Source organism: Castor canadensis, chromosome 4 (assembly GCF_047511655.1).
Source record: "Castor canadensis chromosome 4, mCasCan1.hap1v2, whole genome shotgun sequence".
NCBI classification, from domain to species: Eukaryota; Metazoa; Chordata; class Mammalia; order Rodentia; family Castoridae; genus Castor; species Castor canadensis.
Window position 1 is genome coordinate 185613898 of NC_133389.1, and position 62550 is coordinate 185676447.

General features: G+C 52.7%; 4 protein-coding genes across 7 annotated transcripts in view; 3 read left to right on the forward strand and 1 right to left on the reverse strand.

The window, feature by feature from the left end:
- Gal3st2 (galactose-3-O-sulfotransferase 2) overlaps positions 1–969 on the forward strand; it is a 12610-nt gene extending 11641 nt beyond the window's left edge. The window contains exon 4 of the mRNA XM_020157702.2: positions 1–969. This exon is cut by the window's left edge and continues 710 nt beyond it. Coding sequence (XP_020013291.2) covers positions 1–109 — 109 coding nt within the window. The 3' untranslated portion in view covers positions 110–969.
- A 13954-nt stretch (positions 970–14923) lies between these two features.
- Positions 14924–19542, forward strand: Neu4 (neuraminidase 4). 3 transcript variants are annotated; one of them, XM_074072296.1, is made up of 4 exons: positions 14924–15098; positions 15450–15580; positions 16572–17157; positions 18180–19542. In XM_074072296.1, exons 3-4 carry the CDS (start codon positions 16575–16577, stop codon positions 19163–19165), a joined length of 1569 nt encoding a protein of 522 aa, XP_073928397.1. In that variant the 5' UTR covers positions 14924–15098; positions 15450–15580; positions 16572–16574; the 3' UTR covers positions 19166–19542. The 3 variants fall into 3 exon arrangements, with proteins under 3 accessions (XP_073928397.1, XP_073928396.1, XP_020013290.1); XM_020157701.2 differs by lacking the exon at positions 15450–15580 and having other exon boundaries at positions 14927–15098; positions 16572–16775; positions 16902–17157; XM_074072295.1 differs by lacking the exon at positions 15450–15580 and having other exon boundaries at positions 14925–15098.
- Rtp5 (receptor transporter protein 5 (putative)) lies at positions 18300–53868 on the forward strand. 2 transcript variants are annotated; one of them, XM_074072294.1, is made up of 3 exons: positions 18300–18383; positions 49706–49981; positions 52070–53868. In XM_074072294.1, the coding sequence occupies exons 2-3, from the start codon at positions 49716–49718 to the stop codon at positions 53592–53594; spliced, it is 1791 nt and encodes a 596-aa protein (XP_073928395.1). In that variant the 5' UTR covers positions 18300–18383; positions 49706–49715; the 3' UTR covers positions 53595–53868. The 2 variants fall into 2 exon arrangements, with proteins under 2 accessions (XP_073928395.1, XP_073928394.1); XM_074072293.1 differs by lacking the exon at positions 18300–18383 and having other exon boundaries at positions 49494–49981.
- Positions 29630–42442, reverse strand: Pdcd1 (programmed cell death 1). Its single transcript, XM_020157700.2, has 5 exons — positions 42311–42442; positions 34313–34672; positions 33869–34030; positions 33034–33068; positions 29630–32530 (listed from the first exon to the last, which is right to left on the reverse strand). The coding sequence occupies exons 1-5, from the start codon at positions 42384–42386 to the stop codon at positions 32297–32299; spliced, it is 867 nt and encodes a 288-aa protein (XP_020013289.1). The 5' UTR covers positions 42387–42442; the 3' UTR covers positions 29630–32296.
- Positions 53869–62550: the final 8682 nt, after the last annotated feature.

The following is a 62550-nucleotide window of genomic DNA, read 5'->3' on the forward strand; positions in this document are numbered from 1 at the left end:
GCGCTCCTGTCAGAGAATGGTGATGCCAGAACTCCAGTACATGGCCCGTTTGTACTCCCTGCAGTTCCCGGAAAAGCCTCCCAAAAACATCCCCTTCCTGAAACCGTAGGGCTCTGACGCCAGGGACGGGGCCCGTTTCACAATGCCACTCTGTCTCCTGGGAGACCCAGGCCCAGCCAAACCACCCTCCAAAGAGCAGGTTGAAGAGATCCACCCAAGACCCAGGCCTCCGGGAGGGAGCCCTACAACTAGGACAAGCGGGCACGCCTGGCCTGAGGCTGAGTCTGTCCCTTGATCAGGAAAGTCCCATACCGGAGAGCAAGCGCCCTGTAATTATTTATCAGCAGGCTGCTTGTCACAACCCCTCTGGACATGTGCCCAATCAGAGGAACAGGAGTCTAGGGGAGCCCAGGGGCTCGGGCAGTGGGCTGAAGTGGGCTGTGGGTCACTGAAGGAACTCGGAGCAGCTCCCTTGAATTTTCCAGCTGTGGGGACAGTGGTCAGAGATGTGGCTGTGTACCGCTCTCTGGCAGCAACTTAAAGAGGGACTGAGTGGGCAGCTTCTCATCTTTGGCTACGTGAGTCTATTTCCAACCGAAGAGCGGTTCAGATTGAGAGATGTCAGCATTGTTTACCAGACAGACGGTTTCACCTGAGCACGGGTTGCACCAGCTCTATAGCCCCCACACTGGGACCGTCCCTAAATGTGCAGAGGAGAAAAGAGCCTGACTTGTGAAGGAGCTCAGAAGGGCCTGATATGCTCTGGGTTGCTTTGGAGACTGGGTTGGAAATGGTCTCAGAGGGGGTTATCTTCTGGTGCCCCTCTTTGTCATTTATGGGGAGTTACTGAGTCCCCCCTGTCTGACAGGATGTGGTCCCTGGCTGCCTGGGGGTCCAGCAGGTAAGAGTTCAGTGCACATGCCCAGAACCACATGCCCTGGAAAAAGTGGGGTACCTGGGGTACCGGGAAATACAGTCACTCTCACATGCTCAGCCTAGTTTCACCTGAGCCTTCTTTGTGGAGCCTGGGGATGGGGTTCCTTCTGTGTCAGGACCCTCAGCCAGGAAGACCCTGGCACTGGGGCCGTTCGCCTGCTGTGGACGCTTGTGTGTCTAGGGTTGTCCACACTTTTCAGGAGGATCTCATGTCAAAGAAGGTAGGGGAGACCCCCAAATAATCATAACAGGAAGCTCCTTTGGATACCAGTTTAACGGGAGAACTTGGAAGTTCAGGTTATTATGTGAAATCTCCAAGTTGAAAAAAGCTGACAATGAGCTAAACATTGCTGCCAGCTGTAGTTCCATCAGTTTTGATCATTACTATCAGGTCCTTGCGTGCGAGAACCCTTTCTTCATGACTTCCTGGCTTCATTTATCTATTTTGTTGGGTTTGACACAAATAGTTCCAGTCTGAGTCTGACAACAACTTGTGCATCCCTCTTTTGGTCAAGATCATTTCTCTGAAAACACTGTAGTTCCATTGTGATGTCTCCCATTGCTGGGATTCCTGCTGTTGGTCTGGTCTGATCTCCCACTGGGGGGAAACGATTGGTGGCTAGGAATCAGTGTCAAAGCTTTTCTAGCCACAGTTGTGCAACAAAGAAGTTTGGAAGGATTGGTTCTCAGGCTGCTCATCTAGGACCCATGGGTAGAATTCTGATAAGAGTTCAGCAGTTGCCAAGGAAATTCAGTTATTTTCCTTGCTTCCAGCCTTTTAGGATGGTAATTCTGACAGACAGATCACACCAAGAGCATTAGAACTTCACATTGTCTTCTAAACATAAACAACAGCATTTGTAAATTACAGACTTAGCACCTTATTATTTGACAGTTTTTCCAGAACAGTACAGTATTCTCAGCAAGTCTTATTAGTTTCCCCTCTCTTCAAGGTGTATCTTTTGAGGAACTCCAGGGACTTACCTGGAAAATCTCAGAGTCAAAAAGATTTAGTTTAGAACTTTGATCCAGATGAAGTCTGCCGAAGATCCCCAGACCTTTAAAACATTTGTTCAAAATAGGACAACAGGTGATTGTGAATCAATCATTTAACAAGAGTGATTTAACTAGATCTATTAAGTAATTATAAGTATATAAAGTGATTAAAAATTTGAGAGCAAACAGATGTAAAAAAACCCACTTAACTCTTAACACTCAGTTTTCCTAAGTAACCAAAAACACCAGAAGGAAGACAAAACAAAACAAAAAACCAGAAGGAAGAAAAGAGCAGATGTGATGGTTCCCCATGGAAGGTGCATTTGGACCACCAGGAATGGAGTCTGACGAAAGGTACTGGAATTGAGCAGACCCTGGAAAAGCGTGTGTCCAAGGCTGTGTGTATCACGTCGTAGGAGGCTGTACACAGGAAAACCAGAGCAGGGAAGCACACGACTGTTGGAACTTTAGTAAAAGCACTGTAAAAGCGTAAGTGTCTGGTTACACAGAACAATTCAAAATCGTGGAGAAAAGCCAGGAATAAAGAGTCATGTTATATTAGGCCACAACAGCAGAGTCAAGATGGGGGAGAAAAAGCTTGCAGGAGTTGACTGGAGTAGAGGGGAACTGTAGGGCAGGACAAGCTGCCATGGATAAGATGGTTGGAGAATTACAAAGTAGATTGCAGGTTAAGATCAAAACCCTGCAATTTTCACCAAGAGCAGAGGACTATTTCAAGAAAACCTTGTTTCTTTAAACAGAGAATTAGATTCTGATTTTGTATCAGTGTATTATAGCTCAGCTTTTATAAAAATACTATAAACAATTTTTTCCAATTATCACCAACAAGATCACACTCAATTTCTTTCTTTCTTTTTCTTTTTTTGGCAGTATTGGGCTTTGAACTCAGGGCCTCATGCTTACTAGGCAGGTACTCTTAAGCCACTCCACCAGCCCTTCTTTGTGTTGAGTATTTTTGAGATAGGGATACTTTTTGCCTGGGCTGGCCTCGAACTGTGATCCTCCTGATCTCTGCCACGGGAGTAACTAGGATTACAGGTCAAATTTTCTAAGACATGCTTCACATACCTTCTGCAACCTGCTCAGACCCCTTGTGATCTGCTTAAACCTGTAGTTTTGGCCTCATACTTCTTTTTTTCATTTCTAGAAAAGTTGAGTCATTGCACTTGAGGACAAAAAATTTATTTACCACCCCATATTCCTTTTCATACAAAAAGTTCTTTTTAAATTTTGCTTACCCCAAAATATATCCTTATAACTTCCTTTGCAACTCTCTCTCCTAATTCTTGTTTTTATTTCTTGCCTTAAATTTACATTTTGAGACAATTCTTTAAAAAAAAACCCTCTGAATTTAGACAGATTACTATATGGTAACAGTTTTAACTTATCTGAACACCCATTTGTTAGCAAGCCAGTTGGAATAGAATTCCTTATGGGACTTTTACCATGTTGATACAACATTTAGACAAAATTACTCTTTTCTCGGGCAGGTAGGAGGCTCAAGTGAGATCGCCTGCCTAGCAAGCGAGAGGCCCTGAGTTTTATTCATTCTTACACTTTTTTTTCTCATAAAAATCTTAACTTTGTTCTTGGGTTCTTTGCATATAGAATATTAATTAGAATTTTATGCATATTGATTAGAATCAATTAATAATCTTAATTTCTTCCCCCCACCCCAATGTTGGGGATCAAATTTAGGGCCTCATACATGCTAGACAGGTGGTTTACCATTGAGCCATCATCCCAGCCCTGTAACCTTAATTTCCAGTGAAGACCTAGGAAGAAAGTAATCTTGAATTGTCTGCAATACATCAACAACTTATGAAAACATTTTGTATTTCTAGAAATGTTATTTTTTTGAAAATATTTTTCTTAATGTATAGTAGGATATATTTATTGGTAGACATATATTATATATAGCCTTTTCTATGGAATTTAAGAAGCCAAGAGTACTTTTTTAAAGAGACCAAGAAAGTCTATCAGTAAAGCAAAACAAAGAAAGGATAGTGCACAGCCTGTACCTGGGTGCAGGTGCGTCTGATGACAGGTGCAATGAGCGCTCTAACGTCAGGGGTACTTATGGGGGAAAAGTGGGTTGGGGGTTTGGCTTAAATTTGCCTTAGGAAGAGTGCTCACTCCCCTTTGTGCTGGACACCTGGTTCATTATCATTAGGCCCAGAGATTTCAAGGTTGGTCTATTTACTAAATTTTGGGAGTTATGACATAGATGGCTGAGTATCCCATTAAACAAGGTTGGGGTGTGCCAGATGGTCCACTCAAGACAGGTGTCCATCCTTGAGAGAGATATATCCCTTAACAGAAACTTCTGTGATCAAAGGAGCCATTTTACCCAACAAGAAGCCAAGAACACTAGAGTTACAGTTAGCAACTGGTGTCTCGGCAGTTTAGAGAAGTGACTCAGACACTTTAGGAGTATGTGCGACTTTGCATAGCTTTTAAATTTCAAGTTATGTTTAAAATGTATGAAAAATTTATGTGTAAACACTTATCCCACTTCCATTCATACAGTGTATTTGTTTTTAGCAATTGCACTCAGATTACATATGAAACTGAAATAACAGACAAACATAGTCATCATGCCAAGTAATTCCTCTGTTAAATGAAAAGTCATAAAAGCTTAATGGCTGTGTTTGACCCACAGGAAACAATGAGCACTGCCTGGTGCTCTTATCTGCATGTCTGTCCTGAGGTCAAACTTACTCTTTTATGATCGTAAACACTTAACTGCGAAAAGCACAGTGCTTATCTCAGCAAACCCAGGAGAAAGTATGGCAACAGTGCTGAGGATGTCTGCATGTCTACTCACTAGCTTCTTTTTTTTGTGGTACTGGGGCTTGAACTCAGGGCCTATACCTTGAGCCACTCCTCTAGTCCTTTTTGTGAAGGGTGTTTTTGAGGTAGGGTCTCATGGGACTATTTGCCCAGGCTGGCTTTGAACTTTGATCCTCCTGATCTCTACCTCCTGAGTATCTAGGATTACAGGCGTGAACCACCAGTGCCTGGCTCACCAGCTTCTTTATCAAAGATTCTCTTTCAGCATGTGAACTAAGAGCACATTAGTTAATTGCTGTAATGTAACAGTTTAAATTTATGTGAACACTCACTTGTTGGCAAGCCAGTTGGAACAGAATTTCCCAAGGGACTTTTGTCACATTGACATGACATACAACATGTGTACATGAAACATATATGTGCACAAACAAGAGTTTACAGTTTTCATCTTGGAATTTTAGTCATGAGACAGAAAGTTAAAGTAATATAAGCTCACTGGGGTTTTTTGGGGGGGAAGAGGGGTACTGAGGTTGAACTCAGGCCTTGCACTTGTTAGGCAGGTGTGCTCTACTGTTTGAGTCACTCAGCCAGCCCAGCTTACTGGTTTTTAAAAAAGACAATTCAAAGTATATTTCTGACAAAATGGGACTAGTTAGGTCACTTCTTCATATGGCTAAACTCTAGTAAGAGTTTTACTCGTCCTGCCAGGGGGCTGGTGGCTCATGCCTGCATTCCTAGCTACTTGGGAGGTTGAGATCAGGAGGATCTCAGTTCGAGGTAAGCTCAGGCAAGTAGTTCTTGAAACGCCATCTCCAAAATAACCAGAACAAATGGACTGGAGGTGTGGCTCAAGTAGGTGCCTGGTTTGCAAGCACAAAGTCCTGAGTTAAGAAAAAATCCTGGTTCCCACTACAAAGAGTTTTACTCATCCTTATGAAGGCTATGGGCCAATTTTTCTCTTCCCCCCCATGCTTTTAGGTCTCAAATGAATTTAGAAGTAAATTCTTAGATGTTTACATTTTATCTAGGACTGTCTGACATAACAAAACTCCAAAGGACCTTAAATTTAATAATGAAATTGTCTTTCATTTGTCGATCTGATTTATTTGAGTAATTTACATGGGGAGGAATATTTTCAATTTTTTCTGGTTCTAGGGTTTGAACTCAGGACCCTGTGCTTGCCAGGCAGGTGCTCTAGCACTTCAACCACGCTCCCAGCCTCAGAAATGTTTTTAAAAGTTTGTCTGCAGTTTCCTCTCTCTTCATTCTCTCTCTCGTCCTTCTCCCTCCCTCCTCTCTTTCTCCTCCTTTTCCCCCTGGTCCTTGTGCCAAAGCATTTTTTGATGCCACAGATTTTATTATTGCTCTGAGCCCAAGGTTGGCCTTGAATTTGCTCTGTAATCCAAACTGGCCTTGAACCTATGATCCCCCTGCCTCAGTTTTCTAAGTGCTGGGATTACAGGACTGCACTGCCACTCCCTTCTCAAGCCAAATATTCTGAGCAAAGCGTCAGGGTGGTTTAAGGAGAGGCAGCAGTGCTTCATCAAGCTGAGCCACCATTCGCTCAGCAATTCAGATATCCACTTCCAGAGGGGCGTCCAGGGATCTAGGTGGCCACGGAGCTACTGCAACGGGAAACGACTCATTGAAATTTGTTCCTTTTTTCTATCTTGGCTGAAATGTCACCAGAAAACCTTTATAGGTTTCAGCCTGTTTTTATTTCAATTTGTCTTCAATTTTTTTGTTCTTTGTATTTTTAAACCTAAGGTTAAAGAGTCAAAGAAATAAGCAAAAGAGTCAACAGATTCAAAATAGGCAGAGAAAACAGACACACACACACACAGACAGACATGTACACACACAGACAAGAGAGGGACACACGCACACAGAGACAGAGACACACAGGAACATACACACACAGACATGGGGGGCGGAGAGGACATTGGGAGAGAGCTCTGGGATTGCATCCCCACTGATTAAAAAACAAAACAAGACTTGTTTGAGAAAGGACTGGCTGGTGTCCTGGGAGGAGCCCTTCTTGGTGTTCCCTAGAAGTTTGGTATCTGACTTTGTTTTTCATCTGTCTCCTAAAACTGAAGAAAATCCTCTCAGCCCTGTCAGGGAATTTTAAGGGTTTAGGCAAGCTGTTTTGCTTTGCCCTAATCTGTTTAAGGTAATCTTGCCTACTGTGACTAGGTAATTGTCACAGATTAGAGATGAGAATTGTTCACAGATGGAGACAGCACCCTGATGGCTTTTAATTGGCTGCCGTGTGCCTAACATTTAGAACATTTAGAACATTTAGAAAAAGGAGTTTTAGGCCCCATACCCAAACTCCAGGGTTGCGTATGTCAGGCCTGGCTGCTCACCCCAATACACCAAATAAAGAGAGCAGTAGTGGTGAAGGTCAGAGAAAGATTTAATTACTGTAGAAGGGGCACGCGGAGAAAGAGGCACCAATGCGTTTCAGCACATCTTTCCCGTAGATTTATATAGAGGAAGAGTTAGGGCAGGGAGAGACAGGCATGCACAGTTTTCAAACAGTTCTGGTCACAGGTGTGAACGTTCTGGTGTCAGGGGGCCATAGCTGTTTCAATTGCTCATTGTCTCAGCATTGGTCAGGCAGGGCTGCCTGATGGGAGGGTTGTCTGTCCTTCAAGCCTGCATTCCTTTCCTTGGGGACAGTTTCCATCCCTCATCATAAAGATGTCATCTATCAGTCCTGCTCTTCCTGGATCCCAAGGTGGCTGCAAGACAGAGAGGCTCAACGCAAAGGACACAGGTACAAAATGGAGACAGAGATGCATGCTTTTCTTTTGCTTTTAGGTCATTTCCAGGCCCAAGTAGGGGGTCCGTGCCTTTCAGCAAAAAACAGCTTTTAAGTACCCGTTACACGTTTATTTTTGCTCCTGGAAGATTTTCAGAAACAAGTAGGGGCAAGTAGAAGAGCTTAATTATTTATAGCTGTTGTTTTTTTCCCTTGACTTGGGGTCTCCCTGTGTTGCCTATGCTGAACTCCTGGGCTCACACAGTCCTCTTGAAACTGGAGTTTTGAATCCTTGGCCCAAACTTCAGGGCTTCCACACATCAGGTCCCCAGCCACTTGCCCTACACTCCAAACGAGGAGGCATGGTAAGAGCAGAGAAAGCAGGTTTGTTACTTGGGTTGGGACACGTCCGGGAAGGGGCAGAGTAAACACTTCAGTTTATCTTCAGGATACAGAGATGAACTTTAGGTTTAAATAAATAATTAGGGCAGAGGACAAAACATATGAATAAACAGTCCCAGGCACAGGTGTGGCCTGGTTGGTCATTATCTCACTTCTGGTTCTGTTGGGTCTCAGAGAAGTGGTTATTGCTGTCCTCACTAGCGGGGAGCAGTCTGGTTCCCATGAGATGATCACTCTGGCTCCAGAGTGTCACCTTATCAAGATGATTGTCCTCACTTGAAGGGTCGATCTGTCCTGCAAGGCCCTGCTATTCAGTCCCTTGTCAGAAGGATATTATCGATCATTCCTGCCCTCCCTTGATTCCAAGGTGGCTGCAGGCGAGAATAGCTCAGAGCAAAGGACAACAGGTGCAAAATGGAGACAGATGGTATGCTTTTCTCTGTTTGTAGCTAATTCATGGGCCTGATTGAAGAGTCCATGCTCTTCAGCAAAAGCAGTTTAAGCACCTTTTCCATTTCTCCCTTATGTTTGAAGATTCTTCAATCTTGAGGAAATCAGGCCGGCCTGTCTGCCTTTGCAGGTATCTTGGCCATCAGAAGTGTGTAAGTCAAAAATATTTGTTGTTTAAGCCTAAACTAGAGTTACCATTATAAAGTAGACTACAGAGAGAATAAAAGTCGGAAGATATCCATCTAAATAAATTGTGTAGGGGATCCTCTTTTGAAATGACTCCATGAGCACAGACTTCTAAAAAGATAGGTTTGTAGTCAGCAGAAATAGTCATTTTTGGCTCTACTTAAATAGAAGACCTTGGCCAAAAATATGAGTTTGCCTTCTGTCAGAGGTGTGTTATGAACCCTTCCTTCAAAACTGCTTGGCTTTGGTTACTTTTACACAAGTGACTCCATTTGGATTCTGACAACTTCTCCACTTTTTTGAGTATTTTTTTTTCTCCAAACTGTGTTTAACAGTTTTCTCCGACGATTTTGCCACTCTTAACTCTTGCTGGCATTTGCTTTCTCTTGGAAGGTCTGATCTGGTCCCATGTCCGAGGGGAAGTGACAGAGAAGTCGGGTGGGAGTCAGGGCTAGTAAAATCCTTTTGGCCAAATTTAATCAACAGAGGTTTAGAACGAGTGGCTCTTAGGCTGGGCTTACCTGGAGCCCATGCTTAAGTCTAATTCTGTCCTATAGGTGATGACCTAGCATCTTAAAAATGCTGCAGAATGCCACAGACAACAGTCACAAAATTGTACAAGGAAAATTCAAGGCCAACAAAAGCAAATATTTAAAAGGCTGACTCATTTGACAAATAAATTCTTAGAATCATTTTCCATGGGTTTGATTACAAATGTTCCAGAGAAGAACCCAGACTTCAAATGACAAAAAGCAGTAGAACAACGACAAAAAAATCCCACTTAGGATAGCCACAGTTAAAATTTTGAAAAACAGTGCAGCAAATGACAGAGCATCTAGCTATTTCCATTTCAGATAGCATTTTAGGGTAATAATTTTGATTGACAGCATTAGACCAGCAACATTAAGTTTTCCTTGTCACAATTAGGAACACTTGGACACAAGCCTGTAAAAGGCTAGCTTGTCACTAACAGCTTTAATCTGGAAGGCCACCAGTTTGGTACAGTGTTACCCGAACTTTGCATTCTAGAAGGCTTATATATTTGGGGAACATAAATGCATTTAATATACAAAGGAGGAAGCAACAGTTAGCATCAAAGCTACACAGATGTCACATACATATTGAAATAGCTTTTTCTCTTGGAGCAAAATGTAGAATCTTTGGCTAGGTAAGATACCAGATGTACAGCACTGACAAGTTAAAATTCTGAAGCTCTTGTAAATAAGGGAGACAGTGCTAGTGATCCCAAATTGCCTCATTTCCTAAGGTACAGGGTGCTCCTATGTATAATAACCCATTTGGTTAAGACAAATAATTATAGGTCAGGTTTTAAATAACAGGATTGCTCAAATGGCATTTTTTTCCCCTGAATGTTACTGTTTACAAGCAGAAATGCCAAAAGTGTCAGTGGCCATTTTTATATATTGAAGATTTACATTTTAGATAAAAGAGTAGCTGGTCATTTTATATGTATCAGACTTACATACTTTTTTATTGTAAATGCTTGTACAACATTTAGTTAAAGTTTAGACACACCTCTAGTCACAGACACATAGGGCACTGTGTTAGGGTCCCTTAAAATGACAGTTTCATCAGTTCTAAGATGGTCATTTAAAAGAATTTGACACAGACCCTCAAATGAACTTTGACTCAGTTAAGATTCAGTTTCCTAAGTAGTCAGAAGCTTGACAAGATCTACAGAGAACACAAGCAATTATTTTGGTAAGATAAAAATCTTTCCTTTAAGTCAGTTTCTTGTAAATGGTATTAAGAGCCGAACAATGTTCTTAAGACAGCCTTGTTATTATAGTCATAGAGAATTAAGTTTTAGTTTTACATCAATACATTAAGTTTTGACCTTAGAAAAAAATTTAGATAATTTAAAAATTATAGCCAACATAGTCACACACATACACTTTTCTAAGCTCCCCCTTTCATATTTTTAAAGACCTTCTCATATACTTTGTGACTTCTTCTGAGCCTTCTGGTTTTTGTTCTATCCTTTTTTTTTTTTTTATTTCCATTTTGGAACAATCCCTTAGAGCAATGTTACACTACAAGTCCTTTCTGATTGGGAGACTGAGATCAGGAGGATTGCAGTTCAAGGCCAGCCTGGGCAAAACATTCTCGAGGGCTGGTGGAGTGGCTCAAGTGATAGAACACCTGTCTAGCAAGTGTGAGACCCTGAGTTCAAACCCCAGTGCCCTCAGTACCACCACCAAAAAAAAAAAAAAAATCAAAGTCCATGAGACCCTATCTCCAAAATAATCATAACAAAATAGACTGGAGGTGTGGCTCAAATGGTAGGGTAACCTGCTTTGTAAGTGGAAAGCTCTGAATTCAAACTTGGTCCTACCTTAAAAAAATCTTAGCCTTCATTAAGCCAATAATCATAGACACAGATTAATAGACATACACAAAACACAAAATGACACACAAAAACAATTACATTAATTCTGAGCACACTTTTAGACAAATCATCCTTTTTTTTTTCTTTTTCGTAGACTAGCCAGTTCCCTAGGGGGCAAAATGGACTTAGCCTTTTTCATTCTTAACCAAATTACAACAGAGATCTCCAATACAAATACCCTGGGTTCTTTGTGTTCCTTACATCCCTTCCCTGCTAATTGCCAGCACAAAATTTTCAAACGAACCCCAGTGCTCAGAAAAGTCCATGAGCAAGGGGTCCACATTTCCTTGTCAGACAAACAGCAAAAGGCCAAAATAGTTCAGATGAACCCCCAAATGGCCAGAGGAACTTCCAGACAACAAGGACAAGGAAGAGACAGACCTGAGGTGCACCAACTGGGGGGAACTCACAAGCTCAGACTCAGATCTACAGTCCAGATCTTGTCTCCACCAGATGGTGAGGGAAAACAGCTGATGCTGGTCAAAGTGGACAGTAAGAGGAGTCCCTGGAACAAAAGCAAGTCCAGCAGCTGTGGGGAACCCATTCCTTTCCTCTCCATCCAGGGTCAACTAGCCGTGAATGGCTAATGCCTAAAGGGTGCATTTTCCTGGGCTTCCATGTCAGGTCCAACCACTGGCTCCCTATGCCAAATAAGGAAACGTGGTGGTGCTGGGTGCTGGTGGCTCACATCTGTAATGCAAGTTACTTGGGAGTCTGAGATCAGGAGAATCTAGGTTCAAAGTCAGCTCAGGCAAATAGTTCTTGAGACCCCATCTCCAAAACAACCACAGCAAAATGGACTGGAAGTGTGGCTCAAGGGGAAGAGTGTCTGTTTTGCAAGCACGAAGTTCTGAGTTCAAACTCCACTCCTACAAAAAAGAATGAAGTAAAGGAGGGAAGAAAGAAAGAAAGAAAGAAAAGAAACACAGTGAAGGAAGAGAGAGATTTATCACATGGTCCAGACAGGCAGCCGTGAGAAGAGCCTAAGGAAGCCCTTCAGCCCATTGTCGGCCATCTTCATGGTACAGACATGGCACAGGTTTAAATAGACAAATGATTAGGGCCGAGGACAAAAGGTATGCTAAACAGCCCCAGTCCTAGGCGCAGCCTGGCTGGACGTTATTTCAGTTCTGGTTCTCTGGGGTTAGAGGCTGTTACTACTGTCCTCACTTGAGAGGAGCAATGTGTTTCCCACGAGATGATTGCAGCCTCCTCATAGGTAACTGTTCTCATTTGGAGGAGGTCTGTCCTGCAAGGCTTCACTGTTGCTCCAGGGTAGATTTGGTCCCTTGTCATAAAGATATTATTGATCTGTCCTTTCTAGATTCTAAGGTGGCTGTAGGAGAGAATGGCTCAGAGCAAAGGACAGAGGTACAAAATGGAGGCAGGGATGTCAAGCTTTTCTCCTATTTTTAGTTAACTCATGGGTCCAAGTAAGGAGTCAGTGCTTCTCAGCCAAGCAGTTTCAGCTCTTACACTTGTGCCTCAGCCTCTGCAGTAGCAGGGACTACAAGTATGTGCCACCACACCTGGTTAAAAAACCCAAATCACTTATAGATGTGCATAACCAAACTAAAATGAAACAAACAAAAAGATGCTCATAAGAAATTTTAAATTAGGCATGTAGATCCAAGAGAGAGTCCACAAGAAGAGCTGGGAAATTCTCACGGAACTCCTGGATTTTCACAGTGAGTTCTGTGGACAGGAGTGCTCACCAGGACATGGTCCTCAGACCAGAAAGAGCTTGCCAGACAAGACTGAAGTCCACAGCCCCCAAAGGGCACAAGGTCTTTTACTTAAGGTGGCCTTATCCAAACCAGGTCCTAAACAAAGTCATTAGGGAGCCTCTTCCAAAAGGAGTCTCCTTTTGAGAGAAAATACTCCAGGGCTGACCAAGGGGAGCCTTGAAGGGACAGGTCCCTTCAGAGAAGCTGAGTGGGACAGTAGGGTTACCACCTCCTCTGGAAATTCTCATTTTCCCAGAGCCTTTGGAATCTCAGAGGTGGCCTGTGGCCTGCTGCTGTCTTTCCATGGGAGGAGAGGGTAGAGGGCAGGAGAGGTGCCCAGCCTAGGGTGGCCTGAGGGGGTCAGCACCTTGGAGAGTACCTTTCATGGCTGCAGGAGGTGGAGTTGCAGGATGGTGAGTGGGGTCACTCCCATTGAGTGGCAGGAGTCCTGGGAGGCGCTTGAGCTGGGGAGGGGTTCCCTGGGCTCTTGCGAGGCACAGAAAGTTGAGGTCAGGTGTGGGCCTTCTGGGTCCTGTCCTGGCCCAGTGCACAAACTGGAGCTGTAGCCTGGAGGCTTGGGGTCCAGGCAAGCACAGGGGTCCCAGGCTGTGGTGTGCAGAGGAGCCCAGGTCCTGAGGCTGTTCTCACTCCGCTTCTTGTGCCAGGCAGGTGTTTCTGTGCCTGCGAAGGTCAGCTGTGGCCACTTCGCAGCTCTGCTCCCTCATATCCTAGGCCTCACAGTATGGAGCATGTCTTCCCACAGAGGGTAGCCCAGGCTGCTTGGGCCATCTGCCATCTGGTCTGGATGTTACTCTTCATGCCCCATTCTGCACCCTGGCCCCTGCTCTGCCCTATATTCAACCTACCCCACCCACAAGCCAGTGGTTCTGATGCAACCCTGGGATGTGGCAGTTTCCTGGCCTGTCACCAATACAGGAGGTGGAAGACAGCCACCCTGTGGCCAGGGCTGCAGCCTCCTGAGGTGGCTGGAGAGTCACTCTACTGCTGTGCCCTCACTACATCTCCTGTTCCTGCTCAGTGCCCTTATACCCTCACCCTGTCCCCCGTCCCTGCTCACTGCCCTGCCCTCATCCCATGCCCCAGCCCCTGCTGGCTGCCCCTGCTTGCCTGGGGGTGATGGGTGAGTCCACACCTTGCAGAGCACTCACCTTCAAAATGAGGGAGGGTTATGTGAACCCCGAGGCTCCTCCAGCTAGAAAGCCCACATAATGCCCCAATGGGAAAGCTTCCTGGCCCACTCAGCAGGTGTGACACTAAGCCTGAGTGCAGATTTAGAGATGGGATGGATGCAGATGTGTGGGGGTCAGATCTGGGGACCCTGCTCCCATGCATGGCCTTCTGCAGACAATGACTCTCCACTGAATGGAGGGGCCTGCAACTGAGTGTTGTCCTGGCCAGGGCCCAGGACACTTGAGGTGCATACTGGAGACACATCCAGAGGGGATGGAGTCTCTTGAGTGTCCCTTTGTCTCAGGTGTTGAACAGAGAGCCTCGGTACTCCATTTTAATGTGCTGCAGCAAGGTGACAGGTCCAAAGATGGAAGAAGACACACTGGCAAGCATGGTGTGGGGCGATGCTCCAGGGTGAAGCCTGCACAGAATAAGCTGTGGCCAGAGATCATGGCCATCCCCCACTGGGCTGTGGAATGAGCCTCACTGCCTGTCCAGGGGGCCAGGTGCCAGTTGATCAGGTACTCCATCTCCTCCCAGGCCTGTTTCCCTTCTGTGATATCAGTCACCCCAGGAGGGTTATGCCTAGAAGGATGGATGGGCACTGGTATATGCTGGAACACAGCGGAACTGGCCAAGCCAAATCCCTGGAACACCCTGAATTGGCCACACAAAACAGGGCTGGTGTTGGGGGAGGCTCCTCTTCTTAGATCGAGGGGCCTCCCCAGGACTTTGAGGCTGCATGGACACCCAGGACTGGCCTGTGAAAGGCAGCCCCTAATGTGTGGCAGACCTGTTTCCCATCTTTGCAATGAGAGTGACCCGCTGCTCTCTGGAGCCTCTGTCTGTCCTGCTCTGTCCCCAGGCTGACCCCCCTCTTCTTCAGACTGTGCTAACGCTAGCTCTGGTGGTCCTGGGCTTTGGAGAGCGAGCCAAGTATGGACAGAATGTCTCCCTTGTGCCCAGTCAGATTGAAATGACACGTGCCACCCTGCACCTGCTTCCTGCCCGGCACAATTACCCTTTGAGTGTAGAGCCCGGCATCTTCTAGGAGACAGGAGGCTGCTCAGAAGCCCCAGAGCTGGTGGTGGGTGAGCAGAGGGACAGTCGGTCAGCCTGAGCTGTGGTGGGTGGAGGTGGACAACCTCAGGCGTGCGGCTGGAAGTGGCAAGCACAGCCCTTTGTGTATCTGCATCTGCCAGGCCTGCTCTTGCTTTACGTGAGTGTCTGTCCTCTACCCCTTCTCTAGTTTATGGTCCCATCAGTAAAGGTGCACCGGGTCCCTACCGTAGGCAGAGGCTTTGGTTCTCACCAGGTGTGTTGCCAGAATCCTGCTCTCTCTCTCTCTCTCTCTCTCTCTCTCTCTCCCCTTTCTTAGCACTCTGGCCTTCTGTGGGGACTGGACTTGGCCTGGCCTGGGTGGCTGGCATTGGGTTCTAACTGCTTAAGTCTTGTAGGGAAGGTTTTGTCCTCCTCAGCCCCCACCTTATCTGGCTGTCACTCCTGGCCATACACATTCACCTACCCCTTGGTCTGCCTTCATGCAAACTATACAGACGCCCCCTGGCAGGTCCAGCTCGTGTCCCACCCCGTCCAGACCCTGCCCTTGTGAGGCTGCTGGGGAGGCTGCAAACTCTGGAGGTGTAGTCACACTCCTGTGGCTTTGGTTTCCTGTGGAAGTGGTTCTCAACTGCACCTCAGGCAAGGCCCTCCTGTGGACCTACGGGATGGGGGAGAGGACAAGCCTGGGTGAGCTCCCCACAGGCAGGGCTGTAGCCACAAAGAGCCTGTCTTTTGCAGGACCCCTGGCCTGTGGGTAAGGGAAGCCTGATCTGTAGTGGGGCTGGGGGAGGGAAGCAGGGTTGAAGAGATGGGGCAGTTGGGCAGCCATCGGGAGGGGCCTTTGTCAGTCTTTGCTCAGTACATCCCTCCCCGTCCTGCAATGCTGTCCGTCTGTCCATCCTCTGCTCCATACCCCTAGCTTCTCAGCTTGCTCTTACTGAACTGAGATGTCCCTGCCATCTCCTCTCTGCGCCTCTTCCTACCATCCTCAGGCAGCCCTAGGGTCCAGCTGGTGGGTCCCCTGTGGCTGAAGATGTCCTGAGGCCCAGAGCTTAGCCCCTTCCTCTGCAGGGACCCTCTGGGGCTCCGTTCTAGATCTTTATGTGCGCACCTGTGTCTCCTGTGTTCATCTGTGTGTATTGTGGCTTTCCTGGGGTTAAGTCTCCTATTTGTACACACTGAACCCCTCCTTGTCTGGGGTTTTGGCCATTGATTGTTCACTTGGCCAGTCTCCTGCTGGGTGAGTTCTGTGATGGCTGTGTCCTGGGCACACAGGCTGGCAGGGCCTGGGGGCCTCTCTGCCTGATTCCTTTCCACCCCTGCACCAACCAGGCCGGGCTGAGGGACAGCTCCAGAGCTGTGTAGAGAGGAGGAAGGGGCCAGTTCACAGACATTCGGGTGAAGTGGCTGTAAGGGGGCTGAGGAGGGGCTGCCAGGGCTCTGGGACCAGGTTGGTGGAGACAGGGCCATCTAGGGGTGGGCGGAGGGGCCATGGGGTGTGTGTGTGTGTGTGTGTGTGTGTGTGTGGCCCTGTGAACCTGCTGAACCTCCTCCCCAATCCAGAGAGATGAGGGGTGTGGGTGTTGGTCTCCCTGGGCTCATCTGGCCTGTGACCCGCTCTGACCCGCAGGGCATGGGAGCCCCGCGTGTTCCTGGGCGCACGGTGCTCTTCCAGCGGGAGAGGACAGGGCTGACCTACCGCGTGCCGGCGTTGCTCCCTGTGCCCCCTGGGCCCACCTTGCTGGCCTTTGCGGAGCAGCGGCTCAGCCCCGACGACTCCCACGCCCATCGCCTGGTGCTGAGGAGGGGCACGCTGGCCGGGGGCTCCCTGCGGGTAAGTGACCTGGCGCCGAGGCGGCACAGACGGGAAACTGAGGCCCAGGTCTGCGGACGTCCCTCGGGACTGGGCCCAGGCCCAGGTGCAGATGCCCTGGCCAGCGAGTCATCTCTCCTCCGGCAGTGGGGCGCCCTGCGCGTGCTGGGGACCGCCGCCCTGGAGGAGCACCGGTCCATGAACCCCTGCCCCGTGCTGGACGCGGGCTCGGGCACCGTCTTCCTCTTCTTCATCGCCGTGCTGGGTCACACGCCCGAGGCCGTGCAGATTGCCACCGGCAGGAATGCGGCTCGGCTCTGCTGCGTGACCAGCCGCGACGCGGGCCTCACCTGGGGCAGCGCCCGCGACCTCACGGAGGAGGCCATAGGCCCAGCTGTGCAGAGTAAGCACCGCGAGTGAAGGGGCGGGGCCAGGGCTGGACGAGAGTCCATGGGGCGGGGCCCGAAAGGAGGGCGGGGCCTGGGATGGCCCCTCCCATAGGCCCACAGTCCACTTGGGACCTCCTCCATTCTTCCCCATCCCAACCTCCTGCCCAAAAGCCACCTCCCATCCCTGTCCCCACACATTGGCATCTCCAAGCTCCTCAGTCCCAGGCAAATGGCTGTTGATCACCCTACCCCAACCGCCTGTGACAGGGGCAGGTGCCATCAGTGGACTGAGGTGCTCTCCTCTTCCTGAGGTTGTCTGTCTGTGGAGGAGAGGGCTGAAGGCTCAGGTCTCACCCTCAGCTGAACGGCCTATCTCCTTCACCACTTCCTTTTCCTTTTTGCCTTCTCCTCACCCAGCCCCAGAGACCTGACCAAGGACTGTGGGCCCCAAGCTTTCCCTCCAACCTTGTCGTCCCAGCCCCCAGGTGCCAATTGCCCGCTATTCTCCATTGTCCCCATGCCCCTGCTCATGGGCACACTGACACCAGAAGCTACCTGACTTAGCACATGGTCACTGCCCTGAGGGACATGACAGGTTCTGAGAGATGGACAGGGCACAAGGTTGATTCAAAGACCCCACCCCAAGGTCCTCACATACCCCAACCTTCCCTCTCTGAGCACAAATGGTAACCATCAACCTGGGCTTGGAGCCGACTGTCTCCTTATACGCCAAGAACCTGGCCAAGGGCTGGGGTGTTGCTCAGTGGTAGAGCACTTGCCAAGCATGTGTGAGGCCCTGGGTTCCACCCCAGCACCCAACAGAACAAAGCAAAGCTCCTGACCAAGTGGGCTCCTGGGCTGCTGTGAACAGTCCTGCGAGGTGTGTCCAGCCTGGGAGGACTCAGGCTTGAATGTGGAGGGGTGTTCAGCTGGCAAGGTACCCTAACCCAAGGCACAGACCTCCCTCCAGATCCCTGCATTGGGTCAGCCTGGCATCTCTCTTCCTGGGGTATTCAGTAGCACCTACTCTCTGCAGACTGGGCCACCTTTGCAGTGGGTCCAGGCCATGGGGTCCAGCTGCGCTCAGGTCGCCTGTTGGTGCCAGCTTATACCTACCGTGTGGACCGTCGGGAGTGTTTTGGCAAGATTTGCTGGACCAGCCCACACTCCTTCACCTTCTACAGTGATGACCATGGCCACACCTGGCACTGTGGAGGCCTTGTGCCCAACCTGCGCTCGGGTGAGTGCCAGCTGGCTGCGGTGGATGGTGGCTTCCTCTACTGCAATGCCCGGAGCCCCCTGGGCAACCGTGTACAGGCTCTCAGCACCGATGGGGGCACCTCCTTCTTGCCTGGGGAGCTTGTGCCCTCCCTGGCCGAGACTGCCCGGGGCTGCCAGGGCAGCATTGTGGGCTTCCCAGCCCCAGTCCCCAGCAGGCCTCAGGATAAGGGATGGTCATTGGGCACCAGGAACACCCCTTGCCCTCCGCTCCTCTGTCCTGGAGTTCAGGAATTCCCAGGGGAGGGTGTTGGGGGCACTTGCGGGGGTTGGGTGCCTAGAGGGCCCTTCTGCCACCCACAGCCCTGGGGGGATGGCTCAGAGCAGCCTGGCTGGGAGCCTGGGCTAGGTGAGGACAGGAGAGCCTTGGTCCCAGTGCTCCCCATGCGCTGTGCCGCCCTACCTCAGAGCTCCACGTGGCTGCTGTATTCCCACCCAGCGGGGCGCAGAGCTCGGCTAGACATGGGAATCTACCTGAGCCGGTCCCCCCTGGACCCGCACAGTTGGACAGATCCTTGGGTGATCTATGAGGGCCCCAGCGGCTATTCCGACCTGGCGTCCCTTGGGCCTGTGTCCGGGGCAACCCTGGCCTTTGCCTGTCTGTTTGAGAGCGGGGCTAGGGCCGCCTATGATGACATCTCCTTCTGCATGTTCTCCCTGCGTGATGTCCTGGAGAACGTGCCCACAGGCTCCGAGCTGCCCAGTCACAGGGACAAGCCCTGGGGGCGCTGCCGGCCCTCCTGATGGCCCTCCTGTCCGGGCGCCCAGGGAGGAGAGGTTGCAATACACGTAGGTGGTCAGGGAAGGCAGTGGTGACCCAGGATGGACAGAGCTCAGTACTGCTTCCTCATTGGGTAGTGGAGGGTGGGTAGGGAGGACTGGGCTGCACTGTAGAGGGCAGTGCCAGCGCTGCTCTTTACGAAGGGCATGCAGAGTTTATAGAGGGGATGTAGGATGGGCCTGAACCCGCTGACAAAGGGGCTGCCACAGCTGAGGGCTGGGTGGTGGACTTTAGAGCCCGTGTACTTCCTGGGCTGTGGCAGGGTTACTCCTAACACTGGACCACTGGCTACTTTCTGGAGTATGAGCAAGAAATAAAGGGGTTGTGTTGTGCCCACTTCTTCCCGTGTCAAAGCCCTGGGGAGAATCCTGGTACCCTAGCCCGCTTCACTGCCCCCTGCCCCCAAACTCCCCACCTTCGCCACACTCTACTCCCAAATGCCCGGGGGCAGCTGGCAGAGGTGGGGGCAGCAAGAGGAGAGCACACAGTGACCTCCTCTGTCCACTGCCTGCTTTATGCCAACCCCAGTCTGTCTGAGATTTGCTAACATGTGAGGTCTGCTTGGATTCTGAACTTCTGGCTGGAGGAGCAGGTGGGGGGCTGGCACCCTGAAAGGGTCCTGCCTCACCCTCTTGCCTGCCCTTTCCCAGCAGGTGGAGGCAGAGATGGATGCGAGAAGGGGTCACCTCCCAGAACAAGCCCTGTGTACCTTGCTCCCCTGACCCACCCTGGAGAGGGCTCTCGTTCCCTTGGGGAAGCCCCTTTTGTATTTCTTCTCCATTTAAACCCCTAACTTCTGATTATAGAAGTAATATGTATATGGTCATTGGAGAAAATTTCTCTATAAAGAAAGAACAAAAATGACCCCCAAAGCCCTCTCTCCCACAGCTGTGATTGGCATTCAGCTGCTTCTCTCTAACTTCTCAGACTTACTTAGCACAGTGCACCTTGTTGGTCACACCGTGATGGTCGGCTCTGTGGAGGCGGTTCTCACACACACTTACAACAGTTCTCCACTAATCCTAGCCATTTGACCTTCTAGTTATGACCCTGTGTGACCAGGTCCTTTGGGGTGTCTCTGGACTTGGTCACTCCCTAGGTAGGGACCTTCTGATAGCCCCCAATTGCATGGTGTATCCAAGAGGCCTCTCAGCTGCAGGTGGTCCCTTGGGAGCAGAAAGGACCTCCTCTGTTGCCCCCTTGGTCCTCAGACACCGTCCTTCAGGAACGGTCACCATCCAGTTCTGGGCAGGGGCAGAATGCAGAACCTGGTTTGGGGCCCCTCAGAGCCCTAAGCTATGCCCGCCATCACCCAGGCCCCTTAGAGATGTGTCTGCTGGGCCTTGTGGGCAGTGCTCAATCCTGAGTCCATGTCTGAATCCATCCAGGGTGCTGCAGTGGAACGCCATAAACTGGGCAGCTCATAAACCCTGGACATGTCTTTCTCGGAGTTCTGGAGGCTGTAAGGCCAAGGTCAACATCTGAGATCATGAGGGCAGATTTAATATCCTGTTTGGAGATAGTGGAAGAGGCATGGGGTCTATCTGGGGTCTCTTATATGGCACTTATTCCTATTCATGGATCAACATTTGTGACCTAGTCACTTCCCAAAGGCTCTGCTTCCTAATGTCATCACCTTGGGGGAGGATTTCAAGATAGGAATTTTAGATACACAGACATTCAGGCCATAGCAGTCCACTTTCCTACTTTCAAATCTAAGCCAAAGAATCCATGTGATTCTCTGTGGCTCTGGGGGCCACATAATTCAAGGTACTTATTGCTCCATCTTCATTCACTTCCACACTGGGGTGAGTAGTGTCTCCAGAACTCGTGTCTACCTGGAACCTCGCTCTGTGGCCTTCTTTGGAAATAAATCTTCACAGATGTAGTCTAGGTGAGATAAGGCCAGACTGGATCAGGGTGGGGAGAAGATACATGAGGACAGGAACAGAAGTCTGAGTGATGTAGCCACAAGCCAGGTGACACCTGGAGCCCCCAGGAACAGAAAGAGGCAGAAAATGTCCTCCCCAGAGCCTCAGATGGAGCCTGGCCCTGCTGACACTTGGTCTCACAATTGGCCTCCAGTGCTGTGAGGGAATGCACTTCTATTGTGGGCATGCCTGGTCGTGGCCCTTTCTTGCAGCAGCCCTGAGAACTTGTTTTGCTGTTCTTCCTTCAAATCTGTCTGTCCCTCCACATGGACCTCCAGACAGCTTCAGCACTGCTAGATATTCCACCCAGCAAAACCACTGTGCTCTCTGGCCAGTGGGGTCCTGGCCCTATCTATTGCTGCTTGGCAGTGAAGGGAGCTGTGTCAGGTGGACTTGGGCTGAAGTCCATCTTAAGACTATCAGGTGTTACTAGGTTACTGTTGCAAAGCCCCTTGTTACCCTGGGACTATCCTTGGCAGAGCACCCACAGAAGCCACCTTGGGGTCAGGTCTCAGGAAAGGTAACCCATCCCAGCAGTTGTGACCTCCTCAGGTGAGGTCCACAGCTCCTGAGGTCCTAGCTCCTTATGGCCTCAGCAGTTGCTAAGAACCCTGGGAGAGGGTCCCAACTGTGACCCCCATAGCCAGGGAGGAAGGGCCTTGGGAGGGTGCCTGGCTCAGGGAAGGTGGGGACCTGCATTAGTCTGTTTTCTGTTGCTACTAACACCATGCCACAGACTGGGTAAGTTTTAAAGGAAAGAGGTTTGTTTTGGTTCATAGTTCAGGGGGTCCGTGGTCAAGAGGCCATGTCTCTTGGTGGCCTTCTTGCTGCCAGAAGGCCTGAGGTGGTACAGGACATGTGAGAGACAGGGATTGTGTATGCATGCACAGCAATGCCTGAGGTTGCCTATCACCCCAAACTTAAAAAACCAGAAGAAAAGCATGCCTGAGTACATGGTAGTAAAACCACCAAAACCCAGCATGTGGGGATGTGTGTGTGTGTGTGTGATCTTAAACTTGGCTGGAGACATAGATTTCTCCAATGGGCAATGTGTGGATTGACTGACTTCCCAACAGAAGCAATGGGAACTGAGAGACAACTTTGAGGAATGGATTCTCAAAGTGGATCTGGTCAACTCCAGAGTCATACCCGGAAAAAAATATCCTTCAATTACAAAGGTAAGAGTTAGGTGCAGTGTACATACCTGTAGTCCCAGCACTCAGGAGGCTAAGGCAGGAGGATTGAGAGTTTGAGGCCAGTCTAGGTAAAAAAAGATAGCAAGACCCTATCTCAACAAAAATCAAGGCGTGGTGACATGTGCCTGTCATCCCAGCTATGCAGGAGGTACATACAGGGTGGAGGATCACAGTCTGAGGCCAGCTCAGGCAAAAAAGCAGTAGACCCTATCTGAAAAATAACCTAAAGCAAAAAAGGGCGGGAGGCATGGCTCAAATGGTAAAGAGTTTGCCCAGCAAGTTTAAGGCACAGCGTTCAAACCCAGCACTGCCAAAGAGGGGGAAAAAAGAACAACAGTTTCAAATAAACAAAACAGACTGAATTTGTCATCAGCCAATTTCCACTAGCAGAAATAAGGAAGGGTGTATCTAAGTAGGAGGACATGATTCCAGATGGAAACTGACAGTGTAACACTGACAGTATAACAAAATAGCGGTGTGGGAGAAAGTATACACAGACCCAAAATACATAATAAAAAAAGTAGTGAGGTGGAGTGGAGGCAAACAGAATGGAAGTGCTCTGAGGTCCCTGTGTGTCTTAAAAAAATGAAGGTGCAGATTTCTCTCGGGTGACAGCTCAATGCTGATGTAATCTATAGCAAACACTGAAGGAACACAAGACTGTGTGATCACCAAACTAACAGAGCTGACAGTCAGAAAGACAGAAGAGCACTGATTCAAAACAGGCAAGGAATGAGAGACATTCCATTAGAACTGGGAAGGCAGGACTAGAAAGCTAGCCCAGGAGCAAAACGGACCCAACAGATGACAGCCAACCCCAACGAGGACACATCCACTAAACACGGTGGCTAACAGTCTCGTTAAAAGACCAACAGTAACGATAAGCCAACCAAAGACCCATACATAACCATAGTGCACTGGCAGTAGAATGGATAAGCCATAAAACCCCAAAAAGTCTGGAGGAACAGAGGGAAGGCCATGAAAGCGTGCACACCGGCAGTGGGCAGAGCACATGCACGTCAGCAGATGCCACTCTACCCATGATAAAGGGACGCTGAAAACCCGTGCAAGTTTTGAGTCAACAGAAAGTCATAGCAATTCTAAGATTATGCTTCAAAATATGAAGCAAAAGTGGCAGAATTAAAGGAAAAGCAGTCAAATTCTTAATTATGGTGGAAAGTTCCAGACACAAGTCAGTAATTGATAGGGTGGGCAGACAAAAAGACCAGTTAAAACAGCTGGGTGTCAGTGGCCCACGCCTGTAATCCTAGCTACTTGGGAGGCTGAGATTGGGAGGATGGCAGTTGGAGGTTAGTCTGGGCAAATAGTTCATCAGACCTCATCTACAAATACCCAGAGCAAAATGGACTGGAAGTGTGGCTCAAGCAGTAGAGTGCCTGATTTGTGCAAGTGCAAAGCCCTGAGTTCAAACCCCAGTCCCACCAGAAAAACAAAAAAAGAACACAGAAATAATATCCAGTGAAGCCAGCTGTGGCCCCCCGATGAGCAAGCCTGAGCTATGTGTGTAGAATGCTGCACTGTGCCCCTGCCACACAGACTCTCTCTAAATCCCCAGAGATATGACGACTGACATTGTGTTTAGCTGCAGAATCTCCACAAGTGCTAAAGGACTGAGAACTACTGTGCCATTGAGCTGGAAATGAAGGCAAGAGAGAATTAAAGATTTAGTTTCTCTGGAAATTAAGAAAGAATTCTAAATAACTCAAGGTCTGAAGATGTGAAGAATAAGTCAGGTAGAAATTAGAAAATATTTGAAATTAACTATGTAAGTATGGTGTAAATCTTGTGAGCTGAAGCTAAGCTAGGCTTAGAGGAAAATGTATGGCCTTAAGCACATACATTAGAGAAGGAGAAAAACTGCTCACTGCTCACAGGAAGTCATAAAAGGACGGCAGTTAAAGCTGGAGAAAACAAAGAGAGTAATGAAGATGAGAGCTGAGCAATGGGATCGGAAAAGCCACACAACAGCTGGCACACAGGCCCAAGGTGGACTTTTGGAAATACTAACAACACGGATAAGCCCTGAGTGAAACTGCGCACACACTGACACGTACACACATGCATACACACAAATACACACGCGTATACACACAAATGTACACACACATATTCTCATACATACACAGACTCTCACACACACACACACCCCAATACCACGAAGGAGAAAGTGTGCACCAGAGACCCTACAGACAGTCCAAGACTGCCAAAAGGTATTATGAGCAATTTTATGTCCATAAACTTGAAAATTTAGGTGAAATGGACAATTCTTAGAAAATTATTAAACTTACTAAGACTGGTACAAAATGAAATAGGAGATCTGAGCACTCTTATTAAAGAAATTGAATCCATAATTTTAAATCTGCACACTAAGAAAAGTGCAAGTCACAATGCTCCCCAGTGTTAACACTTAAGAACAAATTAGCACGCAGGGAATAGAGGAGCCACTGACATTTTGTGGGGCTGCCCTGGATTTTGTGTGGCCTCCTCCTCTTCCTATGCTGACAGGACACACAGGTCCCTCCACCAGGAGGAGAGGCCGTCAGGGAGCTGGGGAACCATAGATATGCTGTCAAAAAAAGTACAGCCAAGGAAACACTGAAAAGCACGGTCCCTGCAAGAAAAGCTCGATAGGAAACGGTGGCAGGACACTGTTGAGAGAATGAAAAGAAAAGCCACGGCCCGAGAGAGCGTCTTGCAAAAGTCACATCTGATAAAGGACTAGCGCCCAAACCATCCGAAGGAGTCCAAGAACTCAACAATAAGGAAAACAGCTGATGAAAACGTGAAAAGCGCCGGATAAGACACCCCATATGGAAAGATGCGACTCATTACGTCTTCAGGAAATGCCGACTGGAGCAGGAAGGTCCCACCGTACACCGACGGGGAAGGAACGAAATTCACACGGGGCCACAGGGGAGGCTGGCAGGGATGTGAACAGGAGCTCTGGCTCGTTCCTTGTGAGAGCGCAGGGCGATGCTGCCATGCTGGAAGACACTCTTGCATACAGTTCAGCAGTGTGTTCCCTGGCATTTACCCGAAGCATCTGAAAACTTATGTCTCCACACAAACCTGCAGATGATGCATATGGCACTTTATTCATAACAGATAGCCAGGATGGCCTTCAGAAGGAGAGTGGGGGAACACCTGAGCCATGGCACACCCAGACAATGGAATATTAATATTATAATATTCAGCTCTAGGAAGAAGTGAGCTTCAGCTGGTGCCGGTGGCTCACGCCTGTAATCCTAGCTACTCGGGAGGTAGAGATCAGGAGGATTGCAGTTTGAGGCCAGCCCAGGTAGATAGTTCAAGAGACCCTATCTGGAAAATACCCAGCACCAAAAAGGGCTGGTGGCGTGGCTCAAGTGGTAGAACATCTGCTTAGCAAGTGTAAGGACCTGAGTTCAACCCCCAGTACTGCCAAAAAACCAAAAAACCAAAAAAGAGCTACAAACTTATGAAAAGTCAGGGAGGAAATTTAAATGCCTATCAGTAGGTGAAAGAGGGCAAATTGAAAAGGCACTCACTGTGCAAGTCCAGCTCCACGACTTTCTGGAAAAGGCAAACTATGGAGAGGGTGAAAGGATTGGGGCTTAGGGGAAAGGAGGGGAGGGACCAGTAAGCAGTCCAGAGGATTTTTAGGGCAGTGAAGCTGTTCAGTGTGACACTGTAAAGGTGGGTACATGTCACTGTGCATCTGTCAAGACCCATAGGTTCTGCCACACAGAGTGCCCTGAAGCAAGCTGGGGTATAGGGTGTGCGGAGGTAGGGCAGCCTGTGTCGGTCCCCAAGCCACAGCGAAAGTCGAACACCTTAGCAAGAGGGAGACCATGTCTGTCTGTCGTGTGTGTCTGTGTCTGTGTGTGTGCGTGTGACTCCGTGTGTGTCTGTCTCTGTGTGTGTGTCTGTGTCTCTCTATGTGTGCATGTGTGTATCTGTGTGTCTCTGTGTGTGTGTCTGTCTCTATGTGTGTCTTTGTGTGTCTCTGTGTCTTTTTCTGTGTGTGTCTCTGTATGTGTGTCTGTGTCTGTATGTGTGTGACTGTGTGTGTGTGTGTGCATGTGTCTGTGTGTGTGCATGTGTGTTTGTCTCTCAGAGTGTGTCTGTGTATGTGTCTATATGAGTGTGTTTGTGTGTCTGTGTGTGTGTGTGTGTGTGTGTAGGGATGTATGGAAACTGTTTTCTGCTCACGTTTTTCGGTAAACTGCAAACTATTAAAAAAAATAAAACAATTAAAAATATAGTGATAAAACTGTAAAAGCAAGGAAAGAGAAAGAAGAATGTGGATGGAAATATTTGTGTGGTGAGGTCTCCCTGTGGCCTACAGACCTAAAAACATGGCCAGCCATAGACCCTGCCCCTACTAAGGGGGGCACCTGGCTGCCCCACAGGAGCCTATCAGTGCTGGGAAGAGATCAGGTCCAGTTTGCTGCCCACCTGACTTGCCTGGGCCCTTCGGCTCTAGGATGGTTAGTTTTGTGGCCAGGCCATGGTACCCAGATGTGCAGTGAAGGATCTTTTGAGATGACATTAATGGTTAGGTCTGCAGACTTTGAGTAGAGCTGGGGACTTTCACACATGGGTGAGTTTCAGCCAAGCCGCTGCAGGCCTTCTGAGGGAGGATGAGGCTGGAGAAGGGAGTTCCTCCAGCAGGGCATCTGGCTGCCGCCTGCCAGAGTCGCATGAGCTACTTCCTTAATCCCCACACCCCCACCTCTGCATATCCTATTGGTCCTGTTACTCTGGAGAACCCTGACTAACAAGGGCAACCCTCTCTGGGGCTCAGTTTCCCCTTCTTATGTCAGTGAGGGGTGTCCTGCACCACATGCTCACAGATGGGCCATCCTTCCCCTGAACCTAGCCCAAGGGGCAGCCTTTGGGGTCAGGCAGGTGGCCAAGGGTCACTTCACCCACCCAGCCCCCAGACTGAGACTCTTTTTATCTTGTAAATCTGAAACTCTGTCCCCAGTAAACAAACTCCCCAGACCCTGGCATCCTCCATTCTACTTTTTATCTCTATGATTTTGACTTCTCTAGGGACCTCATATGAGTGGAACCATACAGTGATTATCTTTCTTTGACTGGAATGTCCTCAAGGTGTGTCCATGTCATAGCATGTGTCAGAATTTCCCTCCTTCTGAAGTCTGGATAATATTCCATTGTGTCCTGTTCATCCATTCATCCCTTGATGGACACTGGGCTGCTTCTGCCTCTTCACTACTGTGAACATGGTATACAGACTTCATTCCTTTTTTATGGCTGATCAACATTTCACATATGGTTTCATTTTGGAATTTTGAGATGGAAACAAGAATCATAAGCACCCATGGAGGGCAGGAGATGTAACTCAAGAGTAGAGCAACTGCCTAGCAAGCATGAAGCCCAGTGGGACGATAGCACACCTGTGCCAATGCAGGCATTCCTGGGCACTCACTGCCTGGCCAGTGGCCCCCTCTGGCCACACCCTCAGACCAGGTTTCATGAAGTTAAAAAATGCAGGGGTCCATTGTTAGGTGGGGAGCCTGACTGGGGTCAGAGAGTACAGGGGAAAGACATCAAGATCCACCCAAGAAGAGGAGCAGCTGTGCCCCAGCTGAGTGACTCCAGGGATTGGGGTGGATGCCCATGTGGCTGTTCAGCCTCCATCACCCTGTAGGATCTTCTAGAGGTCCTCAATCTCTCCAAAAACTGAAGCATAGGGGGCCCCTGCCTATACTGGTCCACTGACCCTCTATACCCGAGGTCACCAGGGCTCAAGCCACCAGCCCCCTGTAGTGCCCTTCCAACCCCCCCCGGGGCCATGGAGTTTCACCCAGGTCTGCAGCCTCCCTCCGGCAGTCTGCAGGTGGGTTCCTTTCAGGTCCTTGCAGTTCTCTTGCCTACTCAACCCAAGAGGGCGGGACCTTGGCTCTCCCCATAGAGCTTGGACTCAGTCTCAGGACCAAGGGTCCCCGTATGGAGGTATCAGGTCTCATCAGCCAAGAAGGGAAGGGGACCAGGGCCAAGAAGGGACCAGGTAGCCTCCCTGGGAAGAGGTCTCAGCGTGGGGCTCAGGCCGGGGCTAGATCACAGGGGAGGCAGAAGAGGGGACAACAGGGCAGGACCCAGGAGCCTGGGATGGATGCTGGGCAGCCCTGGCCCCTCTGGGTCCCACCCACTGGGGTCAGTGCCAGCTTGGTCCTAAGACCCCAGGACTGGCCCTCCTGAAACCACAGACTCTGCCCCAGCACCTGGGGAGGACCCGCTGGAAGAGCGTGGGAGGGGGTGTGCGCTAGGTCCCAGCCAGGGCTGTGACACATGTGCCTGGGGCAGAACAAGAGGACGGAAAAAGTGAGTGCAGGGCGGTGCAGGCCGCTTTACGGGAAAGCGGATGCAAAGTGCTGACTGGTCCCCGCTTCACTCTCGGTTCTTATCTGAGCCCAGCTACGCCCGCCTGCAGATGGCCTGGCTCCGCTAGCACCAGGCAGACACTTAAGCCGGGGCTGGTGGCTCAGAGCGACCGCTTCCTCCCTCCCGCGCTTTGTCTTTCTCTTTTCTTTTTGAGTATCAGTTTGGACTCGTGTTCTTTCAAATACATTTAAAGTGTACTAATCATCATTAGAAAATTTCTTTTGATACTCAAGGTGCCCGTCGTCCTGTTTCCTTGCCTTTGGGGACGGTGAGTCTGGGCCAGGCACTTCTCTCACGGCAGGGACTTTCAGCAGAGGCTGAAGGTTCGCCAGGCACTGCTGACTTTGGCAGTTTCAGCAGGCATAGTCTGTGTAGTCCCCATGACTCTGTGACCGCTCAGTGCTGTGGTTGGCCCCGATGTTTCTGCCGGGGGCTGGTGGGAAACGGGTGAATGCTTCTTGACTTCCAGATGGTGTCTATCCATCCCCAGCTTGGTACTTCCTCCTGCCATGCCTAGGGCTGCTCCCCACAGCCTCCACAAGCTGTGTCATTTTCAGACTTTTGCCAATTCTGGCAGGCGTAGTTTAACTTGTGTTTTTCTTATTATGAATAAACTTGAATGTCCTTTCACCGTTCAAAGAATATATGCACACACATGTACACACGTGTGTACACAACACACACATTTATATGTACATGGACACATCTTTATGCACATGTATACATGTACAGCACATGTTTATGTACACTTGTGTACACATACAGCTATATTCTCATGTACAAACACATACACACAGACATGTATTCACACATATTTTTGTGAAACAGTTGGTTACATTGACTGCCTTTTTTTTTTTTTTTTTTTTTTAGGGATGCGATTGGGGTTTGAACTCAGGGCTTCACACTTGCAAAGCAGCTGCGTTACCACTTGAACCACACCTCCAGCCCATTTTGCTGTGGTTATTTTGGAGATGATCTTGTGAACTATTTGCCCAGGCTGGCCTCAAACCACAATCCTTGCAATCTTAGCCTCTCAAGTAGCTAGGATTACAGGCGTGGGCCCTGGGTGCCTGGCTTCTGCCCACTTGTCTGCTGTACTTTGGGTCTCACCCTCTTCCAGATTTAGATTTTACACAATTTATATAAGATCTTTTGCTTGTGATTTTCTTGCCATGCTAATTTTTTTGTTTTTCAATTGGTGGGAATGAGTGTGTCAGTCTTTCCCTGAACTTTCCCCTGACTGAAATTCCTTACTAGCTAGGGCTTGCCCTGTGCCCACGCTGTGAAGGGCACACTCCCCGTGCTTTTCACACTCTGCTGGGCTTGCAAGTATAACTCGGAGTGCCCTCCTGAGAGGCTGCCATCCACCCAGCACTTTTCTTTAGGAATCTGCTCGGTTCTTGTCTCCCCTCTCTCTGCCCAGCACCCAGGGTCTCCTTGATGGCCTCCGTTCATTTTCCTTTCAAGGTTTTCTTGGTTACTAGCTTGTTTGCTTTTCTGAATATACATTGTGTTCCAGAAGTGTGGGTTTTTATTTGGATAATGTTGACCTTACAGATCAAGTGGGACGAACTGCCATGACTGAGCAAACCACGGTGTCCCGTGGAGAGGCCAGGTCTGCGTCCAGCATCCAGTGGTTCCTCTGGGGCCTGTGTGTTTCTCCAGGTTGTGCCTCATTTGCATTTAGCTCAAGTGGACTCTGCTCTGTCCCACCTTCGCCTTCTCCCTGCCCTGTTTGGACAAATGAGGGCTGTCTGTTTCTGGACGCTAGCCTCCTGTCTGCTGTACCCCTGGTTTCTTACTATGCTAGCTTTCCCATGAGACTTATTGGGCTTTCCAGCACCCAGCTTGCATCATCTGCAGGGCCCCAACACCTTCCCTCTGACCCTCATCCTGCCTGTCTGGGATGTGATGACTCCACCCCGCCTCACCCCTCCTCACCCAGGATGGACCCAGAGTAGTGGACTCAGGAGGAGCTCAAAGGTCTGGGCAGCTGGTGGCAGCTGCAGCACCCAATGGCCTTGGGCCAGCTCCCCTCCCCCACTTAGGTGGGGTCTGGGGAGGAGTGTCAGCTTGTCCCTTTGTCAACAGCCAAGACCCCGGCGTGGTGATGGGCTTGTTGTAGTGGGTATGCCCCTTCTTTGGGGGAGTCTGTCTCGGGAACAGACCCAGCCCCGTGCATAGGGCTCACTCGTCGCCTGGTGCAGCCTCCCCGCTCCACTGCCGTGGCCCTGGCACCAGCGCTCCTGGATAGGGGAAGTAGATGTAGACACAGCTGCTCAGGGGACGCCCTGTGCAGGGCGGAGGAAGTTTGGGGTTCACAGACTGTGGGATCCTGGGAAGGCCTGGGGGTGAGGAGTGTGGGGACTGCTCTCCCCCGATACACTTGGCAGCTTTTCACACCTGGGAGGCTGCACGTGTGAGTGGTTGAGTGGAGATGAAGATGAAGGCGGGAGGCCTGCCTGTTTCTGGTATTTCATTCAGCCAGGACTGACTAGGCCAAGCCTCAGGAAGGCCATACGTCCTCACCCTGGCCCCAGCTTAGTGCTGCAGCCCTGCCTGCTTGAGGCTGGCCCTCTTGCCCTCCTGCTCCCACAGCCTCTAAGAGCAGGACCAGACTTCTTAAGGCCTTTGTCATTATTTAATTATAATATTATAGAACCAAAGGAAAGGGGCTTCAGAGCCCTGACCGCAGAGATGCCCACTGGTCAGTCTGGGTGTTGGCTGCCCTGCCCTAGATGATGGAGTGCTGAAGAGACACCTGTGCCACTTTGTCCTCCACTTGAGGGATCTGGCCAAGGCCTCTTGAAATAACACTGTGAATGTCCAAGAACTGGACTCCCAGGAGAGGATGAATGGGGGGGGGACCCCTGCATCACCCTCTGCCACCCTGACCAGGGTGGCCACAGTTGGGATGGGCCAAAGCCAGCCTTCTCCTCCCTACCACTGATAGTGGGGGGATCTCAGCCCCTGCCCCTGAGGGTGAGCAGGGAAGGAGTGGAACATCATTGGAGGCAAGTGGGCTTCTAGCTCTGCCTCAGTTTCTCTGCTGTAGAAAGGGCTGGAGGTGCAAGAAGCTCTTCTGGTCTTTGCTGAAAATTCCCTAGGGCTGGAAGGCTGCCAGCCCTGTGGAACCCTGTCCCAGTGCCCCTGTAAGGCAACCTTAGGTACTGTGTCCATTGTGCACCTAGGGGTGGCTCATGGGGCTGGCTCCAAGACAGTCTCCAACCAGGCCCCCATCTCCAGGCACAAGGGTCCCTAGGAGGCTGCGGGGCCATAGCCCATGAGTAGCAGGAAGATTCAGGAGGTAAGGCCTGTCCAGTCCTCCCCATCAGGGATCAGTGACCTGCTGCTCCCAGCTTGCTGTGAACATTAAGAGGAGTGTCCCTCGATGGGATCATGCCTGGGCAGGGCTGGCACAGGTGTAGGTCATCACCTCGGCCTGCTCAGCTCCTGGGAGGTCCCCGCTCTGCACTCTGCATGCTCCTCCTGGGGAGGAAGTAACACTGGGCTCTCGGTGGAGGGTCTGCAGGACACTGGTAGCTGAGGAAGTTGGTCAGAGGGGCCAAGAACAGTGTCCATCCTCGTGCTTCACAGGCCGGGGACCCTGAGGGCCATCAGCTGAGCCCCTGCGGCCTGGGTTTGAGGCACCCAGCCCAGTGGGGAAGACGATGGTGGCATACTCTGTGTGTATGCAGGGTGCCGGGGGCTCTGAGGTCTTCTCTCGACACTGGAAGTCTAGCTCCCCATAGGCCACGGTGAAGACAGGCACTGCCGAGGGGTCCTCTTTCTTCAGGGGGAGAGGAAGGAAGGGGTCAGCCAGGAGGCCCACCCATGGCCAGCCCAGGGAAGGGGACTGTATCCCTACAACTTATGCCACACACCAGAGGGAGCCTGTGCTCAGTGATTCCCGACACTGGGTTTGGGGCTTTTGAATCCAGGCTATGATGGCTGTCCCCCGTAATGCCCTTCTGTGTGATCCAGGATGCAGCCCCTCCTGTCTGCCTCAGTTTCCACCTCTAAACTGTCTTTGGCAGTTTTGCAGATTTAGGGTTCCAAAATGTGACTTTTCTGGCTCTTTTCTGCCCAATATAGGATAAGCTACAGCCACACCCACACCATGACTTCACTGGTGTGCACCCTGGGGCGGGTGTGTTCTTAGTGGGAAGTGTGATTTTGGGGTGGACTTGGGTCCATAGGCCGCAGTCCTGTAGGCCCATAGCTGCCAGCCCTGCCTGTGCCCAGCCCTGCAGGCAGAGTGTGATGGTCACTCAGGAAGGGACCCAGACTCACCAGAGGCTGCTCCTTGCTTCTAGGTCTTCCGGTCTCTGCAGAGAAACACAGTTTGAATCAAGGGGCAGATGCAGAGTTGCCCTTCTCGGCGTGGGGAGGTCTTACCTAGGGGTCCCTGTTGGTGGGGGCTTCATCAGCCCAGAAGAGGTCTAATCCTCAGAAAGGACTTTCTCCGGGCTCACATCTTCCCCGAGCAGCAACCAGGAGTCCCCAGTGTGCCTTTCAACCTGGCACACTCAGAGATGCTATGAGTGGCCCTCCCAGCTGGTGCTGCCCAGAAATGCTGTGTGCTTTTGCTCTGTGGTTGCATAGAGGGGGTGCAGGGTGCCTCAAGACATTTGGAGGAGGGACTGAGAACCACTGAAGCAATGAACTGCCAGGGACCTGGCCCTGCTGTGAGAACTGTGCTAGGCAGTTGCTGTTCCCTGGGCTGGGGTGGGGGTACACAAGGCCCAGGGCATCCAGAGTCCAGCTCTGGATGACAGTGACAACCATGACCTCCCCAAGGAGCCTGTCCCAGGACAGCAAGGCCCAGAGCTGGCTGGTGGGCAGAGCCTGGGAGCTCCTCCCAGGGGTGATGATCTGGGCTTGGCCCCCTCCTGGGAGGGGCTCCAGGAAAACCTATTAGGGTTCCTCCTTCAAGCCTGTCATCAGTGATTTAGTGAGGATCAGTGGCCTGGAACTCCCTGTGTGGGTGTGATGACCACAGGCCCTCGTGGTTAGGTCATATATGTGTCTGTGTGGGCAGTGAGCACAGGTTCTCCTGGTGCTCAGAGTCTGTGGGGTTGGGAGGTGGGGCTGTGGTGAGATGGGGAAGGGCTGTGACAAGACTTACCTGGCATGTTCCTGGAGTAGAGGGAAGTCAGGACCCAGGCCAGCAGCAATAGCACTGGGATGCCCACTAGGACACTTGTGACACCAACAACCAAGCCTTGAAACTGGCCTGTGGGCCTGGGCGAAGGGCTGGGGTGCACTGTGGGGGTCTCTGGGACTCTCTCTGGAGGACCATAAAGGACAGGGGTCAGTGATCCTGGGTGATCAGAGGGTGCTCCCTTCAGGGGCACCTGCCCTGCCCTTTGCAGGCCTGAAGAGTCTCCAACTCAGACCAGCAATGACTGTCACGTCCCTGGGTTCAATTCATTTTGGAGAAAGTTGCTACCCATCCCACCTCCCTCAACGACAAGTGGGGCTGGGGTGCTTCCACAGGGGGGTGTCAGGCAGAGCCCTGAATGGGGGCCTGGTGGATCCCTGGGCACCCTCCCAGGCCCCCTGGCTGCACCTGTCACCGTGAGCTCTGCGCCAGGACTCTCCTTGATCTTCGTCCAGGGGGGCAGGAATATGGCTCCACAGAGGTAGATCCCGCTGTCGTTACGCTTTGTGGCTGTGATGATCATGTGGAAGTCGTGCCCATTGGGCAGCTGTGCAACCTGGAAGCGGGGGTCTGGGCCGGGCTCACTGCGACCCTTGAGGAAGGCAGCCAGCTTCTCAGTCTGGTTGCTGGGGCTCAGCCGGTACCAGTTCAGCACATGGTGCTCCGACCAGTTAGAGAAGCTGCAGGTGAAGATGGCATCTGCCCCCTCGGACACTGTGAGTCGGGCTGGGGAGAAGGTGAGGGGGCTCCAGGGCCTGCTGGGGGACTCTGAGATGGATGAGAACATACCAGCTGAGAAAGAGGCTTGTCTGACTTTCCCTGCCCACTTTCACAAATCCCTGGGGATAGAGATAGCTTTTGCAGGACCCCGAAGGCTGGAAATCCCCTGGGCAGCCTGTGGTCCCTCCTTGCACCCCGGGGATGGGGTGCTTGCCTCCACAGCAGGCTTTGCCTTCCCCTCTGTTGAGACTTGCGGCTGGGGGCTCGGATGCCCTGCGGTCCACAGAGGGCATCCTTGCCCAGCCCACATGTGCTGGGCCTTATCCGGGGTGCCCTCCACGAGGTCAGCAAACTCTGGGAGGCCATACCTGTGGTCTCTGATTTACAGTGTGAAATTGCGGCTCAGAGAGATGCAGAGAGACCTTAAACTGCTGTGCACCTGACTTGGAGTGTGTGCCAGCGCCCCTCAGCCCCCGGCCTACACCGTCACCACCTGGGATGTGGAGAAAGGGCCAGTGCAGGGGAAGGCCCACGCCCAGCCAAGCCCTGTACAATCCTCTGTCCTCTCCTCCCATTGGCCGCCGCCTCCTCACCAGATGGAGGCACCAGCCAACCCCCTGCCTGAGTGCTCACATAGCAAGCAAATTCTGTCATCCACACGTCCTCCAGCCCTGCACCCCCAACACTGTGCCACCCGGTGTCAGTACCAGGAGAGGCCATGTGGCATTGGATGATGTTTGCTGGACATGGCTCCCCACACAGGGCGACACAGAGGAGCCACACAGGCTGTGATTGTCATGGCTACTGGGCTTAGCCTCTGAAGCTGTTGTGGTGATGGGCTCAGAGGGATTGAGGTGATGGAGGACGGGGGAGGAGGAGGAGCAGGAGGAGGAGGAAGGGCCAGATGAGGGGAGCAAGCGGTGGAGGGGCGAGGTCTCACTTTGCATAGGGTGAACGGGTGTCTGACATCAGCTTCCTCTAGCTTAGGAAGGAAGCTAAGGGTCTGTCAGCTGAGTGTGTGGGCGGAAGGCCAGAGAAGGTCCTGAGGGCATCTCACTGCAGCCCTGCAGGGAAGGCAGCCTCCATTCCCCCCAGGAGAGGCAGGGTTGGTGAATCACCCTGTTGAGGAGGCAGGGCTCTCATGTGCCCATCAGTCTGTGGTCACCATTTCTTCTCCCCGCTCTTTCCAGCCTTTGCTGGGTGAGGGATGGCCAGGGCCAGACCTTGCAGACCCCTTCCAGTGCCACTGGATTTGAGAGCAAACACGACTCATGAGCTGGACCAGGAGGCTCCCCACAAAGGCTGGGGTCCTTAGATTCCTGTGCAGCAGTGACGAGACCTGAATATGGGTGGCTCTGGGCGGGGGAGGGAGAGTTGTGGCCCATGCAACTCTGCAGCAGCCAGGAGGCCTACAAGGGCCAGGCCTGGGCTAGGGTGTCCAGCGGGCTTTTCCCTCTCAGCAAGCATTACCGTCTCATTCTTTGCTCCTCAGGGGTGAGACAATACCAGCCCTTTCCTTGGTCTGTGATTACATGTGCAAGCCACACACAGCTACCACATCACACCATGTGTGTCCAAACCACACGTTAAGAGTATGTCACGTTAAGAGTTTCCCTTGGTAATATCCAGCATCTTCTTTATACATTCACTCAAGAAACATACAAGCTGAGTGAGGTGGTGCACATCTGTAATCCCAGCTACTGGGAGACATAGATAAGAGAATCATGGTCTGAGACCAAGCTTGGGCAAAAACACAGGAGCCTATCTGAAAAATAATTAAAGCAAAAAGGGGCATGGCTAAAGTGGTAGAGCACCTGCCTAGCAAGAATGAGGCCCTGAATTCAACCCCCAGCACCTCCAAAAAGAAAAAGAAAGAAATATATGAGCCTTTTGAAAGAAAACCTTAAGCAAATATGGTAAGGTTGGGCTCAGATCTTGCAAAACTCATGCTCCAGTGTTGAAACACCAGGTCTGGGAGCAGGGGTGCCACTGGTAGGTTTGGAGGCCACTTCCACACTGACAAGACCCCCTGCTCCTGGCTAAGCCAGGGGCCCCTTGAAGGCTCTTCCCGTGTGTTCAGGTCTTCTTCCTTTGGGACCAGAAACCTGGGACCCACAGAAGAGCTCCCAGTAATCTTTAGACTGGACTGCACCTTCTCTTCAACCCATCCAAACTCACTGTCTCAACCAGACCAACCACCAAAGCCTCCAAACGGATTCTCACAGCTTCCCAAGGCCAGGAGGATTGTAACAGCCTCAGCAGCTCCTGTGGTCCACGGGCACTTCAGGGCACCTCTTGGCCAGTCCTCATCTGCTGTGTGGCTGTTAACCTTTAGACCATGGTGTGTCCTCGGGGAGCTGCTGCCACTTGGGCTTTCCAGCCTGGCCTTCAGGTGCTCCCAGGGAAGCCCTTGCTGGGGACTCCAGGGCACAATAATTGGAGTCACTTTTTTGGCTTTGTCTTCCCTTTGCTGCATGGGCCCCACCCTGACTTTGCCCACCCCCAGGAGCCTGCCTGGTCGTGTCCAGGCCCCGGGCTCCCAAGTCCCTTCTTATAGTCCTGAGGCTCCACCCAGGATGGTTGCTGTACCCTCTGTGCCCCATTGCTACCATGCTGCCTTCTGGACGCCTCTAGCATACTCCTAGATGTCTGTTCCCCAGTGTCCCTGTAGTCCACCCAGAGGTAGCAAGGGTGAGGACCCTCTCACAGAGTCTACCCTTCAGCTGTGAGACCAGGGCTGACCCTGGTGCCCTGCTGCTGCTCTAGAGCTGCTTTGATCAGGGAGTGCTCACTTACTGAGGGCACGGGGGTGGGGAGAGTCTGTTGGGGGACTCCTGGTGACCAGCCAGGGTGAAAAGACAACAGGGAGGACCCAACTGAGCATTCAGCCCACCCAGGTAGAGGAAGTGGTCCCTAGGAATGAACAGGCATCTGAAAGCCACTGGGAATCAGGCCAGGATCATGTTGGGTGTGATGGGGGCTGGGTGGGCTCAGCTCAGAGCAGCACCACAGAGGCCTGGCTCCCCTGCGCCCCGGGAACGTGGAGGGGACCCCATGGTGGCTGAGGCCCTGGGAAACACCTCTGGGTCTGTGCTAAAGGCTGCCTGTGGCTGTGGGGACAGACAGGCGGGGGAGGGAGGCTGTGGATGCCTGTGTGCAGAAGCGCTATGTGGTTAGAGAACACAAGGCCACCTCAAAGGTAGATTATAATTTTTTTTGGAGACAGGGTCTTGCTCTGTAGCCCAGGCTGGCCTTGTCCTCCAGATCTTCCTGCCTCTCCTGAGAGCTAGGTTACAGGTGTGCACCCAATACCCAGTGTTTAAACGGGTCTCTTTTAGCATCCCAGCCTCGCACTTACTTGAGCCATTCCGCCCGCCCCCCAGCACGCTGACTCCTGGGCACGCTGGGTACCGATTTCTCCGTGCCCTTGGGCCGTGAGTAACCACGAAGCTATTGTTACATTGTTTGTGCAGTTAAAACTTTCACTGTTGTCTATTTGAAAAAGCTCATGGTGGGACTTTCTCCTTGACAGCGTGCATGTCTATGAGGGACCCTCTGGGCTCTTTGGTCTCTTGTATCGCTCTGTCCCTTACTCACTGGGTCACCTGGGACTGCACGGGGACCCCGTTTTGGGGTCTAGTTGAAGTTGTTCACCCCCTTTAACCTGGGGGAGGGGCTTAAAGTGGGGCAGCATCCCTTTATCCCGCCTCAGCCTGTTCCAGGACTTTTGCTCCAAGGGGGCCTGGCGTGAGGCTGGTGATGTTGGAAACCCCGGCCTCCTGCTGTTCTCTCGGCCTGACCACCCCTACCCGGTCTACCTGGGCACTCTCCACCTAGGGCCATGCCATGTACATTTGTCCCCAGAATTCAGGTTGGAAACTCAATCCCCAAAGTCATGTGCTAAAGGTATTTGGAGCGAGACCTGTGGAGGTGGTCGGGGTATGAGGAGGTGGATTAATTCATGGACTTAGTGGGCTGTCAAGGGAGTGACTTGGCTGTAAGAGCTCTCTCTGGCACCTTGTTCTATCTTGCCACGTGATACCCTGTGCCACCTCGGAGCTCTGAGAGTCCCCACCAGCGCAAAGGCCCTCACTAGATGTACCGCTCATGTGCTCAACCTCAGACTCCCAGTCTCCAGAACTCTGGGCTCAATAAACCTTTGTTCTTTATAAGCTACCCAGTGAGTGGAATTCAGTTCGAGCAACAGGAAACAGACCAAGGCTGGCCATGTACTCAGGAAGCCTTCTGGGCCTCCTCAGTTGGCAGAGTCTTGCCAGGAAGGTAAATCAGGGCTGGGGATGTGGGTCAGTGGTGGAGGACTTGCCTGGCATGGGTGAGGCACTGGTAACAGCAAAGAGGTAGCATTCAGAGATACGTCACTGGCTGATTCCTAGTAAGGTCGTCTGGGGTATTTCCACAGACTTCACCATTCCCCCTGAGTTTGCTCTTGGACTCATGTAGGGAGGTGGGCTGCTGGGAGAGGGCTGTCCCTAGCAGTGCCCGGAGACAGTCCTTCCAGGCAGAGGCTGGGCAGTGAGGACCATGAGGCGAGCTCAGAGCAGGGCCACCGGGCAGCCGCCTGGGCTCAGAGCCCACAGTACAGACGCCACACTTCATAGTTGTCAACTTATCTAGGCAAGACCTGTCTGGTGTACTGAGAGCATCGTCAAGCGGGCTGTTGGGGTCTCCAGAGACCCCACATGTCATTTATTCATAGCGAAGGGAAAAGACCCTTCACCCATGACCCAGTATGGCATCCCTTGAAGGTCCCCCCTTCCGCAGAAGTGTGAGCACACCTGTGATTTTCCTGGCCAAGGTGCAAAGCCCTTCAAGCAAACCTGAGAATTCCCTCTCTCTGATGGTGGCGCTACACCCCTCACCTGGACTCCCCGAGAACACAGGGGCTGACAAATCAGAAGATTCTGCAGACGTGACATCCAGGAAAAAGGAAAACAGTCAGAGATGTCCTGGGGCCATGGGAGCGGCTTCCATGCCACCTTGAGGGGCCTTGCTGGGAGTTGGAGTCTGAGGGGATTAGCCACAATGAGGTCACACTGGAGCAGGGCTGTCACTCTGTGGGACCGGTGACCTTGTTAAGGGAAATGCAGACACAGACAAGGGCCAAGGCAGAGCAGAGGTGGGGTGATGCCGCTCTGCTTCAAAGAGCCCAAAGGCTGCCCGCAAACCCATAGGCTGGAGGGAATCCTGGCACACACAGGGTCGGAGGAAACCACCAACCAGTACCCCATCTCAGACTTCCCGACTCCAGAGCCCTGCGATGATGCAGTCCTGTCGTCCAAGCCCCAGTCTGTGGTACTTCACCATGACATTCAGCCAACCAAAAAGGAAGCAAATGGCTGGTACACTCAAGGCACAGTGACCACACCTGCAACTCCAGCTCTCAGGAGACCAAGGATCTTGGCTTTGAGGCCAGCCTGGGGCTGTCTAGCAAGACCCTGGTTTTTTTTTTTTTTAAAAAAGACAAGCCAAGCGTTGGTAGCTCACACCTGTAATCCTAGCTACTTGGGAAGCTGAGATCAGGAGGATTGGAGGTTTGAGGCCAGCCCCCGCAAAACATTAGTGAGACTCCAATAGCTGGATGTGATGCTGCATGTCTGTCATCCTAGAAATAGTAGGAAGCATAAAATAGGACGATCACAGTCCAGGTCAGCCTGGGCAAAAAGTGACACCCTTTCTCCAAAACCAGAGCAGAAAGGGCTGGAGGTGTAGCTCAAGCGTGCCTGTCCAGCAAGCATGAAGCCCTGAGTTCAAAGCCCAGTTCCGCAAGTGCCAATCTGACAAATTAACCATTCCAGGGAAGGACAGTCCCGTCGGTGGTTTTAATTGTAAGTTGAAAAAAAGAAAAAACAACAAATCTGACTTTAAAAAGTGTGTCATGGGCCATGCTAGGTAGTTTTCATACATGGTCTGATTCATTCTCGTGATCCCGTCAGGCAAGCATTGCTATCTCAAATTGTAGCTGAGAAGACACTGAAGAAGTTGGGTGCTATGTCAAGTCACAAAGCTCACAAGTGAAGGCTTTGCTTATTTATTTATCTAGTTTTGGTTTTCTGAGCCCAGACTGGCCTCAAGCTTGAGATCCTCCTGTCTCAGCCTCCTGAGTGCTGGGATTACAGAAGTGTATAACCATACCTGGTGAAAATGAGCACAAAGCCCCAGTCTCACTCATTCTTACTCATTAGAACAGGAAAACTACTGGATCTGGGTTATATACTAAAACACAAGTAAAACATACACAACGAGAGGGGTTATCCACGGGAGTGACCGAAACAAGAAGGTGAGTAAATGAGGACATGAAGGAAGATGTGTTCACAGCAACTGGGTCTGAGACTAGCCTTGCTGAAGCACTCTGTGCTGAGTGCTCCAGGTAGGGAAACTGAGGCATGCCACCTTTGACACTCCCACCCGACACAAGCTGGAGCCAGTTAAATTACATAAATGTGTCTTCTGTCTGTCCTCACTTTGGGGACATGCGTTGCGTGCTGGGCCACCAGCGTGTCATGGCCCCTTGTTGCCCCAGTTCCTCCTCCTGAGTGACAAACTCTTGCTACTACCCTGGCTCCTGGGCACTCTGACAAGGCCCCCAGGGGCATCTTTGGATGCCCCTTGGACCACTGTCTTCAGAGAGCAACTCCCTTCCTCTGAGAGGCCCTGGCAAGGACAAATCTGGGAGAGGGCAGAGACAGGAGCCCCCCACCCCCCAGCCATGATAATCCTGAAGGGGGCTGGGGCAGAGATGCGTGAGGGCCATCAGGCATGAGGATGTTGAGATGGCTATCTGGAAAGGGGAGTCAGAGTGGCCCCAGGGGTATCACCTTGTCTGGGCCCTGCAGTGGCCATCACCTCTACCCCATGCCACACCCTGCAAGCCCAAAGGAACAGCCCCAGGCCTGGAGCTGGGGAGCATCTTCCCCATGCCTCAGGTTTCCCGTGCAGGCTGGCCTGGCCCAGAAGGCAGAGGGAAGAGGTTTGAGGGGCTGAGCTGCAGTGTAGGCGCATCACAGCCCAGAGGGAGGCCTTCCCCATTGTGGAGAGTTTGACCAAGGGTTTTTCAGCAGGTGTCCGTACTGGTGCTCAGGGGCCAAGGCTGCCGTAATCAGGACCTCACCTTCCTCAAAGTCCTCTGTGGACACTGAGCCATGCCCTGAGGTCTGTCCAGAGACCCAAGCAAGGCTGTACCCTGGGCCCGTGAGAGGGACAGACATGGCCAGCCAGTTTTTACCCAGACAGCTGTAAGTTGGCTGTATTAGAGAAATATTACTAAGTCATCCAACCTGCAGTGTCCCTGGGCAGGACTGGTTCATTGCTGAGAAAACACAAGTGAGGACCAGAACACCAGAACTACATAGTGGCCCAGGCTGGGACTTCGGTCAGCTAGACCCATCGTTCTATAGAAAGGGATGCTGGCCCTGTCCACCTGACATCGGGACCAGCTGAGATGAGACAAAAGTCCTGTCCTGCCTGTTCCAGAGCAAGGAAGGTGGAGACTAGAGAGGGCGCCTCACCTGCTGAAGCCACACATGACCCCCAGAGTTGTCCTTCGTGCCCTGGGGGACTGAACCCACTATAGGTGCCCTCCTCACCAACAGAGACGAGAGTGTAAGGTTCCTCCAATCCCTGACTCAGTCACCGACCCTGAGCCCATGCCCCTAGGAACCCACGTACCTAGAAGCCACCCTGGCCACCAGGCCAGCTGCAGCACGGCCCAGGTAAGCGGCCAGGGAGCCCGCGAGATCTGCATGCCCGGGGGAGCGCCAGCTGCGCCTCTGTCTGCCTCCTGTGCTGCTCAGACAGAGGTGGCGGTGGAAAGGAAACTGTCCCGGGTCAGGTGGAGGGAGGGGACCTACCCTTGGCCCCCGCCCCCTCTTCCTCCACCTCCACAGGAGCGGGAGGGCTGGGGAGGGTGAGTGGGGGAAGGGAGGGAGGGGGAGGGGGAAGGGCTGGGAGGGAGAGATGCCCAGGGAGGGCTGGGGGACAGGGAAGGAGGAGGTGTGGGGAGGGAGAGAAAGGGGAGAGATAGAAAGACCGGGGGAGATGCAGTGTGGGGAAAGAGAGAGAGAGAAAGAGAGAGAGAGAAAGACAGACAGTGTGCTCTGCCCCACCATGGGGTCTCTCCATCTGGCCCTCCCTGGGCACTTTTTGACCTTTCAGTTCCTTACTTCAGTGTCCCCTCAGGGGCAGGGACTGGGGGCTTCCTGTTCCTGGGGAGGCTGGGACTGTCTGCCTGGCTCAGGTCCCTGACTGAGGTGAAGGGTGGGCTGGACCCTGACCCATCCCTTATGAGCTCCCTTGATGCCTCAGCATGTGTGAACCAGGCTGGCTGCCTGCCCATGTCGACTGCTAGGGTCAAGTGCCCGGACAGGCCTCTGCTACTCCCCACCCACCCTGCCTGCTGGAGGGGCAGCAGCCAGCACAGCCCTCCTGTGAGCCCCCAGGGGCTCAGGCCCAGAGACAGCTGAGACCTGGGCTTGGGTCTGGGCTTTCCCTCCTGGCCTGCCTAGACCCTTCCCCTTGAAGATACCGGGCTGTCCTGCCTGAGACACTGGCCTCTCTCCCAGCAACCACAGTGGCCTTGGGTTTGATGTCCTGCTGCTCTGTCCTGGCTGATTTCCCCTGTGCCTTCCCTCAGGCCCGACAGCAGGCTTCCAGATCTTCTCCACTGCCCCCCCGCCCCCCCACCGCCCCGCAGCCTCTAGTTCCCTCCATTGGGGGTGGGGCAGGCCTCTGGTGATCTCACCGTGCTCTGCTCTCAGCATTTTATCTCCGTGAATGGAAATAGGAAAAATGAAACTGCTGATATTAGTGATGAGGTGTGTGGGTCTCGCCAGCCTAAAATAACCAGCCGGGCCTGGAAACCGCCTGGCAGCTGTCTGGCTGGGGAACTGGCTGGGCTGTGAAGGAAATGTTACTTACACGGGTGGAAAAAGAGCATCAGAGACAGCGAGCGAGTGAGTGAGCGATGAAGCAGGCTTTATCAACGAGGCCGCTCCCAGTCTCAGCTTGGGGTGTGTAGGCGGCAGCAGGAGGGGGGGTCCCCTCGGCCAGGCCCAGCAGGCAACCTGCTGCAGGGGGAGCCTTCCTGCTCACCCCTGTGGTCTAGGGTCAGCAGGTCCCTCCACTGGGCTGGGCAGCAAGACTGCATTTGGCCCGGGGCTGATTCTGGATATGTTTCTGTCATCCGTCTATCATCCGCATTTGGAGTTTAGTCTCTCAGAGTCCCCAGTCTCCTGTGGGGACTCTGAGGCTCTGTACTCTGCAGGGACAAAGTGGCCACTGAGGATTGGAGGTGCAGCTGCTTGGGTAGGAGGGCACCTGGCCTAGCATTGCACCCCTGGGGTCCCCTCGCCACCCCAGGCTTGTAAGTGACAGACAGCTCTCCAGAAGCCAGGAGGGGACCTCTGCTCACCTCCCTCTGGTGGGAGGAAGGGCAGGAGTTCTGGGTCTGGAGCAGCAAGGTACTGGGGCTGATCCTGGGGGTGCTGGGTGGGACCTGTGCCTCAACTTCACACTCTTGACCTCTTATCAGCTCCTGCAAGCACACAATTCTCAACACATACTCTCCCCAGACACATGACACTCCTCAACACACGACACAACCTCTATAACACACTATTTCCCAACGCACACACACCTGACGCACACACACAATTCCCAACACACACACACAGTCCCTAACACACACAGTCTCCACACGCACGCGCACACACACTGTCCTCTACTGCCTCCTAGCCCAAAGAGGAAAACCCTAGGGATGCAGGGGGCCAGCTGTGCTGCCCCCCTCCCGCCTTCCTCAGCCTTACTGCAGGGAGGTCTCACCTTTTCCCTCCCCAACCCACTTTCCTAGCAGGGGTCTTTGCTCTTCCAGATAAGGGGCCTGGGCTGGGGTTTTCTGGGCCACACAGAATTCAGTGAAAACAGACAGGCCGTGTGTTTGGCTGGGTGTCACGCTTTTTGCAAGTGTTAACTGTAGATTCACCGCAGGGTGAGAAACCGTAGATGGTCCTGTGGCCCACCTGGCTATGCGGTCTGCTCTCAGGTGCTGCCCCAAGGCCATGGTGAGGGTAACCCTATCCCTTGACAGAGCTGAACCCAGAAGCTGGGGTGCCAGGCATGAAGGGGCAGGGCCAGGCGGACCTGCTGCAGAGAACACAACCGGGGCTGTCCATTGATAAATGGCAGGGACCTCACGCAGTGTCACTTGAACCTGGATGAGCTCGCAGTTGTCACCCAGGGGAGGGGTGATGTCGCCTCACAGAACACAACCCCCCAGGACCTGTGCTCTCAGTCACACCTCTTCACAGTGACCCTTGGCCTTCAAGTCAACAGCGGTGCAGACACGGCATGGTAGAGCCAGTGTGCAGGGTCTGGCTTTCCACAGGGGACTGCTCCCTGAGTGCCCTCCAGCTGTGTGCAGCAGCTCTCTGGTCCCTTTTGGTGCTGAGCCAGGGTCCCTGGTATGCCATCCCCTTGGGGGTTCTTGGGGATATGGATGAAGCTGCCCTGGACGTTTGTGTGTGGTCGGGTATAAGTGCCAGTTTCCATTTCGCGAGTGTAACCACTGGGTGTGAGGTCACCTTTCCATTTGGGAAGACTGGTTCCCATCTGTTTGCTCTTGCTGGGAGGACTGGGGTGTAAATGCTCTCAAATGGAGCCATTAAGGAAGCCACTGCTGGCCAGGCCCCGAGAAGGCCCCCGCCTGCCTCCCCTCCTGGGCTGGGAAGAGAAGCATTAGTTTCCAGGGTGTGGGCCTGGAGGCTGTGACACCAGGAGCCTGTAGGACGGAAAGTGGGGGACAGAGGGGATCCCCATGTTTAGAGGCAGCGGGAAGTTTCCGTTCAGGCGGGGACAGGGCCAGGAAGTGCAGGAAACAGAAGGGTCACCCTGAAACTGCTTCTGTGCAGGAGGGAGGCGGAAGGCAGCACCCTAAGTGCTCCTGACCCAAAACCCCACGGAGGGGGAGTGAGGTCCAATGGCGCAGTGCTGCCTGGGGTGGCAGGCCCCACGGCCCATGTGGCAGCCTGATTCACAGCTATTTCTGAGGTTGGAACAGGAAATGGTTAATAGTGTTTGCAAATAAAAACTTTCTGTTCCACCCTGCTTCTGAAACATTTCCCAGAAGTTAAAGGAAGAGCAGCTTACTTATCTGCCCAGTTCAAGGCCGGAATTTTAAGAGAGCGAATAGGACATTTCCATACGTTATCACACAAGTGTTCCTCAGAGCAGGTGATTTCTAAAGCCTCTATTTCTCCCTGTTTTCTACACTTTCTAGAATGCAGTTAGTAGTTTAAAGTGTGCATTTATATTTTAAATTTCCCAATGTGTGTGTTTGTCATACGCATGTTGTGTGTGCATGTGTGTGTGTGTGTGTGTGTGTGTGTGTGTGTGTGTAGGTGTTTGGGTTGTATATTAACACCTTCCTGCCTTCTCATGCTAGCACAAGAGACATCACTCAGGGCCTTGTTGGTGACTCAGGTGGCCGAGGTGCAGCCCCACCTGGGTGCTGAAGTGAGCTGGGCTGAGGTGGATGCCAGGCAGCTGCTCTCTTGGTGACTGGAACAGCCCTGGGCTCCTGCAGCTATCATTGTTCCTTCCAGGGTCCCAACCCAGGGCTTCTGGAGGGAACAGCCACTGAGATGCAGGGGACAGAGCGATGGCCCACCTGGCTGTGATATCTGCTCTCAGGTGCTGCCCCAATGCTGTGGTAAGGGCAATCCCAGTCCATGACAGAGCTAAGCCCAGAAACTGAGGTGCTGGGCACAAAGGGGTAGGGCCAGGACTGGCCAGGCTGTCCAGCCACAGTGGGCCTGGCTCCTTCTGATGGTTCTTCCCTGTGGTCTACTTACCTCTTGTCCCCAGCCCCATCCCAGTCACGGGAGCCATCCTTAGGGAGGGCCAGTCAGACAGACAATGGAATACAAGTCCCAACCAGGCCTTGGTTCAAAAGCCTGTCCTTGCAGGGACACCGTCCAGGGAGTATGGGCTGGGGAGGGGACCTGTGTCACTTCCAGGTTGGACAAAGACACAGCTTGAGGCTCTCACCACACCCAACTTACATCCACTGTTCTGATGAGGACGAGGACAATGTTTCTGGCCAACTGGTTTGTTAGCTGACTGGGGGCTTTGCTGGCCCTTGGTTTGTGGGCCTGGGGGCCATAAAGGGGCAGGTAGACAGAAGTCTCTGCACTGTGGCCTGCGCTGGGTGTCTGGGGAAGTCAGAACAGGTCTGAGGAGACCAGGAATTCTGGAACGAAGGTCAGAGGTCACTCACTCTTGCACTTGATTAGGGCTGGAGTTGCTATTGACCCTTTCCAGGTGGTGGGGCCACAGTTACAAAGCTTTTCTGAACTCAGAGCCCGAAGAGGTGGCCAGGCCGTGGGCAACTGAGACTGACTGAGGTGGGGAGGTGGAGGGAGTGGCCGGGAACCACCATGTCCACAGGGAGTACTCTGGGCCAAGGCCGCGAAGAAGGGCGAGCAGCAGCCACCTCCACAGATCCGTATGCGGACTGGACTGTGAGCAGGACCACGGGACCCCACCCACAATGGCCCCAAACCTACCAACCAGCCCCAGGACTGTAGGTACAACCCCAGAGTGTTAGGTAGGATTGGGACAGCCAACCTGTGGGACCAAAACAGGCAGAAAACAGCATTAAGACACTGTGGCAGCTATTTTTCTAAATCGAACAAGTAACTGCGAGTCAGGTGACCCAGAAGTAGGGACTATGGTGACTCTGGACCCAGGCCTTCAGTATGTAGCGTCCATCCTCAAGGATACCTCCTGGCCTAAAATGGCTGCTAGAGCACCAACCATCAACTCCACACTGATGAGCAGAAGAAAGCGAAAGTGGAATGAGAAGAGTAGGGCTTTTCTCCAACTCTCTGGCCCCATATCAAGGTGCCTTCCCGGAACATCTCACAATTGTCACACTGAACTTCAAGGAAGAAAGATGTCACACATGTGAAAGAGCCCAAAAGGAGTTTCAGAAGTGAAAAATAAGAAAACATCAACAAAAGCCTTGTTTGGCAAGACATGGTGCAGACTGGACAAAGATGAAGAGAGAATTCATGAACTCGAAAATGAGAAGAAACCAGTCAGCACTTGGGGAAGAGAGGCGGCAGCTGTGGGGTTCAGATGAGGCAATGGACGTTCATCTGGGGCCCAGCAGAGAGGTGAGATGGGGCCGAGCACCTGGCATAACCTTGGGGATCCTTGTCTATACCTGGGTCTTCTCCAGGGTCAACCATGGAGAAGAGACACAGTCCGTACCACCTGCGAGCTCGAGCAAGGATAAGAATGGAGAAGAGCAATCTGTCCACAGCAGGCTGGGGGACAGAGAAGAGCCGTGACAGTTGGCCAGCAGCAGAGGTAGGGCTGGGTGGATGTGCTGAGTGTCCATGTGGCCACTCCTGGGCCTCCCCACTGAGGGGTGGCAAACAGTCTGGAACTTGGAGACGGTGGTCCTGTAGGTGCTGTCACCTTCAGCTGGGTGACCCAGAGAGCACAGCGAGCTGACACTCACTGCAGGGAGCCATGCCTCTGCCCTCAGGGCCAGCAGGAGCCCCTGGGCCACAGACAGAGGATATAAATGCCGCACAGGAGTGTGAGGTCCATTGGACGGTACTGTCCTCTCCAGGAGGGTCTGTGGAGTGGCCATTGGGGGATCTTCCCCCAACCTCGGTGTGCTGGGACATGGCCTTGCTGGCCACCTGGCAGCTCTGGCAGTGTGCACTTCTTGTCTTTGGGGAATCAAAAGTGGTTCAAAGACTTCCTGAGAGTAGGCAAGCATTTTATGACCTCGGGTCTGTCCGGCTGCCTGTCAGTGGCCACCAAAGGACCCAGGTGTGAGCTGTTCCCTGTCAGCGCTGATCTTGAGGTCTCCTGAGTCCCCTGCAGGGACCAGGGGCTTTAACAGAAGGTGAGGTGCTATCCCTGCATCCCTGGGCATCTTTCAGACCCGTGGGCTGCCGACCTGGCCCTTTCCCTCTTGGCTGAGCTCTTTTCTCAACCCGGTTTTTGTTGTGCCCTAATACACTACTGCTGTACAAGACAGTTTGGCTGAATTTCACAAACAAAAACCTCCAAAAGGTGAGAGAAGCCAGACAAACACACACACACACACACACACACACACACACACACACACACACAATCTGTAACGTCCGTTTAGAAAGCTCAAAAGCAGCAGCCACAAAGGATAGTTTCTAGGGTTACTTCTTAGATGATAAAGCCACAAAATGCAGCTCAAAGTAGTGGGGAAGCCAGGCTAGTGGGACCTGGGGGTAGGGCACACAGCCAAAATTGGAAGGGAGCAAGTGAGGGGTTTGGGGTCTGAGGAGATTCTGTTTTCAGACTTTACAAAAACTTGTGAAACTATGCATTTATGTCTTAGGCATTTTTATGTAAATGCTTGGTATTTCTCTTTTCACTTTCTTGGGGTTTGTTTTGACAGTATTGGATTTGAACTCAGGGTCTTGGACTTGCTAGGCAGGTGTTCTGCCACTTAAGTCCCTCCCCCAGCCCTAGACATTTGGTATTTCGTATCAATAAAGTTTAAAGAAAGGTGGGTGCAGTGGTGCACATTCGTAATCCCAGCGGAGGTTAAGGCAGAGGATTTCGAGTTTGAGGCCAGCACGGGCTATATAGTGAGCCCGTTTCAAAAAAAATGCAAAATGAAAGCAGAGTTTAGAGGAAAGCCCTGTGGGAAAAAGTGCAGTGGTACTTTTCTATAACGTTCTCACGGCCTGTTCGTAATGGCAAAGACTCAGCACCGAGCTGTTCAAGGACAGAGACAAGGTCAATGACTCATGGCATATCACGCATGGAAAATAACAGACACGTCACAGTGTGCTATGGGACACTCTTCATGACCTGCAGTGCAGTAAGAAGAGCAGGCTCCCAGCCGGGGCCTGTGAAAGTGGTCTTTACCCACACACCTGCCTGCAATGGCGCGGACACGCGTGCACCACAGGGCTGGTGACTGACTGGCGATCTCTGGGGAGCAGAATCACCTGCAATTTTACCATATCATGCTCTTTCCTGCTTCCCATTTCTCTGAGACAGACTGGTTGCCATGGAGACCGTGCTGTTGTCAAGACAGCCGATTGGCGGGTGCTTGGGTGCTTCCTCGGGATCCGGCCAGGCACAGCCATCGGCCCGCACTGCGGAGGACAGCAGCAGCATGGACGGGACCCGGGTGGACGTGTGGGCAGACACCTTCGCCCAGCTCATGGCTGAGAGGAAGCCCCAGGACATCTGGGTCCTGCATCCCCAGGAGAGCCTGGTTGCTGGGCACTTGGATGGTGGCGGTCTCCAGTACCAGCTGAAGGGGCTTTCGAGGTTTGGCTGAGGGCTTGGAGGCCTCCCTGGGAGAGAGAGGGGGCTGAAGGGACCTCATCACTGGCCCTTGGTTGGCCCTGGTCCCTTAGGCCAGGCTGGGTGTGGCAGGGAGTGGGTGCTATTGGGAATCTGGGCATCCTCCAGCCTGGTCCCCAACAGGTGGGTGGGGCCGGGTGCTCGTCACCACTTCTGGGAAGTAGAGGTGCTCAGTGCCCCCGCATGGCTGCCTGGGCCAGGGTCCTGGTGGGATGGTGTGGTTGGTGGCTTTGTTTTGCTTACTCTGGCTTCTCTGGCCAGTGCTGCCCTCTGATGTGTGCCTCATCTCCATTTCCACGACACCGCCGTGCAAGGTGGGCATTAGTGGTGACAGGTGGGAGCTGTATTGCACAGGTACCCCTCACTGTGGATGGCCCTAGGGACCAGCAGATGGATGGTCCTGCCTCAGGTGGAAGCAGAGGGATGCTTGGCCTGGGGAACACTGTCCCTAGCCCAGGGTACTGGATGAAGTGGGGGGCTGGGCCGGAAGCCTGGGTTGGCTGAGGGTACCACAGTCATGACACCCATGACACCAGGAACCTCCATCAGGAACTTGCTTCTGCGCTTTGGGCTTCTCTACCCTGTGAGGCATTCCCAACAATGCAGACACCAGGTAGGGGTGTGTAGGGCAGTGGAACCTCCTCATCTGTTGTTCAGACTTGGCCAGACCCTCAGGGTGCTGGTCTGTGTGTCACTCCATGGTGACACTGGGCAGAGAGGGGGTGTGCTGCCCTTTGATGTGGATGCCACAGCTCCCCAGCTCCAGTGAACCTCCCCCCAACCCTGGCCTGGTGTGAATCGGACCCTGGCCTTAGCTGCCAGGAAGTAAGAACAGTGGGTGGCACATTGCTCTAGTGGGCGAGCTGAGGTGTACACACTGATGCAGTGGTCATCTTGGTGGACAGACTGTCAGGGACAGAGACCGATGGCCCAACAGGAGCCACCTGCCTCCTGTGCTTCTCAGTGCTGGTTAATCAAACTTAAGTAGGTTAGAGGTTCTGGTCCTCAGGCACCATCCATGTCCACGTGTTCTGTGGGCTCACTCACGTGGCTGGAGGATGCAGGCATAGAGCACTTCCACCACCTGGAAAGTTTTCACTGGAAACATGGAAGCAAGGGTTCCCATGAAGCTTGTACAGCGGTCACTTGTCTGGAGACCTGAGGGAGGCGCCAGGTAGGCAAGAAGGCCAGGACCTAGCAGAGCACCGAGGGCCCAGCTGCAGGGCCTCCACAGCAGCTCTGTGTCCCCTCCCCTCTGCTCACCTGTCCCTTTTACCCGCAGGCTCCAATGCAGCCAAGGGTGCACCCTTGTCTGGAGGAGAGGGTCCAGAACCTTCCTTACTGGGGCCCTGAGCCCCTGAGTTAGTGAAGGAGGCAGATACCCAGCTGCCTTGCTCACATCTACACATGCTGTGAAGGTCATGCAGACTCATACACCATATCTACTCTGGGTCAGCCCTCTGTGCTCTTCAAGGTTCCCCATCACCTGCAAGGAGGGCTGACACCTGACAGGAGACAGGCCAAATTGCCTCTTCTCTTTTGGAATGGGGACCCATCAAAGCTTGCTTCTGCAGCACCCCATTTGGGAGCCAATGCCAGGCCTGTCCACAGGGCCGCCTCTCACACCTGTTAACCCCAACTCACAAAGCAGCAGAGAAGCAACAGGGTGAGGTGCCCACATGCCAGGCAAGTGAGTTCTGGTGGCAGACTGAGGAGAAGGCGTTTGCTTTTCAGACTTTCATAGTTTTTTGGGCTGCAGGCCAAGGGACCTGCTCTTCGCCCATGTGCAGACAAAGGGCTCAGGGTTACAGAGCTTATATGCAGGAAAGCACAGGTGCTGGGCCGTCTTGGCCACGGCCCTGGCTGGCTGGTGGGTGAGGTTTGAGGTTTGAGGTTTGAGTGTGGGATGTGGGGCCAGGTGTGAGGTGAGGCGCCAGGCAAGCAAGAAGGCCAAGCAGTAGCGGAGCACCGAGGGGCCCAGCCTTGGGGCCTCCACAACACCTTGATGCCCCCCCCCCCCCCCCCGCTCACACTTCCCCTCTTCCACTGCAGGTTCCAGTGTAGCCGCTGCCCGTGGACCTGGAACTCTGCCCATGTGCACATTCTCTTCCACCTGTGGTGGGACAAGGACAGTGGCCAGGGACTGGTGAAGATGCGTGTGTGGGGCCAGCAGTGCCAGCTGTGTCCCCCAGGCACCCTTGGAGACTGCCAGGTGAGCCCCAGTGACATCCCAGTCTTCCTTGGCAAGCTGGTCCTGTACATTCTGTGCAAGTGCTATGAGGACAGCTATGGCCCTGAACTGTACCCTGAGGCCCAGCCAGGGGACGGCTGTGAGGCCTGTGATCTGGGTGTCTGCTTCCTCCAGAGGGCGCCCAACCCTGCCTGGGGGCCTGTGCTGCAAAGCACCAGTGCCCTGGAAGACCGGCAGGCCACACATAGCTCTACCACTGATACCAACAGCCAACAGCTGTGTGCCCCGCACCGCTGCTCCGTGGTCAAGAGCACTAGGGGCCACAACTCTAAGCCCATGACCGTGCCCTTGCTGGTTATTGACTTTATCGAGGACCCTTTCTCTGGGAGCAGTGACTTCCTCAGTGAGGGTGACTGCATCATTGTCCCCTTCTCCCTTGCGGATGTCACTGACATCTCTGGAGAGGGCTCCCTCCTAGCAATTGGTGGCAGCAGGCCACCCATGATGGGCCAGGGCTCCATCTACCTGTTTGGAAGCTCTGTGGCTATACCTGATGGTAAAGGCATCCTGGTGAATGTCAGAGAACCCATCTTCCATGACCAAGGCCTCCTGGGCAGCACTGTGAAGACCTTTGAACTCAGAGGCTTCCTGTTTGGAGGCCAGGACTCCACACCCAGCCCCATTGGTGTGGCCAAGGGTCAGGGCCCCATCACCTTCCGCAACTGCAATGTCACTCCTGGGAATGACCTTTATCCAGTGTCCTACACCATTGGCCTCAGGGCCAATGGGGAGGGCGTCATCATCTTCCCCTTATCCTTAACCAACATCATCAGAGGCAAGGGCCCCTTTGTCAACATCACTGAGGGCACAGGCAGAGAAGATGGCAGCCAGAACCCTGCCTCTGGTGGTGGTGACCCCCCTCCAGAGACCCACAGGGAGGGCCACACTGCTCGTGAGGAGGGCTCTGTCACCTTCCCCTTCACCTTTACTGACACTGCTAATATTACTACTGAAAATGGCCGGGACCTGGTCACTGCTAGCCACAGCTGTCCTCCAGAGACCAATAGCCCTATCTCCATTAGCAAGGGTACCATCACCATCCCCTTCTCAGTCTTCCGTATCATAAGACACCAGGGCTCCAGCCATATGGCCAATGGCCCCCAAAGCAATGGCTTTGTCACCTATGGCTACTACAAGAAGAGGCGGCTGAGATCTAGGTTTGGCAAGTCCCGCTGCGGGTCCCGCCGGGAGGGGGACTTCCACTCCAGCAGGGCCTCTCGCAGGTCACGTGCGGAAGCCTCCGAGGACTTCTGGATCTGCGTGTCCATGACCATGTGCATTTTCTGGTTGATGTGCATGTACAGACTGAACCTCGGCGGTTACTAGCAGTAAGCCCAAGGCCTCCCCCTGGCGCCCATGTGCCTATCCTGCAGGCTGGTGCACGCAAAGCCGCCTCTGAGACTGCCCCTAACCAGCGAGTGTCTGCTGCCCGCCCGGGGGCCCACCCCTCCTATTGTCTCTTGTGTCCGTGGTCTCCTTCACGGAGTATGGGTTTTGTGGATGTCCATTGTGAGTGTTTTCTAAGTTGTATACGTGGGTTCCAGGTGTTTTTTCTGAATGTGTCTCAAACTCCAATAAAGCAAGAAAATATCAACACGCACCTAGTGCGCATCTAAGAAAGCTGGGTTGAGGCTGCTGACCGAGAGGAATTTGTGAGGTGGGAGGTGGGGGCGTGGTGGACTGGGCCTACCCTCAGTTCCAGTCCGGGGGTGGCAGGGAGCCAGGGGAGGGCTGGGGATTGTGGCCTGGAGAAGGCCCATCCAGTGCACGAGCCAGAAATTCCTGTCACTCATGACCAACCCTGGGTTTCCATTTCAGAAGACTCCAGTTTCCATTTCCAAGGGCCAGGATGTGATGGGGGCACATGGGGGTCTCAGCTACCTCCTCCCCCCCACCCCCCAAGGCTGGGAATTGCTTAGAAAGACAACAGGGTCTGCCATGATGGCCACCTTGAGGACTGCTAGGGGCTTGGGAAGCCTTCTCTGTAGGAAAGGGAAATCTTTCTCCAGGGCCTTTGTGGGCAGGCCGGTGCTTCTCCAGAGAATTCTGCCTGCCAGGCTGACCTGGAATTGCAGGGCACAGGAGACCTCAGAGGCCCCCAGGGCCCCCCCCCCCACTCAAGGCAGGCTGTGTTGAAGCCCCAAAGAGCCCCAGTGTGGGGTGACAGGCTATGGGGTCTCAGGAAGGAACTCAAATCCTGTCTTCTAAGACCCCAGCCCACACCTTGTGGCAGGAGGAGGATTGCTTGTCACTTTATTATCATCCTTGTCTTGGGGTAAGTTTTGGGAACTGGCCTGAACCAGGGCCCCATCTGCTGGCTGGCACGTGGGGTGGTGGTCTTTGAGCATCCTGACCCCCTGCTTTCCCTGCTACCATGGGCAGGTCCCTCACTGGCTAGGAGACCCGGTCCACAGGCTTGGTCATAGGAATCTTTACAAAGGCGTCCCCCAGTGAGCACACACCAAGCGTCATCCCTGCGGCAGGTGACCGCCATCGCGTCCCACACCCACCTGAAACCAGAATATGATCAGCACAGCGAGTCACCGCCCCGCGCTGGTGCTCCCGGCCACCTCCCAGCTTGCGGACCCGGCGGCCGGCGGTGCTCCGGGACCGAGGACCAGTCACCGGCCCGCGTCCCCCGCCCCGTCCTCCTCGCACGGCGGGGGCCACGGGACCCCCACGGGCGGGCAATCACGCCTGCGCGCCACGCGGGCCTCCGCCGTCCTCAGAGCTGCAGTCTGCGCCCCGCACCGCACCCCGCCGAGGGATCCAGGGCGGCGTGGGGAACGGGGGCGGCCTGGTGCCGCACCTGCCACGCACGCCAGCCCCGACCCCACAGACCTCCGACCCCGACTCCGGGCCCCCCAGATCCCTGCGTCCCCTCCCCCACGCCCTTCCCCGCGACTGGGAGTCCTCTGCCTACACCCGCTCCCAGCCCCCGAGACCCCTCCCCCAGCCCCCGAGACCCTCCCCAACTCCCGAGGCTCCTCCCCAACTCCCGAGGCCCCTCCCCAACTCCCGAGACCCTCCCCAACTCCCGAGGCCCCTCCCCAACTCCCGAGACCCCTCCCCAACTTCCGAGACCCCTTCCCAACTTCCGAGACCCTCCCCAACTTCCGAGACCCCTTCCCAACTTCCGAGACCCCTCCAACTCCTGACACCCCTCCCCGAGCCCCCGAGACCCTCCCCAACTCCCGAGGCTCCTCCCCAACTCCCGAGGCCCCTCCCCAACTCCCGAGACCCCTCCCCAACTCCCGAGACCCCTCCAACTCCTGACACCCCTCCCCCAGTCCCCGAGACGCCTCTCCCAACCCCTCCCCCCGACCCCTCCCCAACAGCTCCGGCCCCGCCCCTGTCGCACGCACTGCGGGGACAAGCAGCCTCCTTGGTGGTGCGGGCCTTTGGACTGCGCCCTGTTCATCGTTGCTGTTTGATCAGGACCATTTCCTGAACCAACTCCCACCCATCCTCAGCACGGCGACCTTTAGTTTTCCTTACTAACTTGCATTTCATTAATACTTAAATTTCATACGCAGGAGCAAAGGCAGGAAGTGGACTTGGTCTGTGGTGAACTCTTATCAAGGTACCTCAGCTTTTCTGAGTCCTGTTCCTGCCGGTCACCAGCATGGGGAAGGACACAAGGAACACACCCAGGACACACTGGGACTCAAATCCTGACTGCTCATGCGCACACCTGAACCCTCACCTGAACCTGAATCTGAACTCTCACCTGAGCCCTCACCTGATCTTATATGGCCTGAACAACCCGTTGTCCTAATTAAATGTGATGTAACAATACCTATTTTTGGCAACCCTGTTGATAGTGGAAATACTGTCCCACGCTGTTAAAGGAATGTTTTTAAGTGTAACTCCTTGTTGGTTCAGCCCATGCCAAGGGGACTCAAAGTGTGAGTGCTTGCCTGGTTTCAGGTAAATGGCCTCATGGTGGGGGCTTAGTAACTAGGGTCAGATATGGTTCCCACTCAAGCTAAGCCCCCGAGCTGTGAGACTGAGCACAGGTTGGGACTCCATTAGAAGGATCTGGTGAGAACGTTGACAGGGTGTCCACCACTGTGCGGTGGACAAAGTGAATGTGGCCAGTGTGCGTGTGACTTACTGACTAGTGTCTGTGACTGCCCTCAGCAGGGCTGGGATCAGCTTGGACCCTGTACTCTGTGACAAGGCTTGTGGTAGGCCCTGCAGTCCTTCTGGTGAGCAGGGGGTTTTGGCTTGGTCAGTGGCCCACCCAGGGGTGTCAGAGGATATGTGTTTAACAGGCCTGGTGAAGTGGCAGGAGGCCAAGGATATCCCTGGAGGGGCCACAGTAGTCTTGAGCTTAGCCACTGACTGGCTGTTAGGCCTTCACCTGACTGTGAACCATGTTGGCTCCTCAGTGAGAAGTCCTGGCTGGGGTGAAGGCTCAGGAATTCCTTTCTTGTAGCTCAGAGACTTTGTACTTCTGTATAGGAAGGCAAGGAGGGGCTGGGACCTAGAGGGCTGTCTCTCTTTGCCAGGCCTTGTGCTGCTGAGATGGGGCCCTCTGTCTCCCCAACTCTCCAACCTGGATTATACACTTACTCCCCCTTGGTGACCAGAGTGGGGCCTCCTCTGGGCCACCTGATGGCAGGTGTCTGCAGATGATAGTTTGAGGACCTGTTTAGCACTCTTGTGGGCAGCTAGTGGACACAGGCAAGAGTTCCCTAAATGGAGCAGAGAACCTGCTCTGGGTGCCCAGAGCCAGCTCAGCAAACCTGCTTGCTATGAGGGTCCTGCCTTCCTGCCACTCTGGGAGCAGCTCCAGGTCCATCAGGGACTGCAGGGGAAAGGGTGGATGTGGGATGGACACAGAGCCTCCATGTTTGGACGGATGAGGGGACACTGCAGCCGTTATAGCTGGTGCTGATCTGGGCTGCTGTAGCCACCTGGGAGTAAAGTTGGGGAGCATGAGGGCACGTGGGATTTCATTGTCTACTGCCTGAGTAGCCTTGAGGGTTGAGGAGAAAACAACTTTTCAGATCCAATTCCAAATGCCAGTCAGTTCCCAGGCCCAGAGCCACAGAGGGAGGAGGAACTGGGGCTGCAGAAGCCCCTACAAAGCCAAAGCCAGGTGACTGATAGATGCCTGTCCTTCCTCAGAACCCAGTGATTCTCTGTGGGCGTGGCCGGCTCAGACCCTGATTCAGAACCTTCCTATCGGAAGTGCTGTCCTATTGCTTTTCCTCTTGTTGGCTTGTTGAGAAGCATTTCCCCTAGCAACATTCCCACAAGCAAGGGTAGCCTGGCACTCTCTTCTAGAAAGTTCCACTCATGGTGCTCTCATGAGAAGGGACTGGGAGGGTGTGGGGTCTGAGTCCTGGCAGATGGCTGTGGCTGGGTCCTGGAGGCCCGGCAGGGACAGGTGAGTCTCTGTGACATGCAGGAGCAGCGGGTGGAATAGCCGATTTCTCTCTACTGTGGCTGCTGCACGAGGATGTGGGGGGCACCTGCCCCGTGGGGTCCCACCTGCAGGACACGTGCCCCAGCAATACTGACCGCAGGCCCAGGGACCGGCAGGGTTGCCAGGGTATTAGTGAGCGACTGTTGGAAGGGGTTCTTGTTCCTGTGACTGGTTCATGGCGGGGAGGAGACATCCGAGGTGGCAGGAGAGAGTCACAGGGCTCTAGATAGCGCTGCCCATCCACATTCTTTGCTTTTATAGACAGAGGGTCACATAGGCTGCGTTAGAGGGGTGGGGAGGAAATCCTGATCTGTCCCCAGCAGTCCACTCTTGCTATCTGAATGACCCCACTGCACACAGCTGGCATGGAAGATATACTTTTCTGTCTTTCCTCTCCTCCCACTGCCGACACATGGACGCTCGGATCTCACTCTGCTGTGGACACAGAGATGACCCTGGTTTCAGGAGGGCTGTTTCCATTCCCCAGAGGGGTCTGGGATGTCCATGGGTGGAGGGCACCTGGCCACCTCTGGCTCATGCAGGTCTAGAGGTCTGGGGGCAGTTGGGCAGTGACTTCAGACTCAGGTCAGACAAGCTGGAACCTTTCCTCAGAGTCATGGGTGTGTGATTCTGTGCTCCGCCCTCCTGGTGCAGGACCAAACCCGCCACCCCTCATCCTTCACACTGGGAATTGCCCATAGGGCGACCTCAGAATGCTGGATGCTGGCCAACAGAGGCTCTTTATTTCTGCTAACTTAGTTTTTCGTTGTTTGTTTTGTGTTTACTAGGGGTTGAACTCAGCCTTACACTTGCTAGGCAGGTGCTGTACCACTCGAGCCATTCTGCCAACTCTTTTTTGAATTGATTATTATTATTTTGGTGGGCTGGGGTTTGAATTCAGGGATTCACACTTGCAAAGCAGGCTCTCTACTGATTGAGCCACACCTGCAGTCCATTTTGCTCTGGTTATTGGAGATGGGGGTCTCACAAGCTATGTACCCAGGCTGTCCCTGAACCAAGATCCCAATCCCAGCCTCCGAAGTAGCTAGGATTACAGGTGTGACCACCAGTGCCCAGCAGAGCTGGTTATTTTTTGAGATAGGGTCTCACTTTATGCCCTGGCCAGCCTGGACTGTGATCTTACTATTTGTGCTTCCCTGAGGAGCTGGATGACAGGCCTGCACCACTACACTCAACTTTTATTGGTTGATGTGGGGGGGGGGGTCCAGTGAATTTTTTGCCTGGGCTGGCCTTGAACTGAGGTCCTCCTGATCTCCACCTCCTGAGTAGCTTGGATTACAGGCTTGGGCCACCACACTAGGCTTATTTCTGCTAACTTTTATTTCATGTTTGAAGTGAGCCTGGACTAGACAATGTTAGCCCAATCAAGAGAAGCAATTTCCGTTTTCTTTATTAAGCTGCTTGAAATACGGCTGTTCAGTGAGTATACGACAGTGACTCTGTGTGACCCTCTCCTCCTGGGGAAGGGAGACAGAGCTTTTATCTGAGGTCGCCATCAGGAGAGGCACAGGACTGTACCATAGAAACCCCACATCTAACTCTTGGAGTCACCAAACCCTTCATTACATAGTCACCCTCACCTTCAGGATGCATGGGACCTGGTGAAGTTTAAGTTCACTTTTTACCTTCTGCAGAACCATGGCCTTATGCCCCACGATGGGTGAGTTTATCAGGTTTCCCCATGGGGAGTGAGGGTGGTGGAGAAGGCAGCTGAGGTCAGTGGATCCTCTGGAAAAGAGAAAGGGTTGACATAGAGGGGTGTGAGGGAATTCAGTAAGCTAGGGCTGAACTTGGACCAGGGTCTTGTTTTTCAGACAGAAGTAAGGCAGTAGTTGTAGGACAATGTACCAAGTGCTGTGTTTGCGCTGAGGAGGGAGCTGGACTGGAAGAGCTGAGTGTGGTCACGCTGGGCCATCACACCCTGGGTTACTGCAGAAAGCTGTGAGAAGCGGCAAATTGTATTTTCCTCCTCTGTGCACAGAATAATTGCTTTTGTTCTTGGATTTTCTGAAAGATGCTTATGCTTTTGCTGCCCTTGAATTTTGAGCTATGCCAACCAACCTGTGGGTGATGAATGGTTTTCAGTGTATTTTTTTTTTTTCCCTCAAATGGTACAGGGGATTGAACTCTGGGCCTTGTGCTTGCTAGGCAGGTGCTCTACCACTTGAGCCATGCCCCCAGCATAGGAATGGGTTTGAATGAGCACAAGCACACCACACCTGTGACCAAACATCTCTAAAGAGAGGTGTGGTCGAACATATTCTAAAGGGAGGAAGTCAGGGAGCCCAGTTTTCAGCCAGTGGTTGCTCCTCTGTTTCCAGGGCCCCTGCCTGGGCCCGGCAGCCACATGAGAACCACTTGGATGGTTACAATGGCAGATCTGTCCCCACCAGTGACCTGCCCCCACATTGCTACTGTTGGTCTCCGCAGCACAAGGTTGGTGTATCACAGCCCCACTGGGGCCTCTGCATGGCTTTCTGACGTCTATAGGATGCTGTCCTTATCCACATGCAGAGCCCTCACGTGGTGACACAGTGGAACTGTCCTTGCTCTGCCACTGAGCCATGCAGGTTGGCAGCACTTGCTTGGCTCCACCCTGTTCTCAGAGGGCAGCAGCCCCTCCACTGGGGGCCACCCTTCCCTGAGCTGGTCTGTTCAGTTCATGGACAGGAAGGAGGCAAGGCCAGGAACTGGAGTGATGCAAATTGGTTCTTTAGCCAGAACCATCAGCGCAGCCCCACTCACTGCAGAGAGGTCCAAGAGTGAGCCTAGGATGCCTAGGGGGACTCGGGGATGGCACTGGGGACTGCCTGTCCCCTTCTGTTTGTCATTCACCTCCTCACAGTGTCCCATATCATCGTCCCCACGTGTCCTTATGTCTGCAGTGTTCCTTGCAAGCCCCCTCCCCCCTTATCCCTCTTGCACAAACTCAAGTCAAACATTTCCTCTTTTGAGCAGCTGCCAGAGAAAACCAGTGTCACCTTTGTCTTCATTTCCACAGCTCGTCAGCTCTGGGTTTTGAAACATCAAACAGTGCTTGTCTGTGTTTGTTTCCTAGGTCTCCAAAACAAAGCACCACAACCTGAGTGGCTCAAAACCACAGATTTTTAAAAATTCTGTCACAGTTCTGGAAACCAGAAGTCTGAAATCAGATGTGGTGAGGTCCGGTTCCTGCAGGAGGCTTTCAGGGACAAACCTCAAACAGCAAATGTGGTGGCTGGTCATTCTTGTGTTCAGGGACACATCACTCCAGCCTCTGCAACTACACACAGCCATCTCCTTTCTGTGTCCTTCCCCCATCGTCTTTCTCTTCTTTTGTAAGGACACTTGCATTTCCCACCAAGACTGGGGGGACGGTGCAGGGGAGGGCTGGCCACAGGTTCTAGGTGCATGTGTCTTTGGGCCACTGTGACCCTCTGCAGTGCTCATGTGAAATCATTTAGCCTCCCACGTAGGGTCACATGGGGTCCCCTGGCCCTCTCTCCAGCACAGGGGCTCTGTGCCTTGGCCATGAATCTATTGGACCAGGGACTGCCCTGCTGTCCTCTTGAAGGTAGCAGCAGCTCAGGCCATGGCAGGCAGGCCACTTCCTCACTGTCCCTTCCTGTCACACAACAGTGTTTCTCCACCTGGCTAAGTAAACAGCACCTTGTGTTTGACTTCTTATAGCGCTGTCTTGTGCTGGGCCTGCTCCCAGACGTGGACCCTTGCTTTTCAGGGCACATGGGACAGAGTAGGGGTGGGCACCTGGGCAGCTGCTCACTGGCTCTTGGTGGCATCTCCTGCCGTCCACCAGGGCTCCATGGGCTTCCTGCTCAACACCCATGTTCTGTGATGTTACTGCAAATGCAATCGTTTGTAAGTTCCATGGACAAATTGTTCCTAAAAATACAGAAATAGAATTGAATTCTACATATTGGCCATACACCCTGCCACCTTGCAAAATTCCTTAATTTTCAAAAGTTTGTGTTCTAGATCATGTGGGGGATTTCTAAGTAACAAGCGTATAGGCAAATACAGGCTCACTCACTCACTCACTTCTTTCTCCCTCTGTTTTTCTCTCTCTTTCCCTGTCCCTCTCTCTCCCTCCCTTCCACTCCTTCTTCCCCTTTCCTCTCCCACTTTTCCTTCCCTCTCTCTCCTTCTTCTGTCTCTCTTTCCCTCCCTCTCTTTCCTTCTCCTTCTTTCCTCTCTCCTACCTCTCCCCCCCATCTCTCCTCATTTCTGTCTCTTTCTCTTCCTCCCTCTCCCTTCTCTCTCCTCTCTCTCTCTCTCTCTCTCTCTCTCATTCTCACTTTCATGCCTTTGATTTCCTTTCCCTGCCTTGCATAGCTGGGCCCTGCAAGCACGGGTTGAGCACAAGTGCTAACCCTCACCTGCACCATCCCCAATCCTGGTGGGAAAGGACTATTGCTCAGGTGCTAGCTGTGGGTTTTGGTGGTTGTCCTCAGCCAGCTGTGGAAGTTTCCTGGAATTTCTGGTTTGCTAAGAATTTTGTCATCTTTATGGATTCCCCTTTTGATCTGTTAATGTAGGCTCCAATTTTGTCTGCGGGAAGGTTTTCTTTTCTATATTGGGGCTTGAACGCAGGGCTTAGCACTTACCAGGAAAGCTCTCTACAACTTGAGCCACACCTCCAACCCTTTTGTATTTGAATAAGGTGCTGCTAACATTTGCTGAGGCTGGCCTCCAACTCCTCATCTTCCTGCCTCTGTTTCCTGAGTAGCTGGGATTACAGGTGTGTACCATCACACCCAGCTGAGGGAAGGCTTTTATATACAATTTCAGTTTCTTTAATATGCATAGGGTTACTTGTGCTTTACC

Bases quoted from the DNA above. Each gene is read 5' to 3' on its own strand.
- Neu4 (XM_074072296.1), top strand. From the start codon at position 16,575: ATGGGAGCCCCGCGTGTTCCTGGGCGCACGGTGCTCTTCCAGCGGGAG. The intron at 17,158-18,179 runs GTAAGCACCGCG...TACTCTCTGCAG, and splicing joins CATAGGCCCAGCTGTGCAGA to ACTGGGCCACCTTTGCAGTG.
- Pdcd1 (XM_020157700.2), bottom strand. From the start codon at position 42,386: ATGCAGATCTCGCGGGCTCCCTGGCCGCTTACCTGGGCCGTGCTGCAG. The intron at 34,673-42,310 runs GTACGTGGGTTC...CATCCATCTCAG, and splicing joins GTGGCCAGGGTGGCTTCTAG to AGTCCCCCAGCAGGCCCTGG. The intron at 32,531-33,033 runs GTGAGTCTGGGT...CTCCCCCTGAAG, and splicing joins GAAGCAAGGAGCAGCCTCTG to AAAGAGGACCCCTCGGCAGT.
- Rtp5 (XM_074072294.1), top strand. From the start codon at position 49,716: ATGGAGACCGTGCTGTTGTCAAGACAGCCGATTGGCGGGTGCTTGGGT. The intron at 49,982-52,069 runs GTTTGGCTGAGG...CTTCCACTGCAG, and splicing joins CAGCTGAAGGGGCTTTCGAG to GTTCCAGTGTAGCCGCTGCC.